This window comes from Diceros bicornis, chromosome 33 (genome assembly GCF_020826845.1).
Source record: "Diceros bicornis minor isolate mBicDic1 chromosome 33, mDicBic1.mat.cur, whole genome shotgun sequence".
In the NCBI taxonomy this organism is placed as follows: domain Eukaryota; kingdom Metazoa; phylum Chordata; class Mammalia; order Perissodactyla; family Rhinocerotidae; genus Diceros; species Diceros bicornis.
Window position 1 is genome coordinate 38,191,972 of NC_080772.1, and position 72,089 is coordinate 38,264,060.

The window sequence follows — 72,089 nt, forward strand, 5'->3', positions numbered from 1 at the left end:
TCCTTCTGTGATAAATACATTTTTAATTAGCCATCAAGATCCAAAGAACAGTCAGTGCAAAGAAACACACCCCTTGATGCAGCATAGAGTTTGATGCTACAAGTGAATCTTTGAGTCCCTGTCTTCTGCTCCACCTTCAAAACACTCAGACTCCTTGGAGCCATAATTTTAATCCCCACAGAGTCGACTCAGCTCTTTTTCTTTTCAAAGATAGATACCAAATACTAGCAGTTTTAGTGTCTGGGAGGCCAGTGTTTGTGGAAACTTAGATATTCCACAAATGTTTAATTTACTTAAAGATGAATTGACAGTTCTTTTTACCAGGATTTGTGCCGGTCTCAGTGTTCCTGTTTCAAAAAGAAAAGGCATTAGCACCTTGTAAACTACGTCCTAAATGCTCCTCTTTTTCAGCGTCTGATGTGTTGTATGAAGCAGAGGTAGTAGATAGATGCTTTAGAGTTATTTTTCCTGAAAAGAAAAGGCACACAATGTAGTTCTTATTTATCTCTCTATTTTTGTATTATTAATTTAATGGTGTCTATTTATAATCTATAACCAACCTCTTAGGTCCTGGTGGGGTAACCTTGAATTGCCTGGGTGGTAATATCTGACAAATATTGGAAAATTTTGTTAGAATATGAAATATAGCACTTTTAAGAACCTTCTTAGCAGTGATGATGTAACTGGTATTTTCCAGAGGCCTCATCAGCTTATTGATATATTTGGAATAAAAAATAATGTACAAAGATATTGTTGCTATCTATATGTTTGCTACTTTTCTTGTTTGCTGTTTTGTTTGCTTTTCCATGGTCATCCTTCCATAAGTTGGGTTGATAGAAAATTAGCTTTCCTCTGCCTCTAAGTGGATGACTCCTGAGGTGTTTCGTGGCAAATGATGGTCAAACTCCACATATCCTCCTGGGTCCTATGCAATAAACATTTTCAGATGACAACGCAATCACTCTTTGAAGATAAATATGACTCCTGAAGAACCCAGGTTCTACTCTGCATTCCAATCAAAGCCCCTGACTGACAACCCTCTGAGTGTGCCCCCCACATGGACAGGATCGTCAGGCTCAGTGCTGGGAGCTAGCCAAGGAAAATCACCCACCTCTCCTCCTACTACTTGATACTTGTGGCTTCTCTTATTTGTAATATGCTGGGGGTTGTGTTTTTTATTTTTACTTGTTGTTGTTTTTAGCTCTTCCCAGGAAATTAAACTTCTCTGGCCCCAAATTTCAGATCTGGTATCTATCTGACAGTAGTTTGGTTATTTTTTTAATCTAAGTCACAACACCTCATACACTAAGCTCCAGGGTTTGGCAGGCACGACATGCCTATACTGGGGAGAGAAGACACCTGTGGTTCTTAAGGACTTGTTTTTTCTCTGCTGCATCTGAGGCCAATCCATTGACTCTGAAATGGGCTGTCCAAATACAGTGGGTGGACAAATATACGTCAGAGATTTTAATTATGGCAATTCATTATTCACAGTATATAGATATTATAAGTAGTCTGAGTTTTCCTGAGTAATTGTAGAAATAGTTATAAGGAAACTCACACTAATAGTAACATCTCCGATTGCACTGGATCACTGCCCTCATCTTCATATCATAGCATCTCATCTTCCTCTCAAAGGCTTTTGAATATATTTCTAGGAATTTCTAAAGCTGTCTGAAGAAGTGCTCAAGTTCACTCAAGCCTTCTTGGCGAGGTCTATTATCCATGCACCACTTGAAGGTAATTTCTTTCCTCTGCTTCTGCTGCAACATCCTTTAGAATAAACCTGATTCCTGCCCAGGATAATGGATTCCAGGGTCCTCAGAGCTGCAGTCTTTCATGGCACTACAAAATCTGGACAAAAAAGGAAAACTACTCTTCTTGAGAGAAGATAAGCATACCCTGCGAGCCAAACATTAACAGACATTTCCCTCTGAGAGCACTTTGAAACCATGGTGCAAAGAAATAGGGTTCAAGTAGAAAGGAGCAGTCCTATAGGGCAGACAAAACTAGATATTAGGGTTTTGAGTTTTCTACAACAACTCAGCTTTGGTGACATGGTTTCACAGAAATAAATCACAAAGAAGAAATAATAAAATCTGTACAAATTCTCCTTGTAATCTTAGCTGAACCCTAAAGATGCAAATATGTAGTGCAAGACTCTTGAAGACTTAGAATAGAGGTTACAGAGGCAGCAGAGAACTGGAGACACACAGGGCCCCTGGCCCGGCCCAAGTGGAAGATCTTGATGACTCAGGTATTCAGTTGAGACCCCAAAACAGGCACACACAGCAGTCAGGACCACACACTCCTTCAGGACTGAGACATAAAATGAAAGAAACATTCCTAATAAAGCCTAAAAATAAACGCCAATATGATCAAAACAATTCGAGGGCTATTTAACTAACTTCCAGGTCAAAATGCAGCATCCTTTAGAGAAAAGTTACATAATGCAGAAAATTTACATTTTTAATTAATAATTTCCAGCTTAAAATTTAAAATATACGTTAGAGGGGCCGGCCCGGTGGCGCAAGCAGTTAAGTGTGCGTGCTCCGCTGCGCCAGCCCAGGGTTTGCTGATTTGGATCCCCGGTGCGCACCGACGCAATGCTTGGCAAGCCATGCTGTGGCGGCGTCCCATACAAAGTGGAGGAAGATGGGCATGGATGTTAGCCCAGGGCCAGTCTTCCTCAGCAAAAAAAGAGGAGGATTGGCAGATGTTAGCACAGGGCTGATCTCCTCACACAGACAAAAATTAAAAAAATAAAATATATATTAGATATGCAAAAGAGCAAGAAAAAAGTGACTGATTAAGCAAGAAAAACAATAAACAATAAAAAGAAGTAGACGCAGAGATGAATTAGATATTAAAGTTAGGCAACAAGGAATTAAAAATACTAAGATTAATATATTAAAGGAAATATAAAAAATGTACAAAAATTAGAGTATTTCTAAAGATAAATACAGTCTTCAGAAAAAGCAATGGATGGTTTAAAATTGGAAAACATATTGCAAAATTAAGAACTCGGGTGGGTGTAAATTCAAGAATTCACTAAAAAATATCCAAACTGAAACACAGATAGAGTATGGAGATTCCTCAAAAAATCAAGGATAGAACTACCATATGATCCAGCTATTCCACTGCTAGGTATTTATCCAAAGAACTTGGAAACACCAATGCATAAAGATACATGCACCCCTGTGATCATTGCAGCATTATTCACAATAGCCAAGACTTGGAAGCAACCTAAGTGCCCATCAAGGGACGAATGGATAAAGAAGATGTGGTATATATACACAAGGGAATACTACTCAGCCATAAGAAACGATGAAATCCAGCCATTTGTGACACCATGGATGGACATTGAGGGTATAATGCAAAGTGAAATAAGTCAGAGGGAGAAGGTCAAATACCGTATGGTTTCCTTCATAAAGTAGTAGATAATAACAATAATAAACAAACACTTAGGGACAGAGATTGGATTGGTGGTTACCAGAGGGGAAGGGGGGAGGGAGGAGGGTGAAAGGGATAATTCGGTACATGTGTGTGGTGATGGGTTGTAATTAGTATTTTGGTGGTGAACATGATGTAATCTATGCAGAAATAGAAGTATAATGATGTACATCTGAAATTTTTACAATGTTATAAACCAATGTTACTGCAATAAACAAAAAATTAAAAAAAAAAACACAGAAATAAAAGAATAAAAAGAAATACCTCACAGAATGAGGTTTAGAATATGTGACCGATACTTTAATAAGTGTAAAGTTAATATCGTTAACTTCCCAGAAGACAGAGAGAGTGGGATGGAGAAATATTAAAACAAAAAAAGTTTAGTTTTAAAAATATGAACAAAGACATCAATCTGCAAATTCAGTAATATCAGTGACTTTGGGCTGGATAAACGCAAAGAAAACCATGCCTGAGGATTTCATAATCCCTCTCCTCAAAACAAAGGTAAAGAGAAAATCTTGAGTACTCAGAGAAAAAAATACCATAAACATTGTTTATGTGCTGTTCAGGGGTAACAGCAGAAACACGGAATCCGGAAAGCAATGGACAAACACCTGTAAAGTGAGGGGGTGGCAGTGGTGGTGATTTGCCAAGTTAGAATTCTATATGCAGCAGAAAACATCTTCTAAGATGAAGATGTATTCATTATCTATTGTTGCATAACAAATTACCTCAAAATCTAGCAGCTTAAAGGAACACAGATTTTTCTCTTGCAGTTGCTGTGGGTCGGAAATCCGGGCCCAGCTCACCTGGTCCTCTGACTCAGTGTCTGTCTTATGTTCCGTCTGATTCTAAACTTCAGCTCAGGAGGGATCTGCTTTAACACTGGCTTGTGTGGTTTTGCCAGCATTCAGTTCCCAGGGGTGCTGTTGACCTGAGGGTCTCAGTGACCCACTAGCTGGTGGCTGGAGCTTGTCCTCAGTTCTTACCACATGGGCTTCTCCAGCAGAGCAGCTTGCTTCGTCAAAGCTGGCAAGAAAGAGAGTGTGCCCACATGACAAAAGTCACCATCCTATGTAGTCTAATTATGCCAGTGATATTCCATCATGTTTCCTGTATTCTGTTGGTTAGCAGCAAGGCACCAGATCCACACTCAAGGGTGTGGGATCGCACAAAGGTGTGATACCAGAAGGTGGGGATCATTAGGGCCATCTAAAAAGTCTGTCTACCCAAGAGGCAAAATAAAGACTCTATCATTCCCTCCTCCACAAATGAGAGACTTAGTTAAATTAAATTAAATAAAAACATGGGACATAACTCATGATTTATAGATCATAAAGCAATATAAAAGGGACTTTAAAATAAAAATGGTAAAAATATTTCAAAATATGAGGGAAGAAATAGAATTAATAAGACCAGAGCAGAAACTTATGAGAGGAGAAAGTAACTGTCTTTTTCTGAATACCTGTATAAGTATTGTTTTAGACACTTTACATAAATTATCTTTATAATAAAAAATACAGTTAGGATTGAATGTAAACATGAAAACATGAGGTCTATAAAAGAATAATGACATAAATTCTAGATTAACTTGAATATGAGTCAAAGGTTGACTGAAAATTATCTGAAATTAAGTTCCTTAGGGTAACATTAAAGGTAGATGGAACCAAAGAATATTACATTTATTTATGAAATAAAAAGTAAAGTAGAAATAGTTTTTAATATATAACTCAAGAATTTTTGGATTTATTGACCTGGAAGGACTTGGCAAGCAGTAAGTAATGGATTTAATTACTCATGAAGTGAACACATGAAGATGAGGTTTACAGGTGCGTATGGAAAACGAGAGAGAACAGCGGTTTAATGAATGCAGGCTGAATTGAGAGACTTGGTTATCTTGTGCCCTGTTGCCTCAGGAAAAAACTTTGGCTGTTTTCTTTTTCTTTTTTAATGTCCAAAAAGGCTTGCTACTGAGCCAACAGCAATTACCCTTGACTTTTAACACCATTTCCCATGGATTTGTCTGGCCAATCAACGTAGTGTTCCATTCACCATTTAATCATCCATCTATTGATTCCACAAACATTTATTGAGTATCAGGCTCTATTTTTAACCATTTTCCTATGTACTAGCGTTGAGCTTACATCTGTCTCATGGTGAGCCCGAATTGCTTCTTGTGCACCATCCAGACGAGAAATAAAAAAATACTAACACAGATAAAAACTGTATTCTCAGTATTTTATCTTTCTATATGTTATACCCGTACCCATGCTTAAGTATTTTTACTTCCAAAATGGGGAGCGATATTTTAAATGCCATGATTTTAGAGCTGAGTATCCAGCTAAATCTAAAGTGAAATTGATAGATTAGGTATGTCTGATGAACTTCCAGGCTCAACTCATCCCCAAGTTCACGTATTGTCTAGTGTGAATGTTAAGAATCTTTGAAAACAGGGGTGTTTGTTCAGATGCCTGCGAAGGGTATGTCTGCTTCTATTTCTGGCCAACTTAACTAGAGCTGAGCCTTAGAGAGATTGAAGCTGCAGGCAGTAGCTTCAGTATGTGTAGACAGAAAGAATTTTCTAAGATATGAGTGCAGAAATAACTCAGCTTTAGGTCCCAAGCAGACACGGAAAAAGGCAGGAAAGCTGACACCTGGCTTGTTGGTCAGATGGAATCGCCTCAGCAAAGCTACCCAAAGGAAGAAGTAAACAAAGAGAAATGACTTGAAATTGAGGAAGAGAATTGTACATAGCACATGGGAATCACTCCTAGGGTTACTTTACAAAATAAATCCTTTATATTTTGAAGTCTAGACATCCTTTAATAGCAAGAGGATACAAAAATACCTAGAAATATTTTGCTGCATCCAAGACCCCATTTATATTCGACAACCTGGATTAACATGAATTACAGAAAAATGCTCTATGGAGCAGCCAGGATGGAGGGAAGGAATCTAATGAGGAGGCAGTTGAAAAAAGTCCACATAGGATGGTTAAGGTTAAGGTAAAGGTTTGAGTAACATTGTTTCAGTAGACACAGAGAGAATGAGACTGGAGGGACACAGAGGAAATAGAAAACGTTAGGGCTTGGTTACAGATTACTTAGAGTTTGAAGGAGAGGGAGTGTGCTAACAAAGTTTCTTCTTGGATGACTGAATAAGTGATCAGGTAGATATAGGGAATTCAGGGGAAGAGGATCTTACACTGAGTAAAGAAATGTTTCAAGCACATCTGGGAATCACACAGATGGTGGTTGTTCTACAGGAAATCAGAAACACCCTCTGGAGCATGGAAGAAAGAAGTCCTCACTAAAGACACAAATCTTGGGAACCATCGTCTGAAGCCATGGATATAAATACGTTCTCCATTAGGTTACAAAGAAAGTGGAAAGCTTTGTGTAGAATTCTAAAGGATACTCACATATCAGTGGTAGAGCATACAGGAAAGTATTCATTAAGACCAAGAACAAAGGGCTAGAAATTTAGAAGGAGAACGGTATAAGATGACATCGTGGAAGACAACAGACTTTCAAGAAATATGATACAGTTAATAGTGTCGAATGTCACTAACAGTAACATCAGAAGAGAAGTCACAGTTATTAAAGAGAATTATTTCAGGCCGTGACGGAAGAGGGCACCAAAGAGTTAATGGCGGTGAAAGTCTTACAGCAGATATAAAAACAGATAACTCAAAAATATGATTGTGATTCAAAGGGGCAAGAGGCTTAAGAGTAGATTTTTTAAATGTTGATAATAGCTAGGGTGTATGGAGCTCATACAATCTGTCATTTCTAAGTAATTTATATCTGTAAGTAATATATGAGTACTCATTTTAAGCTTCATAAGAAATAATAAAAAAACTGAGGAATGCAGAGTTTCATTCAAACCTCATAAGAAATAACAAATAACAGAGATACAGAGTTTCAGTTTCCAAAATAGAGATACAGGAAGATTCAGAGCTGATCAGGTTCACTCAGCTCATAATTGACAGAGCTGGAAATTTAACACACATCAATTTTTAACTGCTCCTTGATATTGCCACACCTATAAATAAAAGAGAGAGAGGGAAAATTTAGCATCTTCATATGTAGGGAAGAAATCATTCATTCTCTAAGGTTTTATGAATCTTCAAAAAATTCACTGAAGTCCATGTCGCTTTTTTATGTTGAGTACTTTAAAAAAATACTGTAATTATCTGACCAGCATAAACTCATGTATGGTGCCTAGCCACACCTCGTATTTTAGGGCTCAGCTTAAATATCAGCATCAGAGAGAGAATTTCACTGACCTCCCAATATTAAATGGGTAGTCTTGGAAGGAAGTCATGCTACTTTCTTATGTGAAAGACAAGTTGAGCAACAACTGGGATGTTTCAATAATTCTTTAAAAGCAAAAGGACAGAAAATTGAAAATTGTCCTAAGACAAAGTGGATACCTATAATTTCTAAACAATAATATGCCATTAACCTAATAATCCTTCACAAAATTATGATATGAGTTTACTATACTTGAAACCTATACTGCTTACACGTGTGTCTCATACAAAAGAGAATGCAACATTATTTAGAAATAAAGCAAAAATGACCAAAGACAAGTGTCTAGCAAACTCACAAATTTTATTAATGTGACCAATTGTTTAATAATTTACATTTTAATGTAGTTCTTACAATTATCTGATTTTACTGTAATAATTATAAATCTTTTGGTATTCTGACATCTATGTTGTTACCTTTATTGAGCAAGGGATAACTAACTTACCAAGATGGGGAACTTCTTTGTGTGTGTTTGCCAACATGCGTCATAAATTAGAAGCTTACGTGTAGAATGAGTTGACTAATTGCAAACGTGTATAGAGAAAAATCATAGCAGAAGACAAAAGTCCTTTCAATGCAGCACAAATAATTGCTTTAATGAGACTAGCTTGAATTAGAATTTTTACATAGGATTAGCTCTTAGAGAATATAATTTAGAAAACTAATTTTGCAGCAGCTGACTCATTTTCTTTCATGGACAGGGACAGTAGCTGTACAGTGCATCATAAACTTTCTACTTGCTTCTGTACCACAGGTGGTTCTGCAGCTAGTTCCATTATCCAAGGTTGAACAGCAGAAACAGATTTCAGGGAGAATGGAAAAATAATTGGTTACTATGGAGATACTAAATCTTGTGGATGTGGCTTGCCACCAAGATGTCAAATATCTAGGATTGTTTGCCAACTAGAGACTTCTGTATTTCTAACTGTTAATAAGATGATAAAGTAAACTTTTAATCACTTTAACATCTTAAAAAGGCTTGAGAAGGCCTAATAAGCTAATTTCAACACAAAGCTTCTTGACTTTTGGCTAGAATATATGAAATTTAATATGGTTATATTAGGTAGATGATTATGGTGATCTAAATCTTCTGTTTGTGAATATATGTATAACAAATTTAAAGTTACCTCTTAATGAATATTTGTAAGGTAGACCAAAGCTTCCGAAACATAGCACACAGAAGTTAAAAGACTAAAATGTGTGAAAAGTTTGAGAACTAATGGATTTGGAAATAAAGCAGCTCAGAAACTTATGGCAAGTAATGTTTTTAAATGAAGATGAGTATTAACATCACAAATGGAAAATGCTATTATAAGTAACTTTAGAGTTTTATGATTAATATTAATTTTAACACATAATTATAGAAAGTGAGAAAAGTGGCAGTAATAATGAAAGCATCAATAAAACTTACTATAAGTTTTGTGCTGGATTTTAAACTACTTAAGGATAAGTCTCTCCTCTTCCTTTGCACATTATAAGGGGGAATGTTCCAGATTTCAATTTTGTCCCCTTTTTCAAAAAACTATTTAAATATCCTAGATGTCTCTCAGCATGTCATGTCAGAAAGTAGCATGGCATTTTTCAGATTACGTTCCTAGAATTTTTATCTTTAAAACACTGTCACTACAATTTGTCATTCATTCATTATTCAAAAGTTTAAAGCACTTCAAATTACGTAAAATAAAAAGTGTTTTTAACATTTAGTAAGACTTCAATCACAGGAAAAGTTACTATAACATTGCATTGGTTAGAGTAAACACAAAAAAAGACCTGAGATGTATGGTGTCTCAATCACAGTAGATGTGTACCAAACATCTTCTAAAAAGGCTGTGAGAGTGGAGGTGTCAGGTCGGCCTCTTCCAGGCTGACTTTGAGGGATGTGGACTGATGGAGAACCTCAGGTCTCACCAGAGGGTAGAGGGACATGGGGCCAGTTCTGGAGGGCGTGGAAAACAATTTTGCTCACATTTACTTGTATAAACTCATTCAGCCCTTTCAGCACATTTATGTTTGAGGGACAACTGGTTTTTGACTAGGCAGCTGCTTCTCAGTGATTACTTTTAGTAAGGGAGCACACGGATTTTGGTGGACAGCTAGTGAACTTCTCCCAAAATATGAAGAAATAGTATGATTTTAATATATTTTAGTATGTTTTATTAGTTAGTTTATTTATTAGTTAGTATATTTTATTTTAACAAAGTGATATATTTCAGGCACACTTAAGGACATCTTTAAATACCTCCTTAATCCCATTCCTCATCTTTAATCTTCTAAGGTAATCATTCTCGTGAAGAGATTATAAGAAGGGCTATTTGATTTTTTAAAAAAAAATTAATATATAGAATCTTGGTATGTAGTATTGAAAATTACATTCAAAGTATGATATTGAATATACAATGGTGGTCTTGTGTTTTTGCTCACTTGACAATTTATTTTTATACATGTCACACCAGTTGTTATAATTGATTCGTTTCATGGTGAGCCTGGGTTACTGAATCACTGTGTAGAGGAAAGCCACCTGCCCAGGACAAACACTTGCTTTAAAAAATTGCATGAGTGATGGGGCCAGCCCAGTGGCATAGCAGTCAAGTTCGCACACTCCTTTTGGTGGCCCGGGGTTCGCAGGTTCGGATCCTGGGCACACCGTTTGTCAAGCCATTCTGTGACAGCGTCCCATATAAAGTAGAGGAAGATGGGCACGGATATTAGGAGGGTCAATCTTCCTCAGCAAAAAGAGTAGGATTGGCAACAGATGTTAGCTCAGGGCTAATCTTCCTCACAAAGAAAAAAAAAATTGCATGAGTGAGAAACAAACTTTTACTGTGTGTAAGCTGTTAAATATTTGGAGGTGTGTCTATCAGTTTAGCCTCCACTAATTCAAACTAGAAGTGACTTATTGGTTCATAGGTAGGTGAAGCCTTAAATTGAATAATTATTTCTACTTTGGCCTACAATGTATCTGTAACTGCTTACTCTACACAACGTGTTTGAGAGTCTCACTCGCCTTAAAATCTCATCAACATACCTTTGATTATATAACTTTTGGCAAATTTTGTATTTGTTTTTCATATATGCATGTATTACCTACTCAAATAAATAAATACAATTAAAAATGAATATTAAAAATATAAAGAGTTACTATGCAAACAAGAGGGGAAACTATTTAGACTTCACAAACCAGAAGATTTTTCAATCCTGTATAAGTCAGATAAAGAGAAAACTATCTGGCAAGATTCATCAACAAAAAGAGATAAAGCATTGTGGCGGTTGTCGTTTGGCTGTTCCAAACCCTCTTCTTTATTACCAATAAACTCGAATCAGAAATTGTCTGATGGTGCCTCCTGAGCGTGGTCTAACCTCCTGATAAAAAGTGATGGGCTCAGTCGGCAGACCCCTTCCTTCACCTGCCCAAGAGCACAGCCACAGTGCCCGACGCTACGACAATCGTCTTGCTCTAACAAGCATAATGACCAGGGCCACTCCTCATACTGACGAGACAGAAAGACAGACAGAGCCAGAAGCAGCTTGTGTCTTTGCACCAGCCCTGGAATACCTGTCTTCAGACCTCACCGTCTATAGCACTTGTTCTCAGCTTACTGACAACGCCAACGTGTGTACTGATGATAAAGGGCTGTGCTAGTTTGCATTTCCCAGACCAACAGTGAAGATGAACATTTTTTCAAATGTTGATTGGGCGCTCAGTTTTCTTTTTCTAGAAAAACATCTTTATATACTTTGCTATATTCTATTTTGAATTTTTAATTATTTTATAGACATACCATTATAGATCCTGGATTTGATTTATCATTTATATGCATTACAAATATCCTCTCTAAAGATGAGATTTATTATTTAACTTTTGTAAAAATTATGCTTTCTTTATATGCAAACCGGGTTTTCATTTTGAATGTAATAAAATTGATCAGTCTTGTTCTCTTTGGTTTGAAGTCTTATTTTCTTTCTTATGATTGCCTTCCCTACTCCAAAGTTATGCAGACATTCTCCTGCATGCCCTTCTAAGTGTTTTAAAATTTTAAATTTCATAATTAGATCTTAATATAAAAGGAAGTTTTTCTGTGTATGCTGAGTCAGGATTTTATTTTATTTTTTCCATGTGGACTACAAGGTGTCCTGAATATTATGTTGACTACGTTGAACATTATATTGACTAATATATTGAATAAAAGTACTATATTGAATACCTCTAATTTGGTTAATTTATTATTTGTCTATTGATGTATAGTGCATCTACTTCACAGATTTGAAATTCTATTATTAAGTAAATAAATAATCAGGATTTTTATGTTCTTTTGATGAAATGACTCACTGTCCATTGGGAAATGAGCTTAATTAACCCTTGGGATTTCTTGGCCCTGAATTCTACTTTATCTAATATTAATACAACCACTGCAACTTTCTTTGAATAGTTTTTACATGATATATATTTATCCATCATTTTACTTTTAACCTCTCTGTGTCTTTCTATTTAAAATGTAGTTCCCATAGGCAGTATAAAGTTAAGTTTTCATTTTTTTCATAATTTAACCATCTCTGCCTTTTAATTGGGATGTTTAAACTATTTGCATTTAATGTGAATATTTATATGGTTAGATTTAAGGCAATCATCTTGTTGCTTGCTTTCTATTTGTATCATTTGCTCCTTGTTCCCTTTTATTATTTTTCTGCTCTTTTTCAATTAATTAAGAATAGTCTATGCTTACTTTTTTCTCCTTTTTTGGGGTTATTAGGTAGAATCTTACGTTTAGTTATTTTAGCAGTTACTTTAATGTTTATAGTATACATTTTTATCTTATCACGATTTACCTCCAGGTGTTATTACATTGCTTCACGTGTACTATATGGATCTTACAGTAGCATGTACTAGGACGGGTGAAGTTATAGAACTCTGAAGATCTGTTTCTGCGTGAGAGCAGCAAGAACACTGGCAAAAAGTTGTAAAAATCAATAATATTAAAACTCTGGAAAGTAACTACAGGCTTGTAACAAATTGGGGACTATTTTATTAAGAAAAATAGCTGAAATTTGTTAATAACAGTGAGATCTGTGGCATTTTAGCTTCTGTTATTCCCTTCAACCTTTGTCCAGCTGCTCAGTAGACTTGAAAACAAACAGACTTGTGATCATGAAGAAAACCTCTGGGGGGACAAGACAAAGCAGGGTTGGAGCGCTCCCAGAACAAACATTCCCAGAGAACAGTCGTCATTGGAACTACTGGGAAGCTCCCCAGATATCCTCACCCACAGGAATCGTCTTTACTTGACCTGACCAGAGCTTGCTCAGTGAAAACTCTTCTCCCTGATGGGGGAAGGGTGTCAAAAACAGTAACTGGTGATTGTTTAAAATCTCAGCTACCTAAAGCAGTGATAAGAATTGGAGCAAACAATAAAAAACAACTTGAAAGGAAAACCTGAGGAATAAAATGAAATCACACACAGTATATTCTCTGACGACAATGGAATGAAATTTAGAAATCAATAACAAAAGGACACTCAAAAATTTACAAATATGTGGAAATTGCACATCACACTCCTAAATAACCAATGAGTCAAAAAAGAATTCAAAATGGAAATTAGAAAGTACTGTGAGACTAATAAATATGGAAACACACCGTAACATAACTTATGGGATACCGTGAAAACAGTGCTCTAAATTTGCACAGGCAAATTACGGTTATCAATACCTATATTAGAAAGAAGACATCTCAGATCAACAACTTAAACTTTAAGAAACTAGAAAAAGAACCAACTAAACACAAAACAAGTAGAAGGGAAGAATAAAGATTAGAGCAGAAAGAAACGAAATATAGATTAGAAAACCAATAAAGAAAATGAATGAAGCCTAAGGTTGATTCTCTGGGGGAAAAAAGAAAACAATAAAATTGATAAACTTTTAGCTAAAGAATATAAAAGAGAAGTCTCAAATTACTAAAGTGAGAAAAGAGAGAACATTTTAACCAAATTTATAGAAATAAAAATGATTGTAGAGAAGAACTGTGAACAATTTTATGTCAACATATTAGATAACCTGGATGAAATAGATAAAATTCCCAGGAAGATGCAAACTACAAATTGACTGAAGAAGACACACACATATGAACAGACCTACAACAAGTATAAAGTGTGAATTAGCAAGACAATAACTTCCCACAAAAAATCTAGGCCCATACGACTTAACTGATAAATTCTACAAAATGTTTAAAGAAGAACTAACACCAGTCCTTTACAAATTGTTCCAAAAAATAGTACAGGAGGAAACACTTCCCCACACATTCTATGAGGCCAGAGTTACTCTGATACCAAAACCAGGCAAAATTAGCACAGGAAAAGTAACCACGGACCAATATCCCTTTAAAATATATCCACAATATTTCCTACAAAACACCAGCAAATCAAGTCAAGTAACATAGAAAAAGGATTTATACTATGACCAAGTGTGATTTATCCCAGAAGCACAAATTTGGCTCAACAGATGAAAACCACCATATGATCATATCAACAGCCTCAGAAAAAGCGTTTGACAGAATCTAGCGCCTTTTCAACTACTGTCAGTTTCCTCTGCCTGAAAAGACTTCTTTCAACGTTTCTTAGAGGGTAGGTCTCCTGGTCATAAATCTTTTCGGTTTTCTTATCCTCAAAAATGTATTCAACCTACGTTTTTAAAAGATACTTCTCTTGCCTAAGAATTCTAGACTGACAGTTTTTCTCCAACGCTTCAATGATGTTTCCTCACTGTCCACTTGTGTGGACTTTTTCCATGAGATAGCTGTTGCCATTCTTATATTTATTCCTCTGTATGTAATGCATCTTTTTATCTCTGGCTACTTTTTTAGACTTTCTCTTTTTTACTGCAATTGTTCAATTAATTCTGCAATTTTATTATAATTTGCCCTGGCATAATTTTCTTCATTTTCTTTTGCATGGGACTCATTAAGCTTGTTGGACCTGTCAGTTTATCATTTTTATTAAATTTGAAAACATTTGGCCATTATTTCATCATATTTTTCTGTCTGTCTTTCTCTTGTTTTAGGACTTCAATTACTCCTGTATTTGTTTGCTTAACATTGCCCCAAATTTCATTCATGCTTTTTTCTCTTTTTTTTCCCTGTGTTTCATTTTGAATATTTTTCATTGCCGTATCTTCTACTTCACTAATATTTTCTTCTGAAATGTTTTATCTCACGTTGTCATTATCCAGTGTATTTTTCTTCTAAAACATATTCATTTTCATGTTCTAGAAGTTTGATTTCTGTTACTTTGTATCGTCCATGTCTCTACACAACTTTTTCAAACTATGGAATACAGTTATAATAAGTGTTTTAATGTCTTTGATAATTCTGACACCTGAACCTATTCTGTTTTAGTTTTAATTATTTGCCTCATTAGGAGTCTAGCTTCTTTGCTTCTTTGCATGCCAGACAATCTCTGATTGCATGATATACACTGTGAATTTTACCTTTTTGGGTGACAGATAATTTGTGTTCCTATAATCATTCCTGAACTTTGCTCTGGGATTCCATCAAGTTTCTCAGAACACTTTGATTGTCTGGCATCTTGCTTTTACAATTTTTTAGTAGGTACCTGAGTAGCATTTAGTCTGTGGCCAGTTATTCTCCATTACTGAGATAATACCCTTCTGTAGTTTCGACCCGATGCCCGTGATTTTTGAGGTTTTCCAGTCTGACTGATGGAAACAGTTGGTATTCTCTGCCCTTTGTGAGTGTCAGAAACTGTTTTCTCTCATTCTTTTGGAGGGCTTTTTCCCTGGCTTCAGATAGTTTACTCTAGTTCATGCATTTTTTAATATTTCCTTGAGTACTCAAGGGAGGTCCTCTGCGGATCTCCAAAATTCTCTCTGCAGGGAGCTTCCCACATCCTGGTACTCTGTCCTGTGAACTTTGGTCACTTTGGTCTCTTGAAGTGTGAGCTCCATCTCCTCCACTCGGCCAGTCCACCCGGCCTCTCCTGAGGTCCATCTCCCTTTACTCTGGTCTGGAAACTCTCTCAACTATGTAATCTGGGGCATTTGTTTCTTTCAAGGATCTCTGTTCTTTGTTGCCTAATATCCAGTGTTTTGAAAGCCATTGTTTAATATATTTGGTCTGGTTCCTTGGTTATTTCAAGGGGAAGGGTGAACCCAGTCATTTTACACTTCTTGGTTTTACAGTTTTAAATGTCCATTTTGTTCTATGCGTAAATTTAGTACAGTGCCTTTAATTTTCATCTCAAAATAGCTCGTGTTCTGTTTGTTGTTCAAGGTTTGGGTATCATCCTTTTCTATAATTATTTTTGTGAAAATGGCAGTCCAGTTTCAGCTTTATGTAATTTTTTAGATCTCTATTATAGGCATAATTTATTATTCAATTATGTGTTTATTAGCTTTAGTCTAAAATTTTAGAAATTTATTAGTTTTTACTTGTTTTTAGAATATAAAGAGTATGCTGATTTTTTTTTGATGCTCCTCATTCAATTTTAAATTGTATTTCTCACTTTCTTATCATTATTGTTATTAGAGATATAGTTGATTTATAATTGACCTATTAACATTTGTTGAAGTTTCCTACTTTGTATTTCTACTAATTTCTCCTTACATGTCCAATATTTTTTTATTTATATCTTGTGGTACTTTGTTGATCAGGACTAAAGTTTTATCACTGTTTACTGTTTGATATAGATTTATCTTTTGTCACTTCACTAGTTCTTAGAGGGACTCCAAATTGAAATAAAATGAATAAAGGGAAAATATGGCAATGGTTTATTTCTGCAGTAAAGCAGGCTTAGAAGATTAGGGAGAGAACAACATACATCAATGCTAGAGAGAATCGACCCTGTTTTCCAGTGTTGAGTACAGCTGTTTGTGTCTACGGGTGCTTTGTAGCTTCTCTCTCAGTGTCATATTCGCTTGGAATAGGTGAGCATACTCTTCTTAGAAGTGGTCTACACGCCATTCCTTCATCCTGGTGTTCCTAATAGTTATTACAATAATGTTTAACTAAGAACCCTCAAGTATCCTTCGTGGTTGGCAGGGCCAGTGTGCATTTCCTCTTATTTATGTTTTCTTGATAGTGGAACGCACACTTGACTAGGAATGGGGAGAGGGGTTAGGGTTGATAGAATTACATTCCTATAAGTAAAGTTACCCTCCAGGATCCAACATGTACTAGTAGTTGGTTAAACACAGGTACTACGTAACTTATTTGTGCCTAATTTTTTTCATCTGTAAAATGGGATTATTATTAGTAACTATAGTATGATGGTTATATGGGATAATATCTTGAAACAGAAAGCACGGTACCTAGAACAATTTAAGTACTCAGTAAGCGTATGCTATTGTTATGATTATCATTAACTCTTATGCAAAAAAGAAAAGCCTTAAAGATAGATTTACATCTATGTGATACTCTCTTTCTATTGAAAAAAGAAAAGGAACAAAATCCTTGGGATATACAGGTTATAGGAAGAGAGTGGTGGTTAGTGTCAGAAAAATCCTAAGTGAGAAATAAAAGATCTGAAACATTGGTATTTATCAAATTTTAGGAAAATCCCTTACCCTATGAATGATTAGGTGTCTTGTACTTTTTAAATAATGCTTAAAAAATCGATGGATGTTTTATTTTTATGATTACAGAAAAGATTAAAATACCTAGTTTCTAACTAATTAAATTTAATTAAAATTCATTAGACTTATTTTCTGTGGAAAAATTAAGAACATAAGATTTTCTTGTCTCTAAGCCTCCTTTTCTGTTTTTGTTTTTACCATAAGATGAAAATAATATTTAGCTCATACAAAGTCAGCACACAGTAAGTCCCCCATAAAGAATAGTTATTATTACATAAAGGGATAAAGAAGACACTCAGATAAATAACTATTAAAAAGTCACAAACATAATTTCAGGGACTCTGGAGTGTGTTTTCTGTGTGTATAGTCAGGAGCTGCATTCAAAAAGAAAGCTCTCTGTTTAATTAGGAAAATATTTTTCTGTCTGTTTTTTCTCTTTCTTTTTACTGTTTACTATATCTGATTACTAAGCTGCCTGAATTTTAATGTTTATAAGTTTTCAAATGTCAACAAGAAAGTGCCCTCCCTCAAAATTCTCTAACCCCATAATTAATAGCATATGCACAATATTAAAAAGAGAGCATTAGAATCAATTTCCAATTTATTTAACTAGTGACAGAATTTATCGTAAATCTTTATTTTGTAAGTTCATTGCCATGATTGCATAGACTCTCAATTTTATTTAAAGCAGTAATTGTTTTCTTAGCATAACACAATAATTGCACTGGGTAAAAATTTTCTACACAGTCCTACTAATTGATTAAAATAATATTTTTCAAAGGCCAAATTCCAGATGGAAGTTTTCAATTTGCATCAAAGGAAAGTTCCACATATTTTCGGAATTCTGTGATTGAAAATAGAATCAAGTAGAACTTAGAAAATATTGTTCAAAGTTTTACTAAGATTCTATCCTTGTCACTACAAGTTTAAAAAATATTAATACCAGGTATTAATAAAAAATATAGAATATAAGGAAATGGTAATTTAAGAAAAGAGGATTTTCCTTAAAATAAAACTCATGATTTTCTTTACTTGCAACCTGCTATGGTCTCAGACAAAACAAACAATAAATAAAAATAACAGCAATCTTTATTACACCTAAATAACAACAAAGAGAACTTAGAATTAAGCTGCATTTAGAAAAACACTAGCATATGCTCATCTATTATTAAAAATGCATCTATCCAATTTTTACAAAATGAATAATATAGACTTTGCAAAGAAAAATATTCACCGACACCGCCTTTCTATAATGGTATAATGTAATACATGGTATTACAAATGTCTCCTCCTTGAGCCTTTGATAAATAATAAGAATGCCTCCGACCTTGGGAGCAACCTGAAAGCCATAAGAAAGATACAGCTATGCCAGGCTCTGCCCAGTTACCTGCGCGGGGCTATGGCAATGATCGACGTTCAGCAGAGTGACTTTCACCCATGTGCTTCAGAAGGATCTTGTGACCTCAGCTGGTGTATTGCATTTGTCCCACAAAGCACTGTAAGTTGATTTATACCAAATTGTTTTTATTTCTTTTTTTCTGAATTTAATTTTCATTCAAAAATTTCTCTTCTACGAGAATAAAATCTTATCATATTAAGTACTTAATGATATTGGACAAAGATATGCCTTAACTTTTCTGATCTGTAAGTTAGGTGAAAGCAAATACAGAAAGAAAATGAAATGAGTATAGTCCTGAATTTGGAATACGAATAAGACCAAAACTGTTAGTTTTCTTCTCTACAGAGTTTTTGAGACAATCATTCAATAAAAAGTCACAATTATTAATAATCATCAGCTTTGTAGAGAGTCAGTGTTCATCATTTCAGTAAAGAAAACTTGGCTTTTTTTCTGCCATCATTTTTAAAGATTTTACAAAATACATTTAGTTACGGTTACTTGGAATTTAAAAATAACCTTGGTTTTACCCATTATGATATCAGCTAAAAGTAAGTGTTGTTTTCCCTCTGTTTTATCTTCCACGTCCATGTCAACTCCTTTTGTATTATTACTTTTCTTTTCATTTTTGGTGAGGAAAATTAGCCCTGAGCTAACACCTGTTGCCAATCTTCCTCTTTTTGCTGAAGAAGATTGGCCCTGGGCTAATATCCGTGCCCATCTGTCTCTATCTTGTATGTGGGACGCTGCCACAGCATGGCTTCATAAGCAGTGCGTAGGTCTGCGCCCGAGATCTGAACCCTGGCCCCTGAAGTGGAGCATGCGAACTTAACCACTAGGACACCGGGCCAGCCCCTGTATTACTACTTTTAATGGTTCTTTACTTCACTCATTATTCCAATATACATCTAGGAAGCTCTTTTTAGTGATAGCAAGCCCATCATTATCAGGAAAATTAACAATTCCATGTCTTTTTTTGATTCCATTTCCTAAAACTCATGCCGTAAGTTCTGCACTGTCTACAACCTTCAGCTTTAATCATTATTGTATGTGGCCCAAAGCCACGTTACCATTAAATGTTCCATTGACTTATTCCAAAGTGTGTGCAAAATCAGGGTCAAAATGGTGAACCAGCAGACAACTGTGGGTACTTTGAATAGTCATAATTGCACCAATAGTTGTTCCCTACAATATTTAAAACAATCAGATTCCAAGAGTAGAATTTGTTTTTACATCTAGCCAGACTAGAATATTGTTACCACTAAGAAATATTGCTTTCATCTGTTTCTTCCCTAAATACATGGTATCATTATGTAGATACCAGCTTATTCGAGTAAGTGAACATAATTATTTTATATATTCCTTTTTAAAAATTCTACCATAATTGGAATATATTGGGTTGGATTCAAATCATACTGCTCTCAAAGCATTTTAGGGTCATATTTTGATCCTCTGGCTGAAACAAAAGAAAAATCTTTCTGGCATTATTTTAAATCATTTGACAGATAAACAGCAGGACAAATTCTGCCACAATTAAGGATGAACATATTGTAAAATGAGCTGCAATCAGCCATCTGTAGGTAATAAACAATACCTATCCTCCAGAATAATGCGCCCTTCAATTATCTGCTGAAACTTGGACCTGAGTATGTTTTCTCCAATAATATGCCTGTTATTTGTCACCAAATCATTCCAGAAGTATTCTTTTTATAACAATGTATAAATGTGAAAAACAGACATTAGACAAACAGAGTGTAATTTCCTTCTGCAGAAATATCACCATGCTTGGAGAGCCCTTCTGAAAACTACTCTATGCCCAAGAAAAGAATCTTTTGCTACGTGATTTTGAAATGAAAAGGGGATGATATTCTGCTGTAAATATTAAAAGCATTATTTCCCTGGTCTGAGAATGAAGCCTTTAGAAGGTAGAGTCATTAGTAGTGCTGTTTCCCTCGTGATGACTTTGCCATCGTTTTGAAATAACTGTTTTCATAGACAAGTACTCCTTCTCATCTGCATCTGACCCTTAATTTATACTCCAAGAATTGGCAAAACAAAAGGCCTGGCAATCTCACGCTGGTTTCATATTCCCGGTATTTTCAACAAGCTAACGGAAATTGTAACATATGGTATGCTTTGTCACACGCTTAGGTGATTTCATCTGATCTTTCTATTACTTCCCAACAGTCTCTGGCCATTAGCTTGTGATATTGAATACTGTGGTAGGCATGACACTGAACTAAACACTGTGGAATGAGCAAAACTAATTCTGAACAGCGTGTTATTTACCCCAAGGGAAATATATGCTAAGGTCATTGCTTTGAAATGTCCTTTTTAAAGTAGAGAAACAATTAGTTCATGATCCCTTAGAATATTGTAATAGCAGCAAATGCAGACTATAAACCTGTAATGTTTAATTAGAAAGAAAAAGAAGATATATTTGGATTTTGTGTTTTTTACTTGGTGAAACGTCATATTTTGTTGTAGAAGTTTAATGTTATATAAACTAAGGATGAAGATTCATTTCCTGCTTTGTCATTTATTCAGAAAACTAATACCACTATCAATAAGGGTTGAGATTTATATTCTCAGGCATTAGATATAATTTAGACTTCATTTTTATTCTACAAATTGTGGAATGAGTAGAGTGAAGCCTGAGCTCCTATCACATAACTCTTTGCCCTGTAATTTGTGGGTGCTCCTGATAGCAGAGTAAACCGTTTCTTTCTCAGTATACTATTATAGTCAACAATTATTTTTGAGCACCTGCTGTGTGTCAGGAAGCGTGTTACACGCTATGAATGTAGCGCTGAATGAGATGGACCAGTTGCTGCCACCATGAAGCTGATGCACAGAGGGATGGAGACACCATCACTACGATTGTGGCGAGTGCCACCTGAATGAGAGTGCGGGGCAATCAGTGCTTGAAAGGAGCAGGAAGAAACGTAAATGGAATGAGTTTTTATCCTAGAAAGTCCAACAACCCTGTCTCAAAATTCAAGAGACTCTAATCAACTCTTAAAATTAAGAATAGGGGCTGGCCCAGTGGCGTATTTGTTAAGTTTTTGCACTCCACTTTGGGGGCCCAGGGTTTGCAGGTTTGGATCCCAGGTGTGCACCAACGCACTGCTTGTCAAGCCATGCTGTGGCGGAGTCCCATATAAAGTAGAGGAAGATGGGCACGGATGTTAGCCCAGGGCCAATCTTCCTCACCAAAAAGAAGGAGAATTGGCATCGGATGTTAGCTCAGGGCTAATCTTACTCAAAACAAAGAAACAAAGAAAACAACTAAGAATAGAGTTCATTGAAGTGTTAACATATGTATCAGTGGAAATGATATGAACAGGCAATAGAAGAAATACTTCCGGCAATAACATTTCAAACAAAACTCAACTAATCACTTATAGGAATATATAAATTAAACAGATTTTTTACTTATTGTACTAGTTCCCTGGGGCTGCAGTAACAAAGTACCACAACCTGGGTGGCTTAAACAACAGAAATGTAGTGTCTCACAGTTCCAGAGGCTGGAAGTCCAAGATCAAGCCGTCAGCCAGTCTGGTTCCTTGTGCGGCCTGTGAGGGAGAACCCGCTCCATGCCTCTCCCCTAACTTCTGGTAATTTGCTGAAAACTTTTGTAATTCCTTGGTTTCTGTTGCATCACCCTCATCTCTGCCTTCATCTTCACATGATGTTGGCCCTGTGTGTTGCCTTCGCCCAAATTTCTACTTTTTATAAGGAAGCAGTCATATTGGATTAGGGGCCTATCCTACTTCAGTATGACTTCCTCTTAACTAACTACGTCTGCAAAAACCCTATTTCTATATAAAGTCACATTCTGAAGTACTAAGGATTAGGACTTCAACATACAAATTTGGGGGGGGATACAATTCAACCCATAATACTCCTCATACTTACAAATATCATTAAAAATATGACACTTAATATCCAATCTTGGCAAGAATATGAAGGAATCACTGTCAGATACACTGGCAGAATTCTGCATCAGCAAATTATTATTTATGAGGTACATTCTGGCTGAATATATCAAAAATTTAAAATATACTCAACGTCTGCTTCAGATACTAGACTTTTAGAAATCTATCTTGTATAAATACACGTGTGAACAAAGATTAATACACAAATAATAGTTGAAGCAATAAAAATAATAAAACCTATCTTTTCTTGAATTCAACCTTAAGTATTTTGTATTTCGTAGGCCATTATGAATCTTTTCTAATTTTCACTTGTTCATTATTAAAAATAGAAATATAGTTGATTTCAGTATATCGACTTTGTATCCTGTGAATTTTCTAAACTCTTTTAACACTCCTTGAAGACATTTTTTTTGTACATTGCTTAGGACTTTCTAAGAGAAAAACATGAATAAAGAAAGTTTTGCTTCTGCCTTTCCAATATGTATGCCTTTTATTTCTTTTACTTGTGTTATTGCTCGTCTGGGACTTCTAGTGAAATACTGAAGAAGAGAGGTGAAAGCAAAGATAGTTGCTTTGTCTTCAATCCTAGAGTGAAATCATTACATCTTTCACCATTAAGTATAGTTCTATCCGTAGTTTCTTGGACCTTTGTTGTTTAGTTTTTTTCTGGACTTGAGAAAATGCCCTCATATTTCTAATTTGTTGAAATTTTTAAAAATAAATATGTATTGAATTTGGTCAAATGCCTTTTCTGCATCTATTGAGATGATCATATTGTTTTTTCCCCCTTTCCTTATTTACTTTGCTATATAGTGAAAGACATAGATTGATTTTAAAATGTAAAACCAACCTTGCATTCCTGAGATAAACCACGCTTGGTCATTATGTGATATCCTATCTAATGCTGTATTTCAATTTACTAATATTTTGTTAAGGATTTTTCCATCTATGTTTTCTGAGGGACATTAGTTTGGATTTTTGTATTCTTGTAGTGTCATTTTCTGATTTGGTATAAGGGGAATGCTGATCTTATGGAATGATTTATGAAGTGTTTGGGTAGAATTGATATTATGTCTTTCTGAAATGCTGAGTAGAATTCACCAGTGAAATTATCTGGGCCTATGAAGAAGGAAGGTTTGTCTACAAATCCAATTTCTTTCAGAGACATACGGCTATTTGGGTTACCTGTTTCCTCCAGCATGAACTTAGTACTTTGTTTCTTTCAACGACTTTTTCCAACTCATCTAAGTTGTCAAACATATTGCCATCAAATTTTTTATAATATTTCCTCATTTTCCTCTTAATAACTGTAATAATTCTAGTGGTGTCCTTTCTCATGATACTGGTAATTCATGTCTTCTCTATTATACTCCAAAAAACCAGATAAATCTGGTTTTTAATTAATCTTCTCCAAGAATAAGGTTTTTAATTTATTGTTTCATTTTCTATTTCATTGATTTTTATTCTTATGTTTATTATTTCCTCCATTCTGCTTAATTTGTATGTAATTTATTCTTTTTTTTTTTATCTTCTTATGGCGGACAACTAGTCATTAATTTTACAACAGTCATCTGTTTCTAATATTTGTATTTAAGGCTATAAAATTCCCTGTAAGTACTGCTTTAGCTGCATTTCAAAAGTTTAATATGTTAGGTTTTAGTTTTCTTTCAGTTCAAAATATTTTCTGATTTTCAAACAATTTCTTATTTGAACCAGGAGTTATTTATAAGTGTGTTCTTTAATTTCTAAATATTTGAAGATTTTTACAAATATCTTTCTGTCATTTATTTCTAATTTATTTTAGCTATGATCAGAGTACATACTCTGTATCACTTCCACCTTTTTTAAATTTACTGAGACTTATTTATGGCACTGTAATGGGTTAAATAGTGTCCCCTAAAATGCACATCCACCCTGAACCTCCAAATATGACATTATTTGGAATAGGGTCTTTGTAGATACAATTACTTAAAAGATCTGAGATGAAATCATCCTGGATTTAGGGTGGGCTCTAAATCCAATGACTGGTGTCCTTATAAAAAGGAGCAGTGTGGCTCTGCAGACACCTTGGTTTTGGTTTTCTGGCCTCCAGAACTCTAAGAGAATACAGTTCTGTTGTTTTAAGCTACCAAATTTGTGGTTATTTGTGATGGCATCCTAGGAAACTTATACAGATTTTGGTAGTGGGAAGTTGAGTGTGCTGTAACAAATATCTGAAAGTGTGAATGCATATATTTTTCAAAACTTACCAAATTGTACACTCAAGGATATTTTATTGTATTTAAAACGTACCTCAATAATGTTAAATAAAAACTCCTAAATCAGACATCCACTTCTGGAAAGAAGGAGTAGAATTACTTTTCCTTCTTCATCTTACTAAATAGAGCTGAAAACGTATTTAAAAATATAAGAAGACTCTGAAGAGTACAGAAAAGATGGCAGCCCAGTTAGAGATTTCAGGACACAAGCAACAATACAGTCATGAATTCCCGGGGTTGTTTTTTCTTTTTCTTTTTTTTCCCTTGCCTCATATATCCTATACTGGTTACTAGAGAAGCCAGTAACCCAGAAATGCCAACAAACACAGATTTAAAAGAAAAAAATAGTAAAAGTCTGATCTTTCTAGCCAAAGGACTGTGAAAGGGGCAACCAAGCAAGGCAGAAAAATTTCAGACAATATTACTCCTCTACTCTAGTCAAACCGCAGGAAAAACAAAAACAAAAACAAAAACCCCTGCAGTCCTAGCTCTAGCAAAGACTGTGTGGAGAGCCTGTATTTTCAACCTCCTCCAGCTGTGCTGAGTTGCCTCAGCCCCCTTTCTGGGATAGTGTTAGTGTGGGTGGTGAAGAGCCCCCTCCTGTTCATGATATGGGTGGAGAATACATGGGAAACTTGGACTTCCATTTCCAGTGGGTCGCAATGAGGCACTCCTCCCCATCCCATCCAGGGCGGTGTCAGAGGAGAACCTATGAAGATTCATTTCTCCACCACTTAGTGGTAATGATGCCACATCCACCCTCCCCTCCAAGTGTTAATGGAGGCCATCTGGGCATCCCTTGCCTCTCCCAGTCAGGGTGGTATCAGTGGAAGCCTAGCGAGGATTTTGAACGCCCACCATGCCCAGCAGCAATAATGCACTCTCCCTGCCAGGTGTCAATGGACTTGAGTGGAGAAGCTGGACTTCCACCTCCTCTGGCAGTAATGAGGCAGAACACCTCTTCCCCTGCTGGAGTGGAGTCCAAGTTTCAGTGGAAAATCACTCATCATACCAATAATAAGGAAGATGTCAACTTGAACGGCAAGAAACAATCAACAGATGCCAACAGCGAGATGACACAGGTGTTAAAACTATCTGACAAGGATTTTAAAGTAGTCATTATAAAAATGCTTCAAAGAGCAATTGCTACCAACACACTTGAAACAAATGAAAATATGGGGAGTCTCAACAAAGAAATAGAACATCTCAACCAAAAAACAAAAGATAAAAAGAAGATATAAAGAAGAAACAAATGGAAATTTAAGAACTAAAAAATATACTATATAAAATATATATTATAATATATATAATATATAAAAAATATAACAAATATAATATTTAGTGAATGGGCTCAACAGCAGAATGGAAAGGACAGAAAAAAGTATAAGTGAACTTAAAAATAGAACAGAATAACCCAATTTAAAAAACAGACAGAAATAGACTACAAAAATCAATGACTAGAACCTCAGGTACTTCTAATACTATCACAGAAGATCTAACATTCATTTCATCAGCATCCCAGAAGGAGAGGAATAACAGGGCAGGGCTGAAAAAATACTCAAAGACATAATGGCTGAAAATCTCCCCAAATTGGCAAAAGACATAAAGTCAGAGATTCAAGAAGGTGAGTGAATCCAAAACAGGATAAATACAAAGAAATCAATGCCGAGACACATCATAGTCAAACTTGTGAAAACTAAAGACAAAAAGTCTTGAAAGTAACCAGAAAGAAATGACTTATTATCTCTTGGAAAGAAAAGTAATGTAAATCCAAGTATGTCTATTGGGCAAAACTATCCTTCAGAAATGAAGGAGCAATCAAAACATTCTTTGATGAAGGAAAACTAAGAGAATTTATTGCCAGCATAACTAACCTCAAATAACAGCAAAAGAAAATCCTCTAAACAGAAGGGAATAGATAAAAGCAGAAATGTTGGAACATCAGGAAGGAAGAAAAAATAAAAAGGTCAAAAATATGGATAAACACAATAGACTATCCTTTTCCTCTTGAGTTTTATAAATTGTATTTGACAGTTGAAGCAAAAATTATAACAACACCATTTGATGTAGTTCGCAATATATGTAGAGTAAATGTTTAAGACAAGTAGATTATAAATGAAAGGGTAAAGGAACATAAAGGGAGGTAAGTTTTCTATACTCCACTTGAAGTGGTAAAATACTGATACTAATATATTGTAGTAAGTTATGTTTATATAATGTTAATACCTAGGCAACCACTATAAAAACCTATACAAAGAGAAATGCTCATAACCTTATAGATAAATCAAAATAGAATTTTAAAATATGTTGAAGTAACCAAAAGAAGAGTGGGGAAAATGCATCAGAAAAATGAAAAATAGAAACAACAAATAGAAAAGAAAAAAATAAAACAGAAGATTTAAGCCCTAATATATCAATAATTATATTAAGTATAAGTGGTCTCAGTGTACCAATTAAAAGACAGAGATTGACAGAATGGATAAAAAATATAAACCAATTATAGCCTGTTTACAAGAAACTCATTTCAAACTCAATGACACAGCTAGACTGAAAGTAAAAGGATGGGAAAAGATAGACTGTAAAACATTAATTTTAAGAAATCTGTGCTGGCTATATTTATATCAGACAAAATAGACTTCATAGCAAAGAAAAAAAGAAAGAGAACATTATATAATGATAAAAAGGTCAATCTGTCAAGAAGACATAGCATTTCTAAATGTATATCCATGAAACAACAGAATTGCAAAACATGGGAAGCGAAAACTGATAAAAGAAAAGAAGGAGAAACATAGAAATCAACAATTACAGCTGGAGACTGTAACATTCTTCTCTCAACAATGGCTAAAACATGCAGACAGAAACCAGCAAGGATATAGAACTCGGTAACACTACCCAACAACAGGATCTAGTTGAAACGTATAGAAAGCTGTACTTAGCAACAGCAACATACGCATTCCTTTTAAGCACTCATGGAAGATACACCAAGATAGACCACATCTGACATCACAAAGCAAGCCTCCAAAAATTTAAAAGAATTTAAATCTTATATGTGTGTTCTGTGACCACAATGGAATTAGGCTAGAAATTAACAATGGAAAGATAATAGGAAATTTCTAAACAGTTGAAAATTGAACACACACTTCTCAATGACCCATAGGTCAAAGAGGAAGTCTGCAGGGAAGTTTTAAAAATACATATAATTGAATGAAATGAAAATACAACATATCAGAATATGTGGGATACAGCAAAAGCGTTAATGACGGGGAATCTATAGCACTAAATGTTAACTTTAGAAAAGAGGAAAAATCTCAAATCAGTAATCTGAGTTCCTATCTCCAGAAACTAAAACATGAAGCAAAATAAACCCAAAGCAAGCAGAAAGAAGACGATGAAGAGCAAAAATACATGAAGTTCAAAACAGAAAAACAATAGAGTAATGAAATAAAGAGCTGGTTCTTTGAATAAATCCATAAAATTGACAAGACAAAGTCAGTGAAGACTGACAAAAAAGGAAGGAAGACATAAATTATTAACATCAGAAATGAAATGTCAGGTCTTGTAATCCCCTGTTCAATGCTTTAATATGTTGCAACCTATTGTCTCTTCCTCTTATGGCACCCCCACCCCGTCAGTATCTGGCTAGTTACCCTATAAAATGGTAGAAACTTCTAGAGCAGGTCGGATGCCATTTGGGCAGAGAATTCTTGGGGCTAGCTACCTAGACAAAGTTCTGGGGGGTTGCGGGGGGGAGGAGGGGCGATCTTACGCTCCAGAATGTCTTAAATGCTTGTCTCTAAGGACTCTACTAGTGTGGAGAAGAAAAGCTAGAGGAAGACCAAAGCAGGCCCTCTACAACACGGGACCAGGGGCAGAGCCCCCTATTTCCTTGGTCTAAGGGTGACACTACTGGTGGCTTTTTTGGTGATTGATGTGATACGAAGATGAGGAAAAGGGAAAAGACAGAGGTTGGATTTGGCCAGCTGGGGAGATAGTGTGTTATTCCTTGACAAGGAAGAAGTTTGGGCTGGTTGGAAGATAGATGACTTCAATTTGGGCTATGTTGACTTTGAAGCTTTTGGAACATCCAAGAGAACACAAAAGGTGAAACTAAGATAGCACATGAGTGCAAGCACTGTTCTAGGTGGGGTTACATATGTGAGCTCACTTAGCAATGCAACTCTGGGTTTTACTATCATCATCTCCATTTTATAAATGCAGGCACTAAGGCATGGAAAGTTTAAATGACTTGCTCAAACATCTAGTGAGTGGTAGAACTGTATTGTAAGGGCATTCTAGTTCTAGAATCTATGCCCTTAACTTCAGCTTCAGATGCAAAGAAAATTAATTACAAAGGTGTGGAGGTCTCGAGAATAATGTGATTTGAAAAAGTAGATTTGGGACCTCTTAAAATATAGATGATAATTGAATTTATAGATAGCTCGTATAAATTATGTAGAATGTGAATAGAAGAGGCTAAGAAGAGGTTCCTAAAAACAATTCACATTTGAGATCATGGTGGGAGAAGCCTTCAAAGGAGGCTGATTGAAGCTAGTGAAATAAGAATAAAAATCAAGAGATTTTACTCTAATCAAAGGCTAGGAAAGATGACACAAGTCAAAGGGAGTTGTCACTTGCATTAAATGCTGTAAAGATATCAAGAAATAATAATATGTGACATTAAATGATGCCCACAGTGTGGAAAACAACAGACTAAATGCTTTATATATATTTATCATGTTAGCCTCATAGCAACTCTGTGCTATGGGTACTATAATTTCCCCACTTTACAGTTGGGCAATCTGAATCAAAGAGAGGTTAATGAATTGCCCAAGTTTGCACAGCTCATAGCTCAAGATATGGAATCAGGATTCAAAAGCAGGCCAGCTGATTGTCAGGCTTGTGTACACAGCCAAGATCCTCTTCTACCTCTGAAATGTGCACATCACAATTAGCAACAGGCACATCCTTAGTAATCTCCATAAGAAGAGGCGTAGGGGCAGTAACAACAGCTGTCTAATGCTGATTCAAGATATTTTCAAAGGCAGCAACGGAAAAGAGATTGTAGATCTGAGGGAGGATTTTTTTTTTTTATTTTTGGCTTTTGGTTTGATTCTTAGATGGGAAAAAATGAGACAAACTGCTTAGGAAAAGGAACAAATACAGTACATTTTACTTACTCTGGAATTAGTAATCTATTGAGTGAGCACCCTGTAGTGTCTTTAATGAAATGATCATCATAAGCAAAAAGGAATATTTTCTCTTGACACTGTAGGCAGGAAGAGAAGGAAAGGTGCAGATAAGGTAAAATACTCAGAAAGCTGAGCTCCCTCTTCTCGTCTCTCTTACCTCTGTGGGGAAGACGGTGTCAGGTATCTCCTAACAAGGGAGCAGGTGATTAGTTCTGGGTTTGAGAAGAGTGGAGAGTTTTAATGAGCTGCCGCATGGAGGGGTGAAACACGGAAGCTAGCTGGGCAGCACAAGGAGCCAGCGGCACTTAGAGTGGGAAATTACAGTCACATTGTTTTATGGGAAACTCTGCTAAAAGTCAGGGTAAATTCCCTTTCCTCACAGGCCCACATTAATTAGTAACTTCTTTTTTTAAGGCAGTAAAGAAAAGATTCAGAACACATAGAGACATATTAGTTTGAAGCATTTATTAAAAACAAACACATTTTCTTTTCTACTAAAGATAATATTACACAAAAATTTGATATTACCAACATTGTTTTCTTAGTCATTTACTGGTGAGAAAACTTTTCTTGAATGATTTCAAATACATGGTCAGAAGCTGGAAACCCCCTATAGATCTGCCCCAGCCTCCTGTCTTAGTAGGGCTAGAAAAAAAATGTTGTTAAATTATTCCATAGTCAAGTTACAAGGACTCTATCTTGTCACTGCTCTCTTTGGCCCCAGCAAAAAGACTGTGCAGTTGAATGATCCCCACGCAGAGGGGTCTGAGGAGACAACGACTAAATGCAGGGTGTCATCTTAGATTGGAACTTGGAACAGAAAAAGGACACTACTGGAAAAACTGGTGAAATCCAAATAAAGTCTGGGATTTAGCTAATAGTACTGTATCAATATGAATATACTAATTTTCACAGATATACTGTAGTTAACGTAAAATGTTAACATTAGGGGAAACTGGATGAAAGGACTAGGAGAACTCTTTGTGCAATCTTTGCATGTTTTCTCAAAGTCTAAAGTTATTCCTCAAAAAGTTAATTAAAAAGTTAGAATGTGAACTTGTTCCCCTTAAATACCTCAGATACAGGAGGGAGACAAAAGGAAATTTGCATCTCTATTTTTATACGGAGTAATGCATAAACCTTATAGCCTAAGTTTTAGAAGAATGTCTAAGCCATTATCAAACTCTGCTTTGAAATTAAATGTATCTTTGCTCCCATTCTCTCAGCAAGTGAACAGCAGAGGGTTAGAACTCAGAATTAAAGGCCATATTGTTTTGTTTTTTTTTTAAAGATTTTATTTATTTTTTTCCCCCCAAAGCCCCAGTAGATAGTTGCATGTCATAGCTGCACATCCTCCTAGTTGCTGTATGTGGGACGCGGCCTCAGCATGGCCAGAGAAGTGGTGCGTCGGTGCGCGCCTGGGATCCAAACCCCGGCCGCCAGCAGCGGAGCGCACGCACTTAACCGCTAAGCCACGGGGCCAGCCCATTAAAGGCCATATTGTAATGACAAGTATTTATCATCTAAGTTCTAGCTAAGCAAAAGCAAAAGCAAAACCAAACAAAAAAACCTGCTGTGTTCCCTATTCCACACAATGCGTTCAAACAGAAGATTACAACATAGAATGCACTGGCTGCGACCAACGTGTGAAATAATGACACCACGAAATGTGTTAGACTGCTGGGTTGCCAGTCTTATGTCCAATATATTCATGTTGAGGAGTTGTTTAGAGGCAATTCAATTAATATACTTATTTTTTTCTTGCCCATATTGCTCAGAAATGAAGCTATTTTTATCCTTAAAATTATGGCCAAAGAATTGCTGATACATAGGTCCATGAATAACCAATTTGTTGAAAAACATTAACAGCGATGTGATAAGTGCATCCTCAATGTCACACTGGCGTATACACTTGTATGGTACCTGAATATTTTCGTACGAATGTGCAGATTCGAGCTAGATCTGAAAATTAGTTATAGGGAGTAACTTCTCACAGTGGAAAGCAACACAATATAGAAAGGATACTAATCACTGTATCTAATTTACACAATGAAAGGCTCATACTGCAGCATATCGAGTGTATGAGATATTATAATTTATATAATCTTAACTTCAGATTTAGAGGTCTTTAAGGAATGATATTATGCCTATATTAATGCTATGAGGGAACCACATTATTTTATGAACACACATTCACTAAATAATTTATTCATTTAACAAATATGCATTGAGCTCTTATAAAGTACAGGCTTTGTACTAGGCTCTCAGGATACAGTGGTGAAAAAATGAACATGTCCCTCACACTCAAGAGCTTTCAAAATAGTGGGAAAAGCAAATAAGAAACATTTTTTTAACTACTAATAATATTGAGCATTCACCACATTCTAGGAAAGTTTAATTGTTCCTGAAATGACCAACAAATAAGCTGTGATAAGTACTAAAAATACACAGGGTACGGTGATAGACAATCATAGGCAGTAATTGGCTAGATTGTGAGGGGGTTACTTACTACTGAGGTTCAGAATAGTGTGAGGAGAGGAGGCAGTATTTACTGAAGGAAAGGTGAAAAAACCTAGCCGTACCAAAAGCAGTAAAGAGTATTCTAGAAAAAGATATGATCACTGGCCCATAACTTGATCAAGTGAAGAGATTAGAAGATATACAGACTAGAAAGAATGTTATAGAAAAAGGTATTATCATAAGCCTTAGTTATTACAGGCCTTCATGGAAAAATAGATTAGGAGATCCAAGGACAGGAAACAGGGCTGGGGCTCAAGAAAGCATGAAGAATGTCTTAGCACGTGTTCAGTATGTGCTAGGCATGACACTAAATTATTTGGATGGGTTTATCTTATTTAAATATTGCATCCACAGTATCATATTTTAAGGGGCAAGGATGTAATTATTAGAGAGTTATGTAACTTGCTAAAAGCTACAAAGGTAGTTTCTGTGATTTGTCTCAGATTCCATACCTGCAGTCTAGTCTTCATCATAATTATCATGTCATCACAGTGACTGCGAAGGTTTTATTACTGTTACCTGCAGGATTATTATCTGAATGTTTTTGACAATCCCTGGGCTTTAGAATCTTCTTGAATCACTCCTCTGGAGATTCTTCCAATATATCTAATATTTTAAAATTCTATCTCAGAAACAATTGTTGGGATTAATTAGTGAGGGCCTGGGAAGACTTGGCTTTGGCAACTAACGTGAAAAAGAAAGAAAAAAATTAAAAATTAGAAAAATTTATATGCTGAGGTCATTTTCCTTTCCCAAGGAAGATCTTTCTTTTAGCAAAAACTTAATAGCAACCCCTATTGTTTACGTGTGGGTTTGGGGGTATTTATTTACCTATTTATCCATTAAGAGTCACAATCTACAGAGTGTATTCTGCAGTTTTCAAAGTAAAAAAAGAAAAATTTGCTTTATTATTCTAGCAGAAATCTTAGTTGGCTTGAATAACAAGTCCTCTAAATCTTCACATGAGACGTAAGGAAAATTGTCTAAACCTTTTGGAATGTGAACATGCTGTGTTCATGTAGAAACAAATAAACAATTGTCATTTATTCATTTCTTTCAAGTCAGAAACCAAAGAACGCTTTGACAAGAGTTATTTCTGATTTCAAGAATTACTAGTATTTTTCTTTTTAATTTCTATTTTTGTTTACAGACAAAATAAATTTTTTCGAGGGTTTGAAAGACCCTCGAAAAAATTCCAAACAGCTTCACATAAGCTTCAGAGTTTGAGACAGCTTACCTCACTGAATTAAACATTAGGGACTTTTGATGGGTGCGTGTTTTTTCCCTCTCAATCTTCGAAAGAGCCTGTGCTTAAATATTTAAGCCATAGTATAGTGTGTCAGAGTTTAAAAGGGAGAGCTTTTAAATCAAACTTGAAAATAATAAATTTAAGCTTAGGTTTGCACGTGGACGGATTTGGGAAGAGTCACAGGGGCTCAAGCCAGCAGTGGTCTGGTAGAATTAGAGGAATAATATGCTTCCCTTCATACGTGGACTCTGCAGTAAGCATGAGGAAAATGCAGACTATTTTTCTCCTAGGATTCTTCGTATCTGCTGCCATTAGTCACACCAATATATGGAAACAGAAATATAAAATTTAATGTAGCCGGCTCACATTTTCAAAGGATGCAGAGGTATGACAGAGGAACCCCTTCTAACTGTTCTTAAGACATTAAATAATATGACTATCGTGTGTTCAGTAAACTCACATTTCCAATCTGATCTGTCTCTTAAATTGCTCATCTCACATAGTCACTGGGCAGTTCCAGCTGAATTTACTCCAAATTCTTCAAATAAACTCATTGTCTTTCCTCAAAATACTTTATTTCCCACCTCCTCTTTTTCCGTGCATATACCAAACTACAAATTTTGAAGACATCTTTGGTATTCTTTTCCTTCAATACACTATCTGTCACCAAGTCTTGGTTTTCTTCTTTTAAAAAAATGTGTTGGTTCATCCATTCTGCCCCACTCTCACCATTATCAGACTCTTATCACCTAAAACTATAGTATTAGAACATCTTGTTAGCTGAATTCATATGTTTTTCCTGTTTTCTATATGACCCTAATAGTATTACTAGATTAATCATTTTACTAGTTACTGTTGTAAGTGCTTTACAAAATAGTTGTAGTCCAAGCTTACATTCAATATTCACGAAAAGTATCCTTTTCTAACTACTCTCGCCCATACTGAAACTATATCTCGTACAAACTATATTTAAGGTCTTCATTCTTTCTACATACGTTTCTTCACACCGTCTTCATAGCAGTCACAGATATGATGTACACTCAAAATCTGTGTGTCCCTCCCATAAAATGTGTGCACAAACCCTGTCCCAGTGGAGTCCCACCAGGGAGACAGAAAAAAATTACAACCTCACTGCTTTGCATAGAGCTGTAAATGCATTAGATGCCCAATAAAAATTTGTTGAAATAATGAATGAATGAATAGAAAAACAACTGTGAATGAATTTGAAAAATGTAACAACAGGGGCCGGCCCCGTGGCTTAGCAGTTAAGTGCGAGCCTCTGCTGCTAGCGGCCCGGGTTCGGATCCGGGGCGCCCACTGACGCACTGCTTCTCTGGCCGTGCTGAGGCCGCATCGCACATACAGCAACTAGGAGGATGTGCAGCTATGACATACAACTATCTACTGGGGCTTTGGGGGAAGAAAAATAAATAAAATTATATTAAAAAAAAAAAGAAAAATGTAACAACAGAAATCTGTGTGTACGCTGGTGGCCTGGGAAGACTGGACAGCTGATTTTCCCTGGATATTTTTAAAAAGGCTTCACAATTTGATATTGAGACCAAGTCTTAAAGAATAACAGGGGCTAAGGACATTTCAGGCAAACAGAATATTTGCAAAATTCCAAATCATGAAGTAATCAAGAGGTTTGAGAACCCGAGAATATTCTGATATTGGGTGGGCTTCAGAGAGTGGTCATAGGTAGAGACTTAGAAGTCTTCAGAGCACACTTGTGAAATGGCAGAAGAGTTTCAAGAAGGGGGATGACAAGAGAAGAGTTCACTTAAAAAAATAATCATCCAGGCAGCAAAGTAGGGGATAAATTGAAGGGAGAACAAACTATGGACAGAAGAATCAGTAAAGCACATGTGCATTGATCCGGGCAAGACCTAATGAAGATATGGCACTGGCGTTAGAGGAAAAGAAACAGAATTGACAGGTTTACAAGTCAGAGCAAAGGGAAGGACCTGGTGAGAATTTGGAGACACAACCTGAGGTAAGGGATAAAAATAGGGACACACTCTGTTTTCTGACTTGTATGACTCAGTGAATGTTGATGCCCTTAAAAATAAGGGATAAAGACATACAAAATTTTATTTATAATATTTACCATGCAATAGACTGCCTCCAACTGTATTGCAAATCGAATAAAAATGTCAAATAATATTGTACTTGTTTCATTTTATTGGGATAAATCTTATACTAACACCAACTGTGAGACTTTCTGTAACCACATTGTGGTGTATACTAGGTTGCCAATTCCAAGAGTAGATGATATATTGATGACATGGACACCTTGGGGAGTGTTGATGAGAACAGGTAGAAGCATAACATAGACCTAGATTTAAATTCTGGTCTCACTGCTCACTAGATCCCGACCTTAGACAACATACTTAAGTCTTTATTTCTTCATCTTTAAATTGCTAATAGTAAGAGAACTGCCTATTATGATATATGGGTAGATTAAATGAGAATATGGATATAAAATTAGTATGCAGTCAAAATATTATCTAATATTAGTAGTAATTTGTATTAATGCTTATAATAGATTAAATATTAATATTTGTATCAGTAACAATATTGTGCAGTGAAAATACTATGGCATTATGTATTTTTTAAACATTAGGATTTTGAAATTTCTTTTCACATAGGAAATTATTACCAAAAGTTTTTCATTCTTAATAACTTGCATAGATTTTTTCTATATATTAAAAATATAAGCATTTTTAAGAAACTAAGACATAATCTTTAATATTCTCCCGAAAATTATAGTTTGTCAAATATTTCCTTGAAAGGAAATATTGACTCATAAAATTGATATCCAAAAAGTTTGCTTGAATTGCCATAAGTGCTTTCAAAATGCTTTCAATATGAAAGTATTTGGAGAGGTTCATTACAGAGAATTATATTTGAACCAAAACTTTAGATAGTTGGAAGCAAGGAAGAGTTAACTGAACAAGTTCTCCTGAAAATTAGAAAAGAAGTCTGGTGTGAGGGCCTTGAACCAAGAAAGGTCAGATTAAGCTGTTTTAATAAAATGCTGTAGAAGATTTACCGTGAGTGTCTGTCTATATGAGCATGGAAGAAGAGAGTACGCAGTGTAGGATCCAACAACTCAACAATAGTGTAGGAATGTCACGGAAGAAATGAAACGTCAGTTGTTTTTGGTGTTCTTAGGCTTACTCTGAAAACAGATAAAAACAAATTACAAGCAAAGAGATGAAAACTAACCTTCAGAGTGCACAGCACAAAAATTGAACATAGGATCATTTATGTCAGGAACTTTTAGAAATTATTTAGATTCTTGCCCGAGAGATAAAATACTATGATTATCTTTAATCTGGCAAATCTTCAGGTTAAAGGAGCCACTAAAGAGCTAAAGAGGTAACGAAGCACCAAAAGTGGTAAAGTCTCAATAAAAGAAAGTTAAATTCAGTAACATATATAACATATATATTATATATATAAAGACAAATTAATGAAAACATTTTAAAGTAGTGAATAGTTTAGTTGTATTGTCTTCAAATTGGCACACATTTAAAGGGATTGAGAAGCAGTAATAAGTGTTGCAAACCACTAAATACAAACTAACAAAACTTAATGCTAAATTTATTCACATTTTTCACTAATTTTCTTGTTGTACCTTTGAAGCAGTGAAAATGAGATACACTTATTTATTTGTTTAGTATCCTCCCCATGTCATTCTAATAGTGTATTTTATAAATTGTTGACATGGCTATAAAACATAATTAGATTATTATATGTATGAAAAAATACCTATAAAGGGAAGTAATTATAACTATTACAATAAAACATGAATGACTGTTAGAAAAAAACTTACAAAATCTAACAAGTTTAAGAACCATCCTGAATATTTGCACAAATGAAAAATTTATGAGAGTATTAATTGTTCTTTAAGCCAAATTAATTACATTCAAGCATCTATCTACTTTAAATAAGCAGTAAATGTGGCCAAATAGACACTGTTCTTTAAGGTTCAGTTCAAGAGGATTTTTGTTTGCTTGCTTGTTTTGTGTTGCAAATTTCTCCTTCTGTTTCCTTCCCCCATTACCCATTTCCTCAGGGGAAAAGAGGATGACTTGTTTATTCATGTGCTCAATAGAATATTACATAACAATTCATTGTTTTCATGACAGTTTCCTCAACTGTGAACTCTTAGTTCTGAACAATATTTTATTTACTATTGCAAATATTTCTAATTTACTATTGCAGGTTCTAATATGCTAGGGACCTGGGAGGCGTTCTAGTAGTTTTGATAAAGAATGAATGAATGAATGAATTTGTTAATGGCTGGGAGTTCAAGTAATTTGCTCCACTATTATTTCTAGTGCAGGTACAAAGGGAGATGTTTTATGTAAATCTGAAATTTCCATTTTGGAAAGACAAGCCTCAAACAAGAGTACCCATATTGTGTTAGCAAATCATCATTCAATTAATTAAAAAAAAGTTTGTTTCTTTGATGTCTAGCACTCAAAACTTCAAAACAAATTCAATTATTTTCAACTGTTATTTAATACATCACCGTAGTAAAGATATAACTAAAGTCATATTCATCACTTTGTATGGCTCCAAGAAACATGTAAACCACGTATAACCTTGGGATCGGGAAGAAATGAAAACTTTAAACCAGTGATGAGTCAAGAACACATCCTATCTTCAAGGAGAAAATATTAATTAGGCTCTAAAAAGTTATCTACATGATTTTGTAAAAGAATTTCTTTTTAAAATGTACTTAATAGAAAAGTCTAGAGTGACAAACATAGCTAACAACTTAAAACTAATCAGATCTTAACAGCTAATGGAAACACATATAACAGATCAAAAGTCAATTTCTTACATTATCTGATATTTTGATAAATACAAAGTAAAGTGGATTTAGCCTATTTTAATTAAAAGGTTCTTTTATATTGCTTCATTATTCTGATTGTGCTATACAGAACAATATCATACTATTTATTCATTCACTCAACAAATATATGTTCAATGGCTGCCTGGCAGTGTCCACTGTCTTGGGGAAGGAAGACCAGTAAGACCTAGTCCTTGCTTGTGGGAGTCTTGAAGTCTACAATGAGAAACACATACAAATACATTGAACACATGATTATAGACGTTAAAGAGGGGCTGTTTATAAGTGTATGGAAGAAGGCATGGTTAATTCTACAAGGGACATTGAAGAAGTGGAGTTCAAACAAACATTCACCGAAGAGGTGTTGTAAGAATTTTGAACTTGGAAACTCGTGCACAAATATGCATGGGCCTGTTTGTGGTTCAGCAGAGTTGGAATGAAAAATCTAGGGGATGGGAGAGCATTAGAAGACCTGCAGTATAAGAAATCTCTACAGACGTCAAACCTTAAAGAATATTTTGTTTTATGGAGAGTAAGTTCAATGTGGCAGACAACAGGAGGATTAAAAGGATTCAAACAAGACATCGACAAGAACAGACGCATATTAAAAAGAGCCAGTGGGGCCGCCTGGTGGCACAAGAGGCTAAATGCACGCCCCGCTTTGGTAGCCCGGGGTTCGCAGGTTCAGATACTGGGCGAGCAGAGACACACCACTTGTCAAGCCATGCTGTGGCAGCATCCCATATAAAGTAGAAGAAGATGCGCGTGGATGTTAGCCCAAGGCCAGCCTTCCTCACCAAAAAAAAAAAGAGGAGGATTGGCAGATGTTAGCTCAGGGCTGATCTTCCTCACAAAAAAAAAAAAAGGGGCCAGTGCTGCTCTTGTTTGCAAGTGTCTCCTCACATAGTCCCAGGAGTGCCGTTTGTCTCATGGTTATCGCAGACTTGGATAGTTTCTAAGATAACATCAAAGGGAATAAAGTGTTCTGAGGGAGGGACCTTTTCCTTATCTGCACAAAGCAGTCATGTGAACTGTGGTGGGGCTGGAAAGCATTCTCAGTTAGCAATAGGAGGTATCTATATTGGAAAAGGAGAAACCATTATGTGATAAATCAAGTGAGGAAAAAACAGAAAAATTTAGATGTGATAATGGACTGATGGGAGATATGGTAATGAAATAGAATAGGACCAACTGAAAGTGGGAGAAAAAAAGAAAATGGTATAAGATAATTCCGAGATCGCTTTGCTGGTTCTGGTGACCTGGGAGTGAGCGAAGAAGTAACTATTTTCCTTATTGAGAAAGAAAGATAGGATTAGGAAGATTTATCTGTTTGTTTTTGATAGGGGAAAGGGAAAGATAATGGATTGACTTTTGGTCATTTCAGTTGTCACATGTCTTTTGAAGATGTGGTTGGAAATTTCCAGTATGCCTTAATTTAGACGTTTCTCTGTGGCCCTGAAATTTTGAAGAAAGTGACCAGACATATACATTAGGAGAAGCCATGAGTCTAAGGGTGGAAATTGACATCAGGAGGATGAACGAGACTACCTAGGAAAACACTTGAAGAAAAAGAGATAAAGTCTACAGTAATACCCGTCATAACACCATTATTGTATAATTTAGAGTAAGAGGAGCTGGCAAAGAAAAGGAGGAAAAGAAAACAGTTTGCTGGATCTCTTCCTGTATTTCTTAAATAGGCAGAAATCCAGCAAAGAATATCTCTCTCATAAGAAATCAGTGTCAATGGAATCTGAAGCTGCATTGAGTAATTGGACTCAGAGGGGCCCATTGGATTTGGAAACAAAGGGAAAATGGTAACTTGTGCCAGAGTTGTTTCCCTGGTGCCGTGGGGGCAAAGATCTGCTATGAGGGGAAGAGGAAGGGTAAGACATAGCCTTTTAGGTCTAGGGTTCCCATTTCATTGTTATTTATTTTCTCAGGTTATCGTGAAATTAGATGGTAATTTCACACTCTTGGGATCTACTAACATAAATTTCTTTCTCTCCTATCTCCCTTTTTCTGTCTACTGGGATGAGGCAATAAGCAGGAAAACCAGGGCCGGATTGTGATGTGTTATCGTAATATAAACCATGTGTCTGACAATGTCAGACTCTTGAATTATGTCCAAAGAATGTCCCCAACTTACTATAATTCCAACATTCGAGTGGTTAGTCATGTTTAAATAATAGGAGAAGTGTCAAGTGAGGCTTAAATTATTTTTCTGACTTGAATTAGTAATGAAGGATATGGAAATACAAACTGATCTATTTTCCACTCTTTTAATGCACATGTTTTAGATGGGTAAACAAAAGGAAGAATTTAACACAATCAACGACATTAAACGAAAAGCTTCCTTTAAATCGTCTCCATACCAATCAAATACTTTCAGAAATTATGGTATTGTTATGCAAATAAAATACAGAAGAAACTAAAATTGAGAGTTAGGGAGTAGTAATTTAGAATTATATGTTTTTAAGGTTACAAATCAAATTGCAAATCTTATACTCTTTAGATTTTTTTTTTCCATTGTTTTCCCACCCTGAGAGAACTAATTTCTTAAGTAGAAGACTTACACAAAGAAATTTAAGGGTCATGCAATTTATATCAGATTATTTATTACCCAAACCCTAGACATGCAATTTTATATCTTTGAAGAGTTGAAAACCACAAAAGCATTACTTCTCTGTTGGAAATCATGAATGTAAATAACTTATTAAAAATACAATATATTATTTAGTATTATTTTCAGTGGGTTACTCCAAATTAGCAAATTAATGAGCATCAAGTAGTTTGAAATTGGGGGAGGAGACAGTGCTCTAGGCCTAAAGCATAAACACATTTTCTCTTCTGGTTTTTTTTTCTGGAAAGCTCTTCCACCAAACTCCAGGATGTTAGATTCTAATCATTAGAGAATGTTGGAAGACTGTGAACAAAATGACGATGGAAAGAATAACAGCTTTGTGTTTCTATAGAACTGTACAGCTCAAGGCCAAGGGTCAATTGGAGTCTCTAAATTGTCCAGAGTTTCTTAAATGACCAATGCTGACCTGTTCTGAATGTTGTATTCAGGTTTGCTAGAAAAACGAGTCCCTCTGGCCCCATCCTATTCAAAAGTTCACACCTTGACCACACTTTTAAAATTAATTTTTTACTTTACTCACAATAAAATTAATTATTTTTGGTGCATAGTTTTTTTGTTTGTTTGTTTGTTTATTGTGGTAACATTGCTTTATAACATTGTATAAATTTCGGATGTACATCATTATACTTCTATTTATGCATGGTTATATCATTTTCTCATCTTCACCACCCAAATACTAATTAAAATCCATTGCCACACACATGTGCCTAATTATCCCTTTTGCCCTCCTCCCTCCCCCTTTCCCCTCTGGAAGCCAATCTAATCTCTGTCTCTATGTGTTTGTTTGCTGCTGTTATCATCTGCTACTTAATGAGTGAGATCATACAGTATTTGACCTTCTCCCTCTGACTTATTTCACTTTGCATTATACCCTCAATGTCCATCCATGTTGTCACAAATGGCTGGATTTCATCATTTCTTATGGCTGAGTAGTATTCCATCGTGTATATATACCACATCTTCTTTATCCATTCATCCCTTCATGGGCACTTAGGTTGCTTCCAAGTCTTGGCTATTGTGAATCACGCTGCAATGAACACAGGGGTGCATGTACCTTTACAAATTGGTGTTTTCAAGTTCTTTGGATAAATACCCAACAGTGGAATAGCTGGATCATACGGTAGTTCTATCCTTGATTTTTTGAGGAATCTCCATACTGTTTTCCATAGTGGCTGGACCAGTTTGCACTCTCACCAGCAGTGTATGAGAGTTCCCTTCTCTCCACATCCTCTCCAACACATGTTGTTTCCTGTCTTGTTAATTATAGCCATTCTGACGGGCGTGAGGTGATATCTCATTGTAGTTTTGATTTGCATTTCCCTGATAGTTAGTGATTTTGAACATCTTTTCACGTGTCTGTTGGCCATCTGTATATCTTCTTTGGAGAAATGTCTGTTCAGGTCTTTTGCCCATTTTTTAATTGGGTTGTTGGTTTTTTTGTTGTTGAGATGCATGAGTTCTTTTATGACAAGATAAAAAAAAAACCAGTTCTATCATTTCCAAATACAGTCTCTTGTGCTACCACCTTGTCGTAAAAAAACACTCTACCTATCCTTTGTCCCAAGGCAACTGCTAATCTCTTCTCCATCCACTGGTGGGCATGTTAATGGTTAACAAATAGATATCAAACAAAACCATGTGTGAACGTATTCTTATTATAAGCCTGTTATAAGGAATGTTAGCACATAATTTACAAATAGTAACAAATTATATTACTCTTCATCATAAATTTCATAGAGCCAATTGATTCTCACAAATGTTTTTGTTGATATTTGCCAAACTTCTGTATCTGAAGTCACACTATTAGTTTCTGACGTGACAACCGACCTGTTGGTTGGTATTTTCATTTAGTTAATAGGTAAGATGAAAATGAAACAACAAAGATATATGACTTAAACGACATTTAACCATTCAATATGGCATCTTTTGTGTATGGATTCTTTCACCTGGCACAATTTCCTTGAGGTTCAGCCATATTGTGGCCTGTATCCATGCTCCATTAACTTTCATTGCTGAGTAGTATCGCATTGTATGAATATACTACATTTTATTTATCCAATCGCCAGTTGATGGACATTTGAGTTGTTTCCACTCTCAATATGTGTGCAAATTAAGGTCTATGAGACAGTAAGACCAAAGGTAAAATGACAAACAATGGTAAATTAACCAGGGCAATTCTATCTTGTGATGCTTCTTGGGAGAGAGTCAAATTGCCTTCCCTACACAGTTCTTCTCAGCAGTGAAAAGTAAACAAGGGCACTTTTTTTTCCTAGAACTTCAACACTATTTAAATATGTGGGACTTCAGTTCAATCCACCATGTCATACAACATATTTGAATGTCTCCTGAGATGAACTCTGTTCAGGTAACACCACATGCAGAAATAAATCCAATTGGAATCTGTGAATCTTTAATAAACCCCTTTACTACTTTGATTATACATCAATGGTAATCCTCAAAATACAAACAAATTCTAATTTTTCATAAAGATACCTGTTAACATGATGCAGTGGCCATGAATTTGCTTCTTATCTCAAATGTAATGGATAAAGATGGATTTGGAAAATATATTGAGCCCCCATTAAGAGATAATTAATGAAATTGAATCTAAAATATGATTTAATAATTGTTTCTGATCTTTCACAATCTCAAAATAATGTTCAGCACCACACTGATTACTTTGTTTAAAATGCTCAACACTGAGTTGCAGCATTGATAAATCTTTATTTAGAGAAGATGCTTTCTAGTAGTGCCAGCATTTCTAATTCTTAATTGTTTTACTGGGAGATTAAGTACACACAAGAGACTTATAAGCCAGACATTTGATTAGGTGCCTAATTTGGGGCACATTTTTGTAAGTCATAATTTAGCTTGCCATTTTCTTTTGGATGTAAAAATCAAGAAATTTAGCCTAAGTCTCATGGGGCATAAGTTCCTTCCAGAAAATAAAGTTTCATTAACATTTTTTGAGAACCAGGTAGATTTAGTCATTAAAAGCAATTTATATTTTACAGTTGCAAAATTTTCTTCCAAGGTAAACCTAAATTTTAGTATCAGTTTTACTGGAGGACGTATTTCTTTTAGTGACAATATATTCATTTTTTCCCACATTCAGTCCATAAGGCAGACATGCTTGTGAGAAAGTTAGTATTGAAGACATCTGACAGTGGATCCCTCTATCTAAGATTTTTGGACAGCAAACTGGTTTATCCCAGAAAGCTATATTTTTGCATTTTGCAAAAAAAGAGTATATATTTCATTTCTAGATTAATAGATAATATATTTCAAATGTTTCCAATATTACATTCCTTTTAAAAATCCTGCCTTCATCCTCTACAAATGACCCTTATCAGTGGTTTATAGTATGTTGTGACGTGTCATTAAAATTGCAAAACGGATCATATGAGAAAGGCAAATTCAAGTGAGATAGTGGTCATGATGGTCAATACTTTCCACGTCCCTTTCAATTTTCTCTACAAAGCAGAGCAAACACTGATGTGGGCAGAGTGGTACAGCCAAGAGTGTGTGAGTGATGTGAGGGTCAGCAGAGATCAATTCCCCTCCCTGAAACGTGGACTGGACGTAGTGACTCACTATGAGTGAACGGAACACGGCAGAAGTGATGTTTCTCCCTCACGTCTGTTCTAAGATTGAGTCGTGAAAAGACTTGCTTGTGTCTTGCATACTTTCTCCTTCTCCCTCTGAACTAAGCCTGTTTTCCTATTGTGAGCAGCCCTACGGAAACGCCCACCTGACAAGGAAATTAAGCCAACATTCACTGAGAAAATGAGGGCTTTCGGAAACACAAGTTAGCAAGGAAATGGATTTTTCATGCCTGCTCAATCCTCATGATGACCACCGCCCAGGCTCACAGTTTGAGACAAAACTACACAGAAAAGCTGCACTTCGATTCCTAACTCTCAGAAAATGTATGAAATATTAAATGGTAGATTTTTTATGCTGCTAAGTTGAGTAAATTTGTTATGGTGCAATGGAGACCTAGCACAGACTCTGTCAGGATCCCTAAAAGAGAGAACATACACTGACTTTGTTCGCTGAGCTGGGAAGGAGGTGGGGAAACCGAACAGCAGAATGAGGATTTTTGACACTCTTGAGAATTTGGCAATCAGATCTGGAAATCTTCGCATAGAGATGGCAGAAATCCCAAATATATCATCCAGAATGGATTTTCCTGGATGTGGAGGAAACTCAGGGGCACCAGAAGTGGGCCAAGTTACTCTGGCAGAGGCTACAACAGTGATAATGCACATAGGGCTCCTCTCGGCTCTCCAACGGAGGATGAGCAGATAGCGCTATCCCCATCAAGGAGTTGGGATGGAAGACCCAAACATTTATTTATCATTTGATGGTTAATAGAGGAAAGAGGCAAATACAAGTAAAAAATGAACCAAAATGGACCTAGCAACAAGTTGTCCTATAACCTAGAATAACTCTTAGTAGCTCTGTGAATTAGTGAACGTGGTAGAGATATACGATAACATAAAAAAAAAAAAAAAAAGAAAACATTTAAGAAGGTTTAAGTAAAGTATTAAAAAGACCTCATAGAAATTAAAAATCAATATCCACTTCTGGTTACTAGTCCAGGATGTAGAGGGATGAAAAGAGTTTAACTTCTATCCTTCCAAAAACAACAACAAAAAACTCTATTAATTTCAAATTTATGAGATTTTCTGAACTAAATGGAAAATTGAGATTGCATAACAATCAACTGTTTGAATCTAAGGAGAGACAGGTGCCTCTAGGGCGTGACAAGACGTAAGCACTCACTTACAAGAGGTTGACTCTACTAGTCTCCACAAAGAAGAGCTCATCTGGATCCGTTGACAAACCAGTGATGTCTGCATGGACTTTATGCAGTTACATAAACTAGTGGACAGTGTGAGGCCCTGGGGGTCACAGAAACTGGGGGAGACTGTAAATCCCTGAAGGCTCTTTCTGTACAAACTCCATGAAGAGCTCACAGAAAAGATTGTAGGGAACCAAAGTAAGTGTCCATCGCAGGACAGAACCCGAGGAGGAGAACAGGAGCTGTGTGCAAGGATCGCAGAACTCCAGACGTATTCATTTCTCCTGTCTTCCCTATAGAACAAAAGCCTCAAAATGGAAAGAGAATGGGAACAGCAAAATGAAGCAAAAGAAAATACTGTCACCCCAAGGGCAGGTGAAACCTCATTATATCTGGGGAAAGAAACAGGGAAAAAATCTAAGCAGGGGGAAGGGCATGAATAGATGCTGGGACCAAAATTACAGCTGGGAAAAGGGTGTAAAACCTGATAGAGCCACATCCTTGAGACCTGGAGACATGGTGCCAGTCTGAGATCAAGGTAACATCAGAACAGCAGAGGAGAAATGCTCCACCATCCACTACAGCCATGTTAACAAGGTCTGAGTAACAAGCAATGACAGAATACTGCTAGAAGAGGGCCAAGAGAAGACCAAGAGAAGCAAAATACCCTTTTTAAGGCAAACTGAAGCCAGAAGACTTAAAGCTGAAAGCTGAGAAGACATTACTCTGGCGAAGCAACTTCCTTCCCAAACATCAGGTACCATTACAGGAATTTGAAGCCATTATTGCCAATAATAGACTCAGCAGAAGAAAAGGCATCCCCATTCCAGGCATTAAAAATTTTACCTCAGTCTTTACTGTCCTACATGAAATTTCCAGCTTTTACCAAAAAATCAGAGGCATAACAATAGCCAGGAAAAACCATACTCTCAGGGGACAAAGTAATCATCAGAGTCGGACTCAGATATGACACAGATGTAGGAACTATCTGACAGAGGATTTAAAGTAACTATGACTAATATGTTAAAGGATTTGTTGAAAAAGTTGGGTAATATGCAAGCTAAGGTGAATAATTTCAGCAGAGAAAAGAAACACACAGTACTAGAGATGATGACTGTCTCGGTGGGCTCGTAAACACATTCTACACAGATAAGAGTAGGATCAATGACCTTGAATATTGGTCAGCATGAATTCCCCAACTTAAACACAAATTTAAAAAGTGATAAAAACAGTACAAGCATCTAAGAGTCGTGAGACAATATGAAACATCCCCAAAAATACATAACTGGAAGGAGAAGAATGAAAGAATGGGGAAGAAGAAATATTTGCAAAAAAATAGCTTAAATTTTTTCAAAATTAATGACAGGCACAAAACCACAAATTTAACAAGTGCCAAAGACTCCAAGCATGAATAAACACACACACACCATATATAGGCATGATCTCGAGTATTCTGGCATATCTTATTAAAACATTGAAAGACAACGAAAAGAATTTTGAAGGCATCCAGAAATAAAGTAGCATATTATATATAGAGGAGAAAAATAAGTATAATAGCATCCTTATTGCCAAAAACCATGGAATTCAGAAGACAATGAATTGACATGTTTAAAATGATGAAAAACATTATGAAACAGGATTTGATATACATGGAAAATATATTTCAAAAATTAAGTAGAAATAATGTTTTTTCTTCATATAAACAAAAACAGAGAGAATTATCTGCCAGCAAAATAATCTATAAGAAGTGTTAAAGGAATTTCTTCAAGAAGAAAAAATACAATACCAGAAAGTGAGATAGAAACAAAGAAATAACCCTAGATATAAAATTAATGAAGGTAAAATAAAATTTATTTTTTTTTATTTTTAGTTGCTTTAAAGGAATATTGACTGTCTAAATCAAAATAGTAGCAATGTATTGTGTGTTTATTATATATATAAATGTAAAATACATGATAAAAATAGCTCAATGGATGTGAGGGAATAATTGAGAATATACTGTTGTAAGGTCTTTTCACTATATGTGATGTAGAATAATATTATTTGAAGGTAAATTCTGATTAAAGATATATATTATACTCTAGGGCAACAGAATTTTCTAAAGGTAAAAATAATAACATGACAGAGGAGAGAAAATAGAATTATAAAAAATCTTCAGTTAATCCAAGAGAAATCAGAATAAAAAGGAAAAGAAGAACAAGGGCAGATGGATCAAATGGAAAACAGCTACCAAGATGGTAGCTACCATGTCAACCACATTGACACTCACTTCAAAAGTGAATGGCCTCAACACAATATTTAAAAGGCAGAGATTGGCAGATGAGTTTTATAAACAAAAAGTGAGACATAACTAAATGCTATCTAAAAATGTATATATTAATAAAGATATATATAGGTTAACAGCAGAAGGAGAGGAAAATATAAACCATGCAAACACTAGTCAAAATATAACTGAAGTAGCTTTATTAACATCAGACGAAGTAGAGCAAGGAACATTATCAGGAGTAAAGATGGACATTCCGTAGTGGTAATAGGGTCATTTCTCCTGGAGGACAAAATAACTTTAAATGAGTAATCACTGAAAGACCATGCTTCAAAATGCAAACCACTGATAGAAGGGAAAGGAGAAAAAGAAAGATCCTGAATTATAATGACAGAGTTCAACACCTGTTTATCAGTAATTGACAGAATAGGTAGATAGAAAATCAGGAAAGATAAATGAGAGCTTAAAAACACTGTCAACTAACTACACTTAAAGTATACTTTTAAAACACGCTACCCAACAACAGCAGAATTAATATTTCTGCAAGTGTACGTGGAACTTTAACCAAGACAGATTTATTCTAGCTCATAAACTAAACTCAACAAATTTGAAAGAATAGAAATTATGCAAGGTATGTTTTGTTTCCATTATGGGATTAAATTTATTGTATTGGACAGCAAAGTTCTAATAGATCGAATGGAAGAAATATGTCAAAACACTAAGCATAAATTCAAGGAGATGGAAATAAGAAAAAGGAGGAAACAATTGATGCCCAATAAACATTGAAGAGATACTCACCCTGATTAACTCAGAGAAATACAAATAAAAACTATGAGATACTTTTTTATACTCATTCAGTTGGCAAAAATTAACAAGTCTGGCAATACCAAGAACTGGAAAATATGGGAATAAGTGGGAACTTCACAAATGGCTGGGGAAATGTAAATTGCTATACCCACTTTGGAAGTTTTCATTATTCACATTTCCTGTAACTCACCAATTTCATCCCTAGATACACATCCAAGAAATACTCTTGAACATGTGCACCAAGAAACGTATAAGAAGAATGATCATAACAGCAAGGATAGCAGCATAAAGGTAAAAGTTTGAAATAAATCAAATGCCTGTAAGTAGGAGATTGGAAAAAATGTGGACAATTTACTTAAAGAAAATATTGTATAATAGTGAAAAATAATGAACTACATATACCCACAGCAACATAGAGAAGTCTTAATAATATACCGTATGATGTTCTTTCCTTAAGTTCAAAACAAGCTAAACAACAATAGAGTGTTTAGCATACATATATGTTTAATAAAATTTTTTTAAATATTATAAGAAAACAATAAAGCAACATTTGTTCTAATGATTTGGATGAAAGCGTGAAGGAGGATATAATAGAGAAAAAGCAGTACATTCGCAATACTGAGTAATCACCAAATGAAAAATAACAATTAATTAATAGTAAACACAATAATGAATCAATTAATAAACAAAAATAAAATTTAAAAAGATCACTCATGGGTAGATGATAACAGTGTAGTAAGAACTAGAGGGACCCAACTTTATGAGTATTCTAATTCAGTGCAACAGAATTCCATAAGTAAAACAGAATAAAAAGGAAACAAAAGAAAAAGAGAAAAAGCCATGAGGGAAAAGATAGGAGACTTAGAGTCAGAATGAGGAGAATTGAGAAAACTTATGGGTAAATAGGAATTTCAGGGGAAATGAAAAGCCCAGAAGGAGGAAGGGCATTATATTTTCCAGCACACTTTTCTAGTCACCTCTATGGTAGTATTTCTATTCAGATTTTATACTTCCTCTTGAAAAACCCATTCACATATTAAATTTCCATAAATGTATGGATCTATTTTGAACTCTACTGTTCTGTTTATCTAAGTTAATACCATACGTTTTGATCTTCGTAACTATGAACATAATTTTGAGCTGTTAAATTGAGAGGACTATCACTAGACTTTAATTTCATAATTTCCTATCTATATTTGTAAATCTATTCCTTCATAATAAATTTAAAATCCAAAAAGTTGATATTTTTTAAAAATTGAGAAAATATACAAAGAAGCCTATGAATTTTGGATATATTGATAGCTTTGGCATGATGTCATTCCACACGAGAACGTTATCTCTTTCCATTCAGTAAAACTTCATAGTTTTCATTTGCTAAGTCCTGTTATTTCTACATAATTTTTAGGTTTTAAGGACAATCTGGTCGTGAAACCTGGTGCACCACAGACATGACTTGGGCACAGTTCCGTCCATTTTGCCTCCATCTGTTGATTGACTGCTGCTGGTGCACCTGGCTGTACGAGCTGTGCATTAGCTACTACCCAATCATGACGTCAAGTTTAGTCTGCATGATCGTTTGGTACACCCTGGTCTGATGGTCAGGACAGCCAGGGCACAGCCAAAAGCCAAGATCTGATTCTCATAGAGCAGAGGTGTCATTCATCAAGTGGGACACAGTTTTGGGGCTTCCACTGTGATTATTCTACCAGGGCTTGCCTCAGGCTTAATGTGGTCTCTGACACGGCCATTTCCAGCAACACAGGACCCCTTCCATCAAAAGGGCAGAGGAAAAACCTGCACTGAAACCCAGGCCACTAGAGTTTCCTCTCACTCTGGATCCCATTCAAAGCTGGTGGCCTCTTGTCTGACCCTGTAAGTCAGGTAGAGACATGGATGTTACATACTAATTCTCAAATCCAGAGACTTCCTTGGTCAGTTCAGACTGCTATAACAAAAATACTATAGACTAATGGCTTCAACAACATCATTTATTTCCAATAAATCTGGAAGCTAAGAAGTTCAAGATAAAGGTGCCAGACTCAAGGTCTGGTGAGAATCTGCCACTTGGTTCATAGACAGCCATCTTCTCACTGTATCCTCATACGGTGAAAGGGGTGAGAGAGCTCTCTGGGGTCTCTTTAAAAGGGCCTTAATCTCATTCATGAGGACACCCCCCTCATAACCTAATCACCTCCCAAAGGCCCTGCCTTCTGTTTTCCTTAATACCATCACACTGGAAGAGAGGATTGAACATGTTAGTTTTGGGTAGACACAACCATTCAGCCCATGGCAGAGTTTCACATAGAATTATGCCCCATTTTCAGGATGAGGGCTCAGTGTAGGCAGTTCACCATTTAAATTGTAGGAGATGGTCAAATGTGTTCCAGATACCTGAGGCCTAAGAAACTATGTGGAGGTCGGAGGCCTTCTTATTTTCCATGACTTTTCCTTCTGTAATCTGACTCATGTAGTGTATCTTCTTGAGGCACCTGTGATAATTCCTCTGACCTTATCTCCAAGTCCTGCTATCGTGATGTCATTGATGTACTGCACCAGATAAAGTCACGAGAGATGGTGATGCGGTCAAGGGCCTGAGGATCAATTAGCGTTTCAGACCTTGAAAGTTGACGTTGCCTAGAGGCAGAGAGTAAGGATTTAACATAGTCTTACTGTGTGAAAGTAACTGATTCTTGACACTAAAATATCAAATGTCCACTATACTGTGTAATATGTTAAGTATTTTAAATTAAAAATAAACAAAATGACTAGAACTGAAGTAGTTTGAACATTTTCCCATCCTTTTATGTTGTTGTTACATAGGCAAGATTGATGCCTTTCAGTCAGAAAATTCTCATAGAATAGCAAGATGCTGGTAAGCTGAAATTTTTTAACGATTACAAATATTTTTTAAAAGATTTAAGAGGTTTCAGGGGCTGAAAAATTAAATCACTCAAATATATTAAACCCATATTACTTAAGCCATCACAGTGGCAAAATGATCAAAATATCATAGCATATAATCATTTCTAATCCATTTGAATCAAATAAATCAAAATTACACACACACACATATACATTTTTCTTCTTTTTAAAGGTAGACCTTAGATAATATTCGATGAGACTAGTTAGAAAATTCCTTGGATAAAACTCTTTAAATAAATCATCTTTTCTGCATATGTAAAGTATAAACTAGAAGTTTACTATTATGCACATATAAAAGGAAACATTAGGGATTGAGAAGAGGGGACCAAAAAAAATTTCCAAAATATAACATTAACAAAAAATAAAATTTATTTTTTGGATATATGGCCTTTATATCCTTAGCAAAACAACTATAGATAATGTTCATTTTTTCCCGTTAAGAATATCACTTAATCTTTCATATGTTCGTCCTATCTCATAATCAACTTGTAGGTTAAGTTTTATAATACATTTCACATTCATTTTGACATCATTCTGTGTATATTTAAGTTTATAGTTTGAGCCATATTTTGTGAGGATTGCCACATTATGCTGGTGATTTTGTCTCAACAAATGAAACATTTACTACAACCAACCAATTGCATGCTGTATTCAATTTTAGGCAAATAAGATAGTTGATGTCACAACCCTTTGAAAAGTTACCTCCAAATATTAATGTATTGTAAATGACCTCTATTAAGCCAGGGGTACTACATCACAGTTCAATTGCTGTGCACATTCTCAATTTATTTATTTTTCTTTACGATATAAGACTCTGGGCACAGGCTTTGAATATTGTGTGCAATTTTAGACAAAGCAGCTTTATATGAAAGATGAATTCATACGAGGTAGCCTTATAATGAATACCTTAAATCACTGTGAACTCTGTAAATGAGAAGCCCTACTTTTTTTACTGTCTCTTGAGAACTCATTAAGACAGCAAACCTCTTTTTGAGAACAACCCAAATCATATGCAGAACACACTAGCCCTTGTATCAAGAAGATCCACTGCAGAGGAAAATACTATAATGTTTGAGCTAGAAAAGAGCATTAGAGATACATTTAAGCACAGTGGTTGTTTCCACTAGGACTGCCAATTCCTGGTGCTTGGGTTTGATTCTAAGTTAATTGACCCCTATGTTGATCTTTAATGATGTATACCTCGTTATAATCTTGCACACAACCCTTGGCTATGAGGAGATTTATTGATGCACATTGAAGCAAAAAAACAATACAATTGAATTCTTTTCTGAATCTAAATGTTGTGAACAGGGCAAAGCATACACTGTCCAGGCATTGATTCACATTTATTTTCCTGAAATCTGAAAAAGAAATATATCATCACCCTAAGTGTTTCAGATACTTTTAAGCTTTACATACATTATCAAAATCTCTAAGTGGGTTAGATAGAACTATCTTATGATATCCAAATTCAAACAGAAGTTGTTGATGTTTTCATTAAGGAAGCAATTCATCAAGCAATCAATAAACAAACTATTCAGAGTAGTGGAAAGAAGTCTGGGGTGGTATTCAGAACCTGGACCCTAACTATAGGTTTTTAAGTTAAGAACATCAAAGCCTTCTCTAGATAGATTAATAATAATAATGACCTTACAGTATATTACACAGGGTACATGAGATAATACATTTAAAAGCCCCATCTATACTTAAAAGCACAGCAAATCTTAGGTGCTTTTACTCACAATATCACACAAATGTGCTACACAAAAATGATGATTAAGATAATTCATATTAAAGTGCTTAAAAAATTATACATTTTTTACCAGATATGTTTATATAGCCATCACTCATTTAATAATCCATTTAGTAATTCATGCATACTATATATTCAACAATTGCACACATTTAATAAGTGGAAAGCCTAGTGAGTGGAATAGTAAGTGGTTCTATCTGACTCCAAAGGTATTGCTCTTTTCCCTACATCATAGTGGAAAAAAGGAAATAATTTTCTAGTTAGGTTTAAAATTGGAATCAGGTAATTCATTGCTCTTGACTAAAGTTTAGTTCTCCTTGATCTAAGAAGGTAATATTTTTAAACAGTGTATCCTTTGAGGAGAGGATACACATAGAGAAGTTTAGAAAAAAAAGTGACGCCTATCTATCTACTATAATGAGCTGAAATTCTGAAAAATGGAAGAGAGATGTCAGAGATACATTACCCTTACATCTGGGCAGTTGACAACTGAGTGTAGCCAGGGTGAGTGAATTTAATTTTATCATCTCAAGAAGTGTGGGTCTGTGGAACAGTGTCAGCTTGAATGGAAGGGTAAGGATCTCTGAAAACATGCACTTCAATAAAATTAATGAGAACACTGGTAAAACACTCCAAGATTAGAGTAGAAACAAATGAAATAGACAGTGGAAAGCAATAGAGAAAATCAATGACTCAAAAGTTTGATGTACTAAAAGATCAGTAAAATTGTCAAAAATTTACTTTGACTAGGAAAAGGAATTCAATGAGCATTATATACTAACAATTTAAATAACCTAGATCAAATTAAGAAATCCCTGGAAACACACAAACTACTGAAATTGACTCAAGAGTAAACAGAAAATTGGAAAGACACATAACAAGTGAAGAGATTGAATTAGTTGTAAAAAAATTCCCACAAATAGAAGCTCAGGCCAGGATAGTCTCACTGGTGAATTTGATCGAACATTTAAAGCAGAATTAACAATGCGTCACAAACCTCTTCTAAAAGTTTAAGAGCAGGGGACACTTCCCAACTCATTATATGAGCCAATATTACCCTGATACCAAAGCTAGACTAAGGCATCACGAATCACAAGAAAAGAAAACTAGAGACCAATAACCCCTACAAATATAGATACAAAAGTACTCAACAAAATACTAGCAAACTTGGTTCAGCAGCATATAAAAAGGATTATACACCATGACCAAGTAGGGTTTATCACAGATACGCAAGGTTGATTCAAAATTGGAAAAGTCGTTCAAAGTAGCACACCATATTAATAGAATAAAAGACAAAAATCACATGATAATCTCAATAGGCATAGAAAAAAGCATTTGAAAAAAACCAGCACTTTTTCATGACAAAAAAATTCAACAAACTAGAAATAGAAACAAACTTCTTCAACCTGGAAAAGGAATCATGAAAAATCCACAGCTAATATATTTAATGATGAAACACTGGATGCTTTCTATGGAACACCAGGAACAAGACAAGGATGTCTACTTTTGACATTTCTATTCACATTGTACTAGAGGCTCTAGCCAAGGCAATTAGGCAAAAATATAAAAATGAAAGCCGTACCTATAGGAAATAAAAAAGTAAAAACTACCTCTACTTACAGTTGATATTATCTTGTATATAGAAAATCCCAAAAAATTCCCTAAAGCATTATTAGAAGCAATAAATGAGTTCAGCAAGTTTGCAGGTACAAGACTGATATACGAAAATTAATTATATTTCTATAGACTTAAAAAGAACAATCAGCTGGGAGATAAGTCAAGATGGCAGCATAGGCAGACTCTGAACTCACCTCCTCCTGTGGACACAGCCAACTTACAACTACTCTTGGAAAAATTACTCCTGAGAGAGAACTGAAAACTGGATGCGAGGACCTCCTGCAACAAACAACAATCCTAATTGAGGTGGAAGAGGCAGAAATTCCCTTCTGGAGAGAAAAAATGCAGCCTTCACAAGCTGCAGCACTTCACGGCCGCCTAGGAGCAGCCCAAAGGTATGCAGCCCTCCCTCAAGGAGTGGGGCCCTGAGCTGGGGAGCGCCCCCACTGTAGGCATTTTTTGCAGCCAGCACAATCGAGCCAAGTGTCATAATAGCTGACTTTGCTTGCTACTAAAACATTGGGGAGTACCCCCAGAAAAGCTGGTTCACATAGAAACTAAAACCAGCTCGTAAAGGGCCCACACACAAACTCACCTGTTTCAGAAAGCAACCTAAGATCAGCAGAAAGAAAGGTGCACAACCTTTTCGGGAAAAGACACTCACCTGATAGGCTCTGAGTGCATCTCAGTGAGAGGTGAGACTTCTCCAGGGACTGGGACATTGGCGGAGGCCATTGTGGTGGCGTGGTGTGGGTGTGCTGACACAGATGCTGGCAGATGCCATTGGAGTTCTCCCTTGGCCTTGCTAGCCCAGGGTCTGTCCCACCCACTAGAGCACTGATTTAATCCAGCTCAGCCAGGGCAGGCAGCTCACCCTAGGGACTGGCGCCACCCAACAACAAGCACTCGGGCAACTTGTGGGCCTGCTGCCTGGATTCTCCACAGCCTGGTGACTGGATCTGCCTCTGTAGGGCAGGGTGTGTGCAAGGAGTGGGTGGAGAGTGTTGGGCTCCCTCCTTGGAGATACTGGGTCCACTTCAGGAGGTCAGGGTACACGCATGGAGCAGGACTGTGTTGATTGTGTGTGTGGACCTGTAGGCAGTGGGGCTTGTCAACTGCAAAAGACTTGTGTTTCTCAAAGAGTGACATGGGGGTTGGCCACACCTTCCAAAGCCTGAAACAATTGGGTGCTCCTGTGCCTGAGGCTAGCCCCACCAGGCTGCAATCCTCAGAGACAAGAGAACTAAAGGCTAGAGGCTTATAGCAATTGTAAGCCCCTGAGCCTAACAACCTGCCACGCTGGGGGCCTACTCACTTAATAGAAATACAGCAACAGGAATGTGCTATTAGACCTTGCAGCCAACTGTGCTGGGACACCCCACACCCAATAAAGAGACTGAAGGGCCCACAACAACTACACGCAGCTGAACATTACAACGGCTGGCCAGGGGCACAGCTCAGCCTCCATGGGCACCTACAGGAAGAACAACCCCAGCACAACAGAAGGACACAAGTAACCCACACAAGGGTCACTCCTGGAACGTTTGCAACTGGAGAGGAGAGGGAAGCACACTGTATGGTCTCCTAAGGCATCACTTACATAAGGTCACCTCTCCTAGAACAGGAGATGTAGCCAATCTACCTAATACATAGACTCAAGCACAGGGAAAGAGGCAAAATGAGGAGGCAAAGGAATACATTCCACGTGAGAGAACAGGACAAAACACCAGAAAAGGAACTAAGCGAAACAGAAATGAGCAACCTACCCAACAGAGAGTTCAAACAGTGTTAAGGATGCTCACAGATCTTGGGAGAAGAATGGATGAACTCAGTGAGAATGTCAACAAAGAAATGGAAGATATAAAAAAGAACCAATCAGAAATGAAGAATACAATACTGGAAATGAAAAATTCACTAGAGGGACTCAAAAGCAGAGTAGAGGATACAGAAGAATGGATCTGAGAGCTGGATGAAAGACCAGAAAAAATCACTCAAGCTGAACAGATAAAAGAAAAAAGAATTTAAAAGAGTGAGGACAGTCTAAGGGACCTCTGGGACAACATCAAGCGCACTAACATCCGTGTTACAGGTGTCCCAGAAGGAGAAGAGTGAGACAAAGGGGCAGAGAATCTATTTGAAGAAATAATTGATGAAAATTTCCCTAATCTAAGGAAGGAAACAGACATCCAGATACAAGAAGTACAGAGAGCACCAACAATATAAACCCAAAGAGGCCCACACCAAGACACATCATAATCAAAATGTCCAGAATTAAAGATAAAGAGAGAATCCTAAAAGCTGCCAGAGAAAGAGAAGTTACATACAAAGGAAACCCCATAAGGCTATCCGCTGACTTCTCAGTAGAAAGCTTACAGGCTAGAAGAGAGTGGCATGATATATTTAAAGTGCTAAAAGGAAAAAACCTACAGCCAAGAATACTCTACACAGTAATGTTATCATTCAAAATGGAAGGAGAGATCAAAAATTTCCCAGACAAGCAAAAATTAAAGGAGTTTGTCACCAAGAAACCAGTACTACAACAAATGCTAAGGGGATTATTTAAGGGGAAAAGAGAAGACCACAAATTGGAAAAATTATCTATTTCCATGATAAGAGGGTATTGGATACAAATGCACAAAAAAGAGGTTATATATGGTGTCAAAAACATAAAATGTGGGAGGAGAGGTGTTAAAGAGTAGAGCTTTCAGACAGAGGTCAAATTAAAGAGACTATCAATTTAATATAGACGGCTATATATGCAGGTTACTGTATATGAACCCCATGGTAATCACAAACCAGAAACCTATAATAAATACACAAAAAACTACAAAAAATGAACCCAAACATAATACTAAAGAAAGCCATCAAACCACAGGGCAAGAGAGCAAGAGAAGGAGAAAGGAATAGAGAAGAACTACTAAAAGGCCAAGAAAGAAAAGTCAAAAAATGGCCGTAAGTACATACTTATCAATAGCTACTATAAACGTTAATGGACTAAGTGCTCCCATTAAAAGGCATAGGGTGGCTGATTGGGTAAAACAACAAGACCCATATATGTTGCATACAAGAGACACATTTCAGACCTAAAGACACACACAAACTGAAAGTGAAGGGACGGAAACAGATACTCCATGCAAATGGCAATGAAAAGAAAGCTGGGGTAGCAATACTCATATCAGACAAAATAGACTTTAAAACAAAAACTATAAAAAGAGACAAAGAAGGGCACTACACAATGATCAAGGGAACAATCCAACAAGAGGATATAACACTTGTAAATATCTATGAACCCAACGCAGGAGCACTTAAACATATAAAGCAATTATTAACAGACATAAAAAGAGAAATAGACAGTAAGACCATAATAGTAGGGTACTTTAACACTCCACTTACACCAACAGATAGATCATCCAAACAGAAGACCAATAAGGAAACATTGGCATTAAATGACACTCTAGAAGAGATGGACCTAGTAGATATAAACAGAACATTCCCTCCAAAAACTGAAGAATACACATTCTTTTCAGATGCACATGGAACATTCTCCAGGATTTATCACATATTAGGCCACAAAACGAGTCTCCATAAATTTAAGAAGGTTGAAATTATACAAAGTATCTTTGCTGACCACAATGGTATGAAACTAGAAATCAACTACAGGAAGAAAATCAGAAAAGCCAAAAATATGTGGAGAGTAAACAAAATGCTAGTGAGCAACGACTGGGTCAAGGAAGAAATCAAAGGAGAAATAGAAAAATACTTGGAGACAAATGAAAACGAAAATACAACATGCCAGAATTTATGGGATACAGCAAAAGCGGTTCTAAGAGGGAAGTTTATAGCAATACAAGCCTATCTCAACAAACAAGAAAAATCTCAAATAAACAATCTAACAATGCTCTTAAAGGAACTGGAAAAAGAAGAACAAACAATGCCCAAAAATGAGCAGAAGAAGGGAAATAATAAAAATCAGAGCAGAAATAAATGAAATAGAGACCAAAGTAACAATAGAAAAAATTAATAAAACCAAGAGCTGGTTCATTGAAAAGATAAACAAAATTGACAAATCTTTAGCTAGACTCACCAAGAAAAAAAGAGAGAAGGCACAAATAAGTAAAATCAGAAATGAAAGAGGAGAGGTTACAACAGACACCTCAGAAATACAAAAGATTATAAGAGAATACTATGAAAAGCTATATGCCAACCAATTTGACAATCTGGAAGAAATGGATAAATTCTTAGAATCATACAACCTTCCAAAACTGGATCAAGAAGACATAGAGAATTTGAATAGACCAATCACCAGTAAGGAGATTGAAACAGTAATCACAAACCTCCCCAAAAATAAAAGACCAGACGGCCTCCCTGGTGAATTCTACCAAAGATTCAAAGAAGACTTAATACCTATCCTTCTCAAACTCTTCCAAAAAATTGAGGAGAGGGGGAAGCTACCTAAATCATTCTATGAAGCTGACATTACCCTGATACCAAAACCAGACAAGGACAACACAAAAAAAGAAAATTACAGGCCAATATCACTGATGAACATCGATGCAAAAATCCTCAACAGAATACTAGCAAATCACATACAACAATACATTAAAAGGCCATACACCATGATTAAGTGGAATTTATTCCAGGGATGCAGAAATGGTTCAACATTTGCAAATCAATCAACATGATACACCACATTAATAAAATGAAGAATAAAAATCACATGATCATCTCAATAGATGCACAGAAAACATTTGACAAGATACAGCATCCATTTATGATAAAAACTCTGAATAAAATGGGGATAGAAGGAAAGTACCTCAACACAATAAAGGCCATAAATGACAAACCCACAGCTAATATCATCCTCAATGGTTAAAAACTGAAAACTATCCCTCTAAGAACAGGAATCAGACAAGGATGCCCACTGTCACCACTCCTATTTAATGTAGTATTGGATGTCCTAGCCAGAGCAATCAGGCAAGAAAAAGAAATAAAAGAGATCCAAACTGGAAAGGAAGAAGTGAAACTGTCACTATTTGCAGAGGACATGATTTTATACATAGAAAACCATAAAGAATCCACAAAAAAACATTTAGAACTAATAAATGAATACAGTAAAGATGCAGGATACAAAATCAACTTACAAAAATCAGTTGCATTTCTATACACTAACAATGAAGTAGCAGAAAGAGAAATTAAAAATACAATCCCATTTACAATTGCAACAAAAAGAATAAAATATATAGGAATAAACTTAACCAAAGAGGTGAAAGATCCGTACACTGAAAACTATAAAACATTGCTGAAAGAAATTGAAGAAGACACAAAGAAATGGAAAGATATTCCATACTCTTGGGATTGGAAAAAATAACATAATTAGATTTCCATACTTCCTAAAGCAATCTAGAGATTCAATGCAATCTCTATCAAAGTTCCAACAACATTTTTCATAGAAATAGAACAAAGAATCCTAAAATTTATACAGAAAAACAAAAGACCCCGAATTGATAAAGGAATCCTGAGAAAAAAAAACAAAGCTGGAGGTATCACACTCCCTGATTTCCAAATATACTACAAAGCTATACTAACCAAAACAGCAGAGTACTGGCACAAAAACAGACACACAAATCAATGGAATAGAATTGAAAACCCAGAAATAAACCCACACATCTATGGACAGCTAATCTTCGACAAAGGAGCCAAGAACTTATGATGGAGAAAAGAAAGTCTCTTCAACAAATAGTGTTGGGAAAACTGGATAGCCACATGCAAAAAAAAGAAAATAGACCATTACCTTACACCATACACAAAAATTAACTCAAAATGGATTAAAGACTTGAATGTAAGACCTGAAACTATGAAACTTCTAGAAGGAAACATAGGCAGTACGCTCTTCAACATCAGTCTTAGCAACATATTTTCAAGCACCATGTCTGACCGGGCAAGAGAAATGATAGAAAAAATAAACAAATGGGACTACATCAAACTGAAAAGCTTCTGCACAGCAAAGGAAACCATCAACAAAACGAAAAGACAACCTAACAATTGGGAGAAGATATTTGCAAACTGTACCTCTGATAAGGGGTTAATCTCAAAAATATATAAAGAACTCATGCATCTCAACAAGAAAAAAACTAACAACCCAATTAAAAAATGGGCGAAAGACCTAAAAAGACATTTCTCCAAAGAAGATATACAGATGGCCAACAGGCACATGAAAAGATGTTCAGCATCATTAATTATCAGGGAAATGCAAATCAAAACTACAATGAGATATCACCTCATGTCTATCAGAATGGATATATCTCACAAGACAGGAAACAACATGTGTTGGAGAGGATGTGGAGAGAAGGGAACTCTCATACACTGCTGGTGGGAGTGCAGACTGGTGCAGCCACTATGGAAAACAGTATGGAAATTCCTCAAAAAATTAAGGATAGAACTACCATACGGTCCAGCTATTCCACTGCTGGGTATTTACCCAAAGAACATGAAAACACCAATGCATAAAGGTACATGCACCCCTCTGTTCGTTGCAGCATTATTCACAAAAGCCACAGCATGGAAGCAACCTAAGTGCCCATCAGGGGAAGAATGGATAAAGAAGATGTGGTTTTTATACCCAATGGAATACTATTCAGCCATAAGAAATGAGGAAATCCAGCCATTTGTGACAACATGGGTGGACATTGAGGGTATTATGCAAAGTGAAATAAGTCAGAGAGAGAAGGTCAAATACCATATGATCTCACTCATTAAGTAGTAGATAATAACAACAAACAAGCACATAGAGACAGAGATTGGATTGGTGGTTACCAGAGGGGAAGGGGAGAGGGAGGATGGTGAAAGAGATAATTGGGAGGAGGGTGAAAGAGATAATTAGGCACATGTGTGTGGTGATGGATTGTAATTAGTATTTGGATGGTGAACATGAGAACATGATGTAATCCATGCAGAAATAGAAGTATAATGATGTACACCTGAAATTTATACAGTGTGATAAACCAATGTTACCACAATAAACCAAAAAAATAAAATCATAAAATGATATAAAGAAAACAATTCAATTTACAATAACATCAAAGAGAATAAAATAGGAATTTATTTAACAGAAAAGTGCAAGATTCAGACATTGAAGACTACAATACACTGTTGAAAGATTAAAGAAGAAGTTCCAAACAAATGTAAAGATACCTGTGTTCATCATTGGGTGGAATACTTAATATTGAGGTTCTAATACTTCTCAAATTGATCTACATATTCAGGGAATCCCTATCTTAATGTCTACTGCCTTTTTTTGCAGAAATTGATAAATTGATCCTAAAATTCTTATAGAAATAAAAGAAATATAGAATAGCCAAATTAATCTTGAAGAAAGAAGCACAAAGTTGGATGACTAACACTTCCTGATTTCAAAACTTATTACTAAGCAGAGAGTGACGTCAGCATTGTGGTGGAGTGAGCTCTTCCCTTAGTGTCTCCCCGCTGAGATACAATGAAAAGGACATTCATTAAACAACAGAGGACATTCACACCACACGATAGACATCTGAGAGATCCATGTAGCAGTATGTCTGAAGGTGAGGGTGCTGGACCCCCTGGGAGGCAGGGGAAGGAGGTAAGGGTATCTCCTTCCTCTCCTCCAGCAGCAGTGATCTAGGGCATGGGACCTCACATGTTGGCTGGTGTGTGACTCTGAGAGGAGAAGGGGGAGAAAGCAGCCCTTTGTGGGAATGCTTTCACTCTTGGAGTTGCTTCCCAACCCTCGGGAATGCTCCACATGAAGGCTGCTAAGCCACCACGGGGGCATCTCCACCAAGTTGAGCAGCCCAGGCAAGCAGACTGGGGGCATGGGTGGAAAAGAAGACACTCCCTCCCCCCAATCCTGTCTGGTGCACCAGCTTGACCAGTCAGCCAGGGCAGGGGATCACTGCCAGAGCACCTGTGCCTGCATGTGGGAAGCAGTGGTGGCCAGACACAGAGATCCCTATCAGCCCAACTTCTAACAGACAGGCACAACTGCCCAGAGTAGCGGTGGGCTCAGAAAACACAGCTCACACCCCTACCCCCAGCCCCCAGTGGTGGCAGGTGGAATCTGTGACCAGATATTACCACTATGTGATGGCAAAGCTCCACTCCATCAAACAGCATGAAGAAATACAGTCACACTCCAGACCAGAAGGAAAATGACAAATATCCAGAAACCAATCCTGAAGTCACAGAAATTTACAACCTAAACACAAAGAATTTAAAATAGCTATCATAAAGAAACTCAATGAGTTAAAAGAAAACTCAGATATACAATTCAATGAACTCAGGAATAAAATTTATGAGCAGAGGGAATTCTTCACAAAAGAGATTGAAACTATAAAAAAAAATCAGAAATGTTGGAGATGAAGAGCACAACGAATGAGACAAAAAATATCTGGAATCCTTAAAAAACTAAGCTGATATTATGGAGGACAGAATTAGTAATTTAGAGGACAGAAATATAGAAATGCTTCAGGGTGAGGAGGAGAGAGAACTAAGACTACAAAGAAATGAAATTCTCTGAAAAATATCCACCTCAATTAGAAAATAAAGATTATATGTATTCCAGAGGGACACAGAGGGAGAAAGCAGCAGAGAGCTTGTTCAAAGAAATAATAGCTGAGCACTTCCCAAACCTGAGGAAGGAGCTGGGATTACATGTGAATGAAAGTAATAGAACTCCTAATTATATCCATGTAAAAAGACCTTCTCCAAGGCATATATTAGTAAAACTGGCAAAAGTCCATGACAAAAAAAAAATGTTAAAGGAAGCAAGGCAGAAGAAAATAATCTACAAAGGAACCTCTCAAAAGCCTTGAGGAAGGAGATAAATAGACATGCAAAGTCAGAAAATTGCAGCTCTCTATCAGAACGCGTTAACAATTATAACATTAAAGATAAAGGGAAAGAAAACATCAAAAGTAGCTATAATCACTTCATTTTAATCATAAACTCACAACACAAAATAGAATAAGTGTGACAACAATAACTTAGAACGGGAGAGGAAAGGGATGGAATTTGCTTAGACTAAGGAAATAAGAGACTATCAGAAAACAGACTATCTCATCCACAAGATCTTTTATAGAAACTTCATGGTAACCACTAAAAAAAAAATATCAGGGGGCCGGCATGGTGGCACAGCTGTTAAGTGCACGTACTCTGCTGCGGCGGCCTGGGGTTCGCAGGTTCAGATCCTGGGCGCGCACCGACGCACTGCTTGTTAAGCTATGCTGTGGTGGTGTCCCATATAAAGTAAACGATGATGGGCACAGATGTTAGCCCAGGGCCAATCTTCCTCAAGAAAAAGGGGAGAATTGACATTGGATGTTAGCTCAGGGCTAGTCCTCCTAGCAAAAAAAAAAAAAAAAGTAAAAAAAAAAAAATCAGAACACAGACACAAATGATAAAGAGAAAAGCATCATAGAGAATCACCAGACTGAGTTGGCAGGTGGAAATGCATGAGACAAGGAACAAGGGAAATACAGAACAACCAGAAAACAAGTGATAAAATGGCAGTATTAAGCCCTGATATACCAATAATCACTCTAAGCGTAAAGGGATTGAATTCTCCAATCCAAAGACACAGAGTGGCAGGATGGATTAAAAAACAAGACCCAACAATACGCTGCCTCCAGGAAACACATCTCAGCTCTAAAGAAAAACACAGGCTCAGAGTGAAGGGATGGAAGATGACACTCCAAGCTAATGGCAAACAAAAGAAAGCAGGTGTTGTCATACTTATATCAGACAAAGTATCTTTTTTATCAAGGTAAAAAAGGCAATGAGAGACAAAGAAGGGCAGTATATGGTGATAAAAGAGACACTCCACCAAGAGGACATAACACTTACCAATATATATGCAACCAACACAGGAGCACCAAAGTACATGAAGCAACTATTAACAGACCTAAAAGGAGAAATTAACAGCAACACAATAATAGTAGGGGATGTCACCACCTCTCTTACATCAATGGATAGATCATCCAGACAGAAAGACAATAAGGAAATAGTGGAATTAAATGAAGAACTTGACCAGATGGACTTAATAGATATATGTATATATATATAACACTCCTTCCAAAAACAGCAGAATACACATTCTTCTCAAGTGCACCTGGAACATTCTCAAAGATAGACAATATGTTGGGAAATAAGGTAAGCCCTAATAAATGTAAGAAGATTGAAATCATATCAAGCATCTTTTCTGACCATAATGCTGTGAAACTAGAAATCAACTACAAGCAAAAAGCTCAGAAAGTGACAAATATGTGGAGACTAAACAACATGCTACTGAACAACCAATGGATCAATGAAGAAATTAAAAGGAGAAATCAAAAAACATCTGGAGACAAATGAAAATGAAAATACACCATACCAACTCATATGGGATGCAGCAAAATCGGTCCTAAGTGGAAAATTCATAGCAATAAAGGCCCACCTTAACAAACAAGAAAAATATCAAATAAGTAGTCTTAAACTACGCCTAACAGGGGCTGGCCCGGTGGCGCAAGCAGTTGGGTGCGCGCAATCCGCTGCGGCGGCCCGGGGTTCGCTGGTTTGGATCCCGGGCTCGCACCGACGCACTGCTTGGTAAGCCATGCTGTGGCGGCGTCCCATATAAAGTGGAGGAAGATGGGCACCGATGTTAGCCCAGGGCCAGTCTTCCTCAGCAAAAAATAGAGGAGGATTGGCGGATGTTAGCTCAGGGCTGATCTCCTCACAATAAATAAATAAATAAATAAATAAATAAATAAATAAACTACGCCTAACAGAACTAGAAAAAGAAGAACAAACAAAGCCCAAAGTCAGCAGAAGGAGGGAAATAATTAAAATTAGAGCAGAAATAAATGAAATAGAAACCAAAAAAAAAGTACAAATGATCAACAAAACTAAGAGCTGGTTCTTTGAGAAGATAAACAAAATTGACAAACCCTTAGCCAGACTCATTAAGAAGAAAAGAAAGAAGGCTCAAATAAATAAAATTAAAAATTGAAGAGGAAAAATTACAATGGATACCACCAAAATACAAAGGGTTATAAGAGAATACTATGAAAAACTATATGCCAACAAATTGGACAATCTAGAAGAAATGGATAAATTCTTAGACTCATACAACCTCCCAAACCTGAATCGAGAAGAAATAGACAATCTAAATAGACCAATCACAAGTAAAGAGATTGAAGCAGTAATCAAAAACCTCACCAAAAATGAAAGTCCAGTACCAGACAGCATCTTAGGAGAATTCTACCAAACATTCAAAGTAGATTTAATACACATTCTTCTCAAACTATTCCAAAAAACTGAAGCAGGCAGAACACTTCCTAACTCGTTCTATGATGCCAACATCACCCCATATCCCAAAGCCAGGCAAGGATAGCACAAAGAAGGAAAATTACAGGCCAATATCGCTGATGAACATAGATGCAAAAATCCTCAACAAAATATTGGCAAACCAAATACAGCAATGCATTAAAAGGATCATACATCACAATCAAGTGGGATTTATACCAGGGGTGGCTCAACATCCACAAATCAATCAATATGATACACCACATCAACAAAATGAGGAATAAAAATCAAGTGATCATCTCAATGGATGCAGAGAAGTCACTTGACAAGATTCACCATCCATTTATGATAAAAATTCTTGATAAAATGAGTATAGAAGGAAAGTACCTCCACATAATAAAGGCCATAAATGACAAACCCACAGCCAATATCATATTCAACAGGGGAAAACTGAAAGCAAGCCCTCTGAGAACAGGAACAAGGTAAGTGTGCCCACTCTGGCCACTTGTATTCAATACAGTACTGGAGGTTTTGGCCAGAGCAATTAGGCAAGAAAAAGAAATAAAAGGTATCCAAATTGGCAATGAAGAAGTGAAACTCTCGCTGTTTGGAGATGACATGATTCTAAATATAGAAAACCCTAAAGAATCCAACAGAAAACTATTAGAAACAATCAACAACTACAGCAAAGTTGCAGGATGAAAAATCAACTTACAAAAATCAGTTGTATTTCTATACTCTAAGAACGAACTAACAGAAAGAGAACTCAAGAATACAACCCCACTTACAATTGCAACAAAAAGAATAAAATATCTAGGAGTAAATTTAACCAAGGAAGTGAAAGACATATACAATGAACACTATAAGACATTATTGAAAGAAATAGATGGTGACATAAAGAAATGGAAAAATATCCCATGCACATGGATTGGAAGAATAAACATAGTTAAAATGTCCCTACTACCTAAAGCAATCTACAGATTCAACATAATCCCAATCAGAATCTCTATGACATTCTTCATGGAAATAGAACAAAGAATCCTAAAATTCATATGGGGCAACAAAAGACCCCAAACAGCTAAAACAATCCTGAGAAAAAGAACAAAGCTGGAGGTGTCACTATCCCTGACTTCAAAATACACTACAAAACTATAGTAATCAAAACAACATAGTACTGGCACAAAAACAGATGCACAGATCAATGGAACAGAATTGAGATCCCAGAAATAAACCCACACATCTATGGACAGCTAATCTTTGACAAAGGAGCCAGGAACACACAATGGAGTAAGGAAAGTCTCTTCAATAAATGGTGTTGGGAAAACTGGACAGCCACATGCAAAGAATGAAAGTAGACCATTATCTTACATGAAATAAAAAATTAACTCAAAATAGATGAAAACTTGAAGGTGAGAAGTGCAACCATAAAACTCGTAGAAGCAAAAATAGGCAATATACCCTTTAACATCGGTCTTAGCAGCATCTTTTCAAATACCATGTCTACTCAGACAGGGAAACTAAAGAAAAAATAAACAAATGGAACTACACCTGACAAAAGCTTCTGCAAGGCAAAGGAAACCACAAAACAAATGAAAAGACAATCCACCAACTGGGAGAAAATATTTGCAAATCATATATCTGACAAGGGGTTAATCTCCAATATATCAAGAACTCATATAACTCAACAGCAAAAAAAACAAACAACCTGATCAAAAAATGGGCAGAGGATGTGAACAGACGTTTTTCCAAAGAAGATATACAGATGACCAACAGGCACATGAAAAGATTTTCAACATCACTAATCATTAGGGAAATGCAAATCAAAACTACAATGAGATATCACCTCACACCTGTCAGAATGGCTATAATTACCAAAACAAAAAATACCAAATGTTGGGGAGAATGTGGAGAAAAGAGAATCTTCATACACTGCTGCTGGGAAAGTAAACTGATACAGCCACTACGGAAAACAGTATGGAGACTTCTCAAAAAATTAAAGATAGAAATACCATATGACTTAGCTATCCCACTACTGGGTATTTATCCAAAGAACTTGAATCAACAATTCAAAGAGACTTATGCACCCCTGTGTTCATAGCAGTATCAATCATAATAGCCAGAGGTGGAAACAACCCAAGTGCCCATCAACTGATGAATGGATAAAGAAGATATGGTGTATATACACAATGGAATACTACTCAGCCATAAGAAACGATGAAATCTCCTCATTTGCAACAACATGGATGGACCTGGAGGGTATTATGTTAAGCAAAATAAGACAGACAGAGAAAGACAAACACCACATGGTTTCACTCATATGTGGAAGATAAACCAACACATGGTCAAAGAAAACAGATTAGTGTTTACTAGAGAGGAAAAGGTTGGGGGGTGGGCATAAGAGGTAGAGGGGCACATATATATGGTGACTGACAAATAATCATGTACACCTGAAATTTCACAATGTTATAAACTATTAAAACCTCAATAAATAAAAAAAAAACTTATTACAAAGCTATAGTGATCAAGACAGTGTGGTAATATGAAAAGGAGAGACATTAATGGGACAGAATTGAGATTACAGAAATAAACCCACTGATTTTCTACAAGAATGCCAACACAATTCAACGGTGACAACTCTTTTAAAAAATGGTGCTGGGGGGCTGGCCCAGTAATGTTGTGGTTAGGTTCTCGTGGTCTGCTTTGGTGGCCCAGGGTTCGCAGGTTCAGATCCCAGGCACAGATGTATGCACAGCTTATCAAGCCATGTTGTGGCAGGTGTCCCACATATAAAGCAGAGGAAGATGTGCATGGATGTTAGCTCAGGGCTAATCTTCCTCACCAAACAAAAATGGTGTTGGGACAACTGGACAGCCACATGCAAAAGAATTAAATAAGACCTCTACCTCATACCATATACAAAAAGTAACTCAAATTGATGAAAGGTATAAATGTAGGAGATAAAGCTATGTAATTGTTAGAAGAAGACACAAGTATAAATCTCTATGACCTTAGATTAGGTAACAGTTTCTTAGATAGTCCAATTAAAACACAAGCAAACAAAGAAAACATGAATACTTGGGCTTCATCAAAGTGAAAATCTTTTTTCTTCAGAAGGTACTATCAAGAAAGTGAATAGACAACCCAAAGAATAGGAGAATATCTTCCTTGGAAAAACGTCTATTCAGATCATTTGCCCATTTTCTAATTGGGTTGCTTGTTTTTTGCTACTGAGTTGTGAGAGTTCCTTCTACATTTTGGACATTAACCTCTTATCAGATATGTGTTTTGCAATATTTTCTGCTGTTCTTTAGGTTGCTTTTTCATCTTGATCATTTCTTTTGTTGTACAGAAGTTTTTTATTTTGATGTAATCCAACTTATTTATATTTGCTTTTGTTGCTTGTGCTTTTGGTGTCATACCCATAAAATTATTGCCAAGACCGATATCAAGGTGCTTTTTCCCTACGTTTTCTTCTGGGAGTTTTATGGTTTCATGTCTTACATTTAAGTCTTTAATATATTTCATATTAATTTTTGTGAGTGATGTAAGATAGAATGAATCCAGTTTCATTCTTTTACATGTGGCAATCCAGTTTTCCCAACATCATTTATTGAAGAGACTATCTTTTCCCCATTGAGTATTCTTGGCTCCCATATCAAATATTAGTTGATCATATACGCGTGAATTCATTTCTTGGTTTCAATTCTGTTCCTTTGATCTGTGTGTCTGTTTTTATGCCAGTGCCATACTGCTTTGACTATTATTAATTTTGTAATACAGTTTGTGATCAGGAAGTGTGAGGCTTGCAGATTTTTCCTTCTTTCTCAGGATTCCTTTGGCTATCCAAGGTCTTTTGTGGTTCCACACGAATTTTAGGACTATTTTTTCTATTTCATTAAAAAAAAAAAATGCCACTGTGATTTTGATAGGGATTGCACTGAACCTAGAAATGGCTTTGGGTTTTAAGGATATTTTAACAATATTAAATCTTTCAATTCATGAACACGAGATATCTTTCCATTTATTTGTGTCTTCTGTTATTTCTTTCATCAGTGTCTTATAGTTTTCAGTGTACAGTTATTTCATCTCCTTGGTTAAATTTATTCCTAAATGTTTTATTGTCTTTGATGCTATTGTACATGAGATTGCTTTTGTTTCAGATAATTCATTGTTAGTGTATAGAAATGCAACTGATTTTTGTATGTTGAGTTTGCATCCTGCAACTTTACTGAATTTATTAGTTATAACAGTTTCTTGGTGGAGTCTTTAGGTTATTCTGTATATAAGATCATGTCATCTATAAAGACAATTTTACTTCTTCCTTTCCAACTTGGATGCCTTCATTTTTTTTTCTTGCCTGATTGCACTGGCTAGGACTTCCAATATTATGTTGAACAGAAGCAATGAGAGTGGGCCTCCTTGTCCTATTCCTGATCATATATAATTCCTGATCATACATTCCTGATCATCTATATATAAAATAACATATATATAGCTCAAGCAATTATGGAGGCTAAGATTGTAGTCAGTAAGATAGAGACCTGAGATATCATAGTTCTACCCAGAAGCTGGCAGGTATTAGACCCTGGAGGAGCTTATGTTTTCATTTGAGTCCAAAGGCAGGAAAAGAAAAAATTATGTCCCAGCTTGAAGGCAGTCAGGCAGGAGGGGTTCCCTCTCACTTAGCCTTTTGTTCAGGCCTTCAAGTGATTAGATGAGGCCCAGTCACATTATGGAGGGCAATCCGCTTTAGTCAGTCAACTGACTCAAATGTTAATTCCATCCAGAAATACTCTCATAAACACACTTAGAATAGTGTTTGAACAAATGTCTGGGTACCTATGCCCAGTCAAGCTGACATACAAAATTAATCATCACACCATGATAATTAATTTATAGTTTATTCTGTATAAGATGGTGAATTGGCAAATATTTTTAATTGGAAAAATTCTATAAATCAATTTGTATGTTAGATAGATTACCCTTTCTACAGTGTTCATGCTGGGTTAGAAAGGAAAACACAGAGACAATGAGAATACAAGAAGTGTTGATATAGAAGTTAAATGCATATTGAGATTTTAATCATTACTTATTAATATTGAATGTGTTCAAGACTTGTACTACACTACCCATGGTTCAGGAATTCAAGGGCAGTCTTTGGCTGGAACGAGGTTAAATATATCTGATCAGGTCAGGGGTCAAGC

The 72,089-nt window shown here is 36.0% G+C and overlaps 1 long non-coding RNA gene across 1 annotated transcript; it reads right to left on the reverse strand.

Moving 5' to 3' along the window:
- Positions 1-7,320: 7,320 nt before the first annotated feature.
- On the reverse strand, positions 7,321-56,345 carry LOC131396682 (uncharacterized). The gene is made up of 3 exons (XR_009216613.1): positions 56,234-56,345; positions 55,764-55,848; positions 7,321-7,497 (listed from the first exon to the last, which is right to left on the reverse strand). It is a non-coding gene; the product is annotated as an uncharacterized LOC131396682 (long non-coding RNA).
- Positions 56,346-72,089: the final 15,744 nt, after the last annotated feature.